Source organism: Python bivittatus, unplaced genomic scaffold (assembly GCF_059951505.1).
Source record: "Python bivittatus isolate LINGU-HERP-01145 unplaced genomic scaffold, Pbiv_v1 ctg000020_np1212, whole genome shotgun sequence".
NCBI lineage: Eukaryota > Metazoa > Chordata > Lepidosauria > Squamata > Pythonidae > Python > Python bivittatus.
In genome coordinates, this window is record NW_028277030.1 from 7,809,171 (window position 1) to 7,881,259 (window position 72,089).

At 37.4% G+C, this 72,089-nt stretch overlaps 1 protein-coding gene across 1 annotated transcript; it reads right to left on the minus strand.

The window, feature by feature from the left end:
- Window positions 1-1,181: 1,181 nt before the first annotated feature.
- PELI1 (pellino E3 ubiquitin protein ligase 1) lies at window positions 1,182-56,722 on the minus strand. Its single transcript, XM_088134082.1, has 7 exons — window positions 56,322-56,722; window positions 17,013-17,154; window positions 15,882-16,011; window positions 9,301-9,402; window positions 4,226-4,423; window positions 3,914-4,102; window positions 1,182-2,679 (listed from the first exon to the last, which is right to left on the minus strand). Exons 2-7 carry the CDS (start codon window positions 17,081-17,083, stop codon window positions 2,113-2,115), a joined length of 1,257 nt encoding a protein of 418 aa, XP_087990208.1. The 5' UTR covers window positions 17,084-17,154; window positions 56,322-56,722; the 3' UTR covers window positions 1,182-2,112.
- Window positions 56,723-72,089: the final 15,367 nt, after the last annotated feature.

The following is a 72,089-nucleotide window of genomic DNA, read 5'->3' on the forward strand; positions in this document are numbered from 1 at the left end:
TTGTTTGTGTGTGTCCCCTTTCTGGGAATTCCCTATCTACAAGAATTCACCTAGCATCTGCCTTATGAAACTTCTGTGTTTTAGGCCAACCTTCCCAACCTAGATACTTCCAGATGTATGAACTTCTCCAGCTAGTATGGTGATTCCTGAAGATTTTGAAACCTGAAATCCACACATCTGGAGGCAACCATAGTTGGGGAATGCTGTTTTGTTTGATTTGCTATTGTTGCCTGCTGTTATTTTCTGTTTGTAGGCTGCAGCCTTAAAAGTAGTGTTTAAGCATAGTACAGAAAATGATAAAATATTCTGATAGTAGTTTCACTACTATCAGTCATTTATGTAGACCACTACGTTTCTTTAATCTCATGTGAATTATTGGGACAATTAAATATGGAGGCAGCAAAAAGAAAATGGGGTTTCAGCAGCTCCATCAGCAGCTACTGGTGCTGCATTGGCATAAAATATACACATTACAATCTGATGGATAATGCCATTGACTGAATGCAGTTCTATTACCTAATTTCACTTCCTCACCTGGAGTCACTCCCAATGAACAAAGTACAATTTGCTTCTGAATCAGCTTGCATACAATTGTGCTCATGTGGGGGAATTTTCTCTAATCTTTGCTTTGCCAGTGTATTTGATTTTAACAGTCCATCAGTGGTTAAGCTGAATATATCTGGAGATTACACCAGGTTGAGAACTTTGTTAGCTCTACACTGAATTTTTCCCAACATGCTTTCAGCACAGATTGCATGGGGAGGCAGGTGGGGAATCAGACATGTCAGAACTAAGGACCAATTTCTGTATTTCACTGCTGCATTTGGAACAAAATTAAGGCTGTTACCATCCCAGTGTATAGTTTTTGTTCTATGAATAATGCTAGAAAAGAGAATACTTTGAGGGCTGCCAATATATATATAAAGACATAAATTACAATAACTTTTGCAATGAAAACATGTACATGTATTTTTGTCTGTTAAGTCTATCCTAATCTGTGCCTACATTTACTTACATCATTTTATATTTTATTTATATTCCCAATCCCAAGACTTTAGGCAGTTTACAATATATCATCAAAACATATTACGTTGATCAGCTACCAGTATAATGTACAGAAGCTGACCACATATATCCTGACTTTTTTCTAATATTGCAGAAAAAAAACCCAACCTCATATGCCTTGGTTATTTTTTATTATTTAAATAAACATAAACCCTTCTGAGTTGAAAAAAAAAGGCAAAACAAAAACTAAAAGCAAAACAAACACAGCATATTTAACACAGAGGAAGAAAATAATTTCATTGAGGGTAAATTGCATATTCCAAGTATCAGGTAAATGTTATGTGACCAGGTGTTACATTTCCATCAGACAGAGAAAAAGAAACACCAAAGTGTTTATCTGAATTATCTGATGTATAATTAAGGACTTTTTAAAAAGCATATAAAAGTAATATGCTTTGAGTTTTATAACTTCCTGCTTAGCCATCAGCTCAATAGTGTTTTAGACTTTTACAAAATAAAGCTCCTTTACCATTTCCCCTTCTCCTAACTTTTCTGGTCAAGAACTAATCTACACATCCCATCAATGGATGTAACAACACTACCCTGCTACTCTATCCAAGTCATCTAGGATAATTACTCATAGTAAAGATAAATAGAAAAAGGAGTTAATATACAGATTGCTCTATTTTACATGTTTGCATCCAAGCTGTAAACATATGTCCTTCTGATCACTTTTACCCTCAGATATGTACTTACAAAAAAAGAGATATCTTTCAGATATTAAAGGCATGTTATTCAAAACATTACAATGAAGGCAAAGAATTTTATCATTTCCATCTCAAAAAAAAGATGGGCCTGTAACTACCTTCCATCTATCCTACCTACCCACCACCAGTCTTTTCTACATAGCAACTTCTTTCATTATCTACAGAGAACATAACCGCTGAAATAATGATGATATTAATAAAAGTATTCTTCATCTCAAAGTAAACTGTCAAAGCCCAGAGAAGAAATATAGTTGATTTTAAGACAACAGTTCATTTGAAATCAGAATTCTTTAGCTTATGCTTATGCATTTAGATACAGTCCTTTAGTAATGCGTGTACATTAATCAAGAGGTCCTTGGAAAATAAGTCTTATGTAGCCTTGTTCACCAGAAAGCTGATGTGCACAGAATGGACATGCTGCATGAAAAGTATGGGTACCATGAGGAAGAGGGATTTGAGACCAGTAGGCAGTTGTCTTTTCTGAGCACACGTGTCCACATGGGCTGAATGCATGAGTTGGAGGCCCTGCATCCACATAAAATCCAGCCTCACATCCAAGCCAGAGAGGCACATATGGACCCACAGACCGGCACATTGGACATTCCCGATCCTTGCCATCTCTTTCTTCTTTATTCCCCCAGTTATGATATCCGTGCACATGGCCACAGTTCAGATAAACCCAGGGTTGCTTTTCATCGACAACATCTTTCCTCTTCATACTGGGAAAGGCTAATGTGTTAAAGCCTACAGGACACTGAGGCCGGGCTGCGTTGATTTCCTGCCTGAGAGCTTCCAGGTGCTTCACTGTTGGAGTGTGTGAAAGTCCTTCTGCTGTACGCCACAAAAGTGTGGCTCCACAGAGATCAATCAGTGAACCATCTTGAAGTTGGTTGGTTTCATTTTCAACCTGGAAGATTAATAAAGAATTCATGAAATGTGCATAGTTTTTAATCAAATCAATCCTATTCCAAAATTCAGTGATTTTGTTCTTATAGCTTCCTACCTAAGAAATGAGTACTGGATGTCTAACATTGGAGAAATCAGATAACAGCACTGAAAATAATGAAATAGCTAGAAACACTCTTCTTCCCTGCAGAGGTCTGCACTTAAGAGGGTAAGGGAATAATTGCATGTGTGACCCTCCATGAATGAAACTAATAAGCTTCTCTTTTCTGAATGGATTTCTTACCACATTCCTTATTTGCCGGAAGCCTATTATGTGATTACATCAGCATACAACATTGATAAATAAGTAGATTCCCTTTAGGCATGAAAAGTGGAGCCTTGTCAGAACTCAGTCCTGCTGCTGGCTTGAACAGTCAGAATGGGACAAAATTCTGTCAGCAATCCAGCTTTTGATATGCAAGCCATCGTTTTCACAGGGCTCCAGATCACTGTGAAAATGGGACCATCTAGTCTGTCCGAGCAGAGTAGTATCAAGTTCTTGAAAGGCTCTGGCTTATGCATGCAAAGCCAGACTGCCATAGGGAGCACCACATGGAGGAGTAGAAACTCCCATGACCAGTAATCCTGTTTGGGAAAATGGCACTGCACAAAGCTGGAAGCTGTGGTAAAACAACAGCGTGCCAAAAGATGAAATAAATTCTAGATTATGTTTCTTGATTCTCTGCAAGTGAGCATGCTACACTGCCTCCATTTCCAGAATCTACCGTCTTCCCTTTGCACATCCTTTTCCCTGGAGCCACCACTCTCCTTCATCACTGTTGTGCTGGATGCACCTGTCCCCTTTACCTCCCCACCACCGCCTAAAAAAGTGGAAAAGAAAGTGCCTTTGCCTACTGCACAGTGCCAGCACTTACACAGTCCAAGGCAGGCATTTCTCCACACAAACCAGCAGGAACACAATACACCTCTCCTGTGTGCACATCTCACCGAGCTAACAGGAAAAAGGCAACGCAACCCTTCCCACCCCAGCTAACCACTCCCCACAGAACAGTCTCGCAATTCCATGCACTGAATCAGTAAAGAGGGAGGCTTGTCAACGCATCTGGAATCAAGTACTTGCAACGATCCACCTTCGTGTGGTCAGACTGAAAAAGTCTCCCCCACCTCACCAACTAGCTCATACCCTCCCAGGGGGTCACCATGTACTGCTTGAGAACCTCTGTCCTCAGACTTACCATTTTCCCCCTCTGCTGAGCAGATCTTGTTTCACGAAGACTGAACACATTCCCACATACAGATATCTCCCTCCACACCCCTGGCTTTGAGTCTTCAGTGAACCCATTCCGTGGATGCATAACAAGGACTCCATTTGTGGTTAACCCATCCATTTGTCCATCAGGTGTTTTCCACTTGGCAGCTTTTTCCTAGAGGGAGATAACAAATAATTAAAAACTGCATTAAGGTTATTAATACTTTCGCAGATCTGTTGGAAAGCAAACTGAAATGTTACATTTGCTTTGAGCAGTAGAGGGAGACAAGCTCCTTACCCCTAGGAAGATATTTTTGGAGGAGTCAAAGCCGGCAGCATATATTCTTGCTGTGAAAGGAGGATTTCGTTCACATATTATCCTGCAGGCAAACCTTGAGATGGTGCTCTGAACAGACTGAGTCTCTGAATTGCTCTGGCTTCCAGGAACAGTATCTGTCACTACAAAATCTATAGGACTTTCTGTTGATCTCCCAATCTAGCAAAAATAAAAAGAATTTAATTTGGTTATTATTTAAAGAATTTATATCAAGCCAAATTTTAATCTTTTACATATCTATACACACATATCTCAAGCATCCAATCTCGCCTGAATCAGTGATTGTTTTGTTCCCAAAACTACCCATTTTTGGTGAACCCTGTTGTTTTAGCACTATGAACCAGTTAAAAGAATGCAAAAATGATTTCATCTAGCGTTCATCCGAGCCTTCTTTCCTGTCTTTGAGCAAAAAGTAAAGTTAATAAGATTTTTATCTTTTCTTTTGCAGCAGGACTGGGTGAGGTGATTATGTTCATTAAATGTCTAATCAAATCATTGCTGCATTTATTTATATACTTTATATCTCCATTCCTTAAAAGGGCTCTAAATAGTATTTTTAGAGACCTCTGCTGTATTTGGCTGAAAACTTTAAGCCCTGTATTATCTTTTTAAAATATGCTAATGTGATCCAAGGCTAAGCCATAACAGTTAATTTCAGTTGCAAAACTAATTTCTTCAATATATGAAGGAACAAGATGAATGAACATGATAATAAACACGAAGAGTCTTTCTCCACTTGGTACCCTCCAGATGTGTTGAACTACAACTTCCAGCCTGCAGGGCATAGATCATCATGGTAAAGATTATGTGGGTTATAATCTAACACAGTAGTGTCAAGTTCAAATACAAACAGGGACCACTAAACCGTACATAAGGATGTCTGCAGGCCACATATTGATGTAGAAAACCACACTTGTTTATATATTTCTTTTTTATTAATACATCAACACATTAAAATCAGATAGGAACTAGATATAACTAATATGTAAAAAGGAAACATCATTATTACAACTTTGACTGTTTTCCCAATATTTGTGTGTGTGTGTGTGTGTGTGTGTGTGTCTGTCTTTCTATCTCCCCACCATCCCACTCTGAGCTTCCTCCTGGCCTACTACCAAATGTGTGATAAACCACCTCCTACTCCTACTTATTGCCTCGCTCCAATGTTCCCTCTAATTTCTGACATGCCTTCAATATATTTATGTGTGGAAAAAATGGTTTTGTGCAGCATTTCCCAAACCAAGTACAAATTTGTGCACAATAATATGAGTAAATTACAAAAACATGTAATAGTGACATGTTAAGATATTTATGTATTTCTCAGTTAAGGTATAGAAATTAGAAAGCATAATAGCACATCACATACACACTTGAAAGTTGTGCCTTCAAGTAATTTTGGACTCCTGGCAACTGACCCCTGCACTTTTTGGAAGTGAATTGGCAGTTCTTTCTTCCTAGTGGTGAGAGAACTGACTGCCCCAAGGTCACCCAGCTGGCTTTGTGCCCACAGCAGGATTAAACTCACCATCTCCTGATTTCTAGTCTGACACCTTAACCACTACAACAAAGTACAGTAAGGTGTCAGCCACAAAGTAAGGCTCCAGAGAGACATGCTTAAAGATTATAATATAAACTCATTAGTCACTGATAGCTGCAATCAATATTTTGTAAACATTTAACTTTCTTTCTTTTTTGATATTGTGATGAAAGAAAAAAAATAGAAAAAAGAAAGCAAAGCATTACACAAAAAAGCATTTAGATTGCCCCCTCTTTCATTTTCCCCATTTTTTCCTTCTTCTCTGGATGGATTCTGAAATTATTTAAACTTTATTATCAATTTTAAAATTGAAATTTTGTATAAAGTTGATAATGATCATGGTCATTGTGGAGACCGAAACTCAACAGATATTAATTAAATCTTTTTAGGAGGCAGGAGGAAAATAAATTTATCCTGTTTTGGAGGGAGGAGGGAAATTCAACTTTTTTTTGGACAGAGGAGGGAAATGAATTCAACCTGTTTTATTTATTTATTTGTATTTATATAGCTGCCCCTCTCATATAAGTGACTCTAGACAGCTTGCAATAAAATAGATAAAAACAATAAAGTACATAATATAAAATAAAAATAAAAACATAGTAGCTGAGCTTCATAAATAACTGTCAGCAAAGCTAAGAGATGGGCCCTATCACATGTCCACAGGCCTAGGCCTGGGCACAAAACCATGTTTTCGGGGGAAAGGCCAGGAGGGTTGGGGCTAACCTAATCTCAAGTGGAATGATGATCCACAGGGAGGGTGCTACAGCAGAAAAGGCTCTCCTCCTGGGCCCCACCAGCCAGTACTCCTTAGCTGACGGCGCCTGGAGCATGCCCCTCCTGCTGGATCGGGTAGGATGGGTAGAAACAACCGGGGAGAGATGGCCATGTAAGTAACCCAGTCACAAGCCAAAAAGGTAACAGACGCACACTTTACCAGTTTTGGAGAGAGAAGAGAATTTAAGCCTTTTTTTGGAGGGAGGAGGGAAGTGAATTCAACCTGTTGTGGAGAGACAGGTCCAGAGCAGGTCAGCTTCCACTGCAAGGCTGTCTGCCTGCTGTCCTGGGGAAAGGGCACAACTTGCTGCCTAGCTTAACAGGAGCAGCGAGGATTGCTTGGCACCGCTCCAGTGAGACTGAGAGGGAACTCTGATCACATGGAGCTCTTGGTTAGTCTGTGCCAAGCAATCCTCGCTGCTGCAGTTAAGTTGAGGCAGCGAACTTGTGCAGAATGCCAGGCTCACGACTCACTTTATAAAAATGTTTTACAGTGGTTGGTGATTAAATTTATTATTATTTAGTTTTAAAATGTAATATTGTCTATGTTTTATTGTATTTTTATTTTATTTATTTCCCAAATGCATTTTAATCTGACTTGGGCCACATTCAGGAATGTTGTGGGCTTTATGCAGCCTTGGAGTCACGTGTTTGACACCTCTGGTCTAACATACCACCTACAGATAGCCAAATTCAGTATATCTGGAGTTTAAAATTAAAATTTAATTTAGTGGTACCACTGTTCTTTGGATGGTGAGAACATATGTGGACTATGTAATGCAAGGTAAACACAAATAGCCTTCTCTTTTTTTCTGACTGAAAACAACAGCTTAATTTATTGCTCTTGGCTAAAATCCAGAAAAACTCCATTTGATAAGGGAACTGGCACTTTTCAAACCAAAATGTCATTGCCATCAAGGGGACATAATGAGAAGTGAACAAAGCAGAACTTACTTCAGTGCAGCTAATTCAAGTTCTTGTGAGTTACAAAGATACTTGTATCCTTATTCCAGTGATAGTGTTGTTTCCAATAGTTGTCTAAATAGTCACTCTAACTTAATTACTTAATAACTTGAAAGAAACAAGGGGACAATTTTTCTATAATTCACAAGGACTGAAGTAGCTACACTCTCTGTAAACCATTGCCTTTCACTTTCTCAACCACTTTCCCCCAAAAGGAGAAGATGGAAATATTCAAATGACCCAGTTAGAACTATTTAGGCAACAGCTATCAGAACCAATAGTTTTTAAGAATTGCTTTTATAACTCTCAGTAGAACCAGCAGAACCTTTCTGTTCATTTCCATTCCAAAGCATTTAAGAAGGTATTATACCTGCCCTATTAAAAGGCATCAGGGGTTAAGAGCTTCCAACTGGTGATCCAGTTTGCAAGAACCAAGTTGAAGTGTTTCACATGCTCCCTTCTCTCATATGCCTATCTGAAGAGGAAATGAAGCTTTGGGTAAGTTTTCTGCTATGAAATTTCAGCGGTTACTTGCATAGCCCCTGCTGGTGTGTCTGTGGGGCAGACAGCCTCAGCAGTACAATCAGAAACATCCAAGTGGAAATCTGTTTTTAGTAAATGCATTGCTTTGGGCTGTGTTATATGACTTGCTTACATTGCTCAAGCCCCTTATACATAACAAAGGACTATGCTGAGGCAAAAGCAAAGTTAAAATGCCTTTTCCTGATATGCTAGTATTCTATATGCAAGATTTTCTCCCCTGGGAATAGATGAATATTTTGAAGGATGAAGTGATCAATTTCAGGAAAATGTTTACCAGTTTATACTTTAGATTACATGGTATATTCTCTTAAGTTTCTGGTACAGCAGTGTACTTCAAAACTGAAACACTGAGCACAAATAAATTATCATAATTGTTAGCAGGTAGCTAATTCCTAAACAACTTATCATTATTTTTTGGCCTTTCACAGCTGACAGAATTAGCAGCCTTTGCAGATTCTTGCCATCATAGGACAAACAGTCTAAGCTGACTCTGTGCTTTACTGAAACACAGCTAATTTTCTGGAAACTGATTCTGAAAGAACATTTGTGTAAATGTAAGTTGTAAGATCTGGGAAAGTCCAAGGCAGCATTTCACCAGAGAAAAGCAGTAGAAAGAGAATTCCTAGAAAGCATATAATAATAAAGAATCCAAAAGAAATAACACGGATGAGGAGTGTATTATGGTCCTAGTGGAAACGATTAATCAAATTTTGATCAGAGGTAAAGTTTTATCCAAATCAGGAACTAGAACAAAACTGGAGAATAACATTTAAAGAGATGACCAATGTATATTTAGGCAACAAGTTGCTTATTTTATGCAGGCCAAAAGATTACTTGTGAACTGAGTACCTTAATAGAAGGCGCAGAAGGACAAGGAAGCAACAGACTGGTCAAATAACAGAGTTCTCAGAAAATGTTTACCAAATGGATGTCTGTAACAAAAACGAACAAGAAGCACTTCCTTCCTGTATCTACCAGCCATCCTAACCACAAGGTCACCAGATCTTTTTTAGTCCAGTTCAGGGGTATAGAATTGTGGATGTTATCAGTGTACAGTGTTGATGGCCTGGACAATGAAGCAAAACCATTTACTTTCGCAAACCAACTGCAATTTTATGTACAACTGCAATTTTATGTCTCCAGCATAAATTTATGCAATGTTATCCATATTATCCAACATTAATTTATGCAATTCCCAACACATGCATACTTTATATACCTGAAACATATCTGTGCTGCTGTCATGCGTATACTCAACCACCACTGTTTGAACTCGAGACAAGGTATAGGATATGCTGTGCTGGTCCTTGTTGCTTATTGCCTAGTAAAAAGGGAAAAGAGGGGCTATTTCAGTAATATAAAACAATAAAATATATTGATTAATAAAACATTACAACAGAGTACAATCCTACTAGGAGAAATGATTCATGATTGGGCAAATGAGGAAATTAGAAAATTTATTCCCATCTCATCTTTCTACTTCCCCTAGTTAAGATACACCTTGGCTACATTATTTTAGTCTATTTGAAGAGTCTATTTAAAATCCTACAATTACTATAAAAATCCTATGATACACAGCTCAAACTGTGATATTTAAGAACATGCACAAACAGGTAGTTGGCAGTTTCAAGGAACAAAACTTTTAAAGAGCATCTTCTCCCAGTGCTAACACTTAGCTTTTTGTGACTGTTCCTTTGTAATGCAAGAAAACCAGTGATTCTTCACATGACTCTCTCCCCCACTTTTCCATCCTAAAGGCAGCTGTTCTTTTGAGCAATACTGCTAACTAAGCATGTTATGGTTGTTACTAATGCCGTCTAGCCTAAGTATGCTGGTCCCTCCCCATTCTCATGCTGTGAACCAGTCACTCCCAAATTGATGCCCTGCAATATGACTACCAACACTCTCATTCCTGCCACACGGCTGCTGGCTGTGGCATTATTCATTGCAAAGGAGACCTGGACGCATATGCTATCTATCCAATTCCTCCCTTACTCTATCCCCTGTGCCTCTGTGAAATGGAAGCTTTAGAACATGCCTGAGTTGTAGATTTTACAAGGAATTCCAGCCCTTAATAGATAGACTGCCTGGCTGTTCAGAACAATGGTATTTAGAATTTTTCCTAAAAGATAAGTTCCCTTACTTTTATAATTGGGAACACTATACCCATTTCAGATCAAAACCAGATTTTGCTCAAATGCCTTATATGTTACAGAAACCAGCTGAGGTTTTCATACTTGAATTTTTTAACAGGCTGGTGGGGTCTAGGAAGAGGGCCTTTTCTGCCATGGCCCCCGCCCTGTGGAACAACTTACCACCTGAGGTGAAGTCTGCCCCCACTCTCATGGCCTTCCGGAAGAGTGTGAAATCTTGGCTATGCCAGATGGCCTGGGGGCCTGATGGGGGCTTGCATTGTTGGAACTGGCTGGTGGAATAATCAATTCTGCCCTGTCATCTTGAATTGTACGTGGTCTCTTTATATAGAATAATTTTAACTAATTGAATATGAATATTTACATTTTTACTGTTTTTAACATTTGGATTTTAACTGTGAGCCTCCCAGAGTCACCCTCTGGGGGAGATGTGTAGCATATAAATTTAATAAATAAATAAATAAATTAAATTTAATGCATGATTACACTGATTTGATGCCATTTGATTAGATGCCTTCTACTTATAACTTTGTATGCAGAAGGAAGCAACATATAAACGCAAAGGCTCATACAATAGCTGGGAAGGGAATACTTCTTTATTTTAGGTTGCCTGTATACTTTTAAAGCAGGCCAGTCATGGGATATAGATTTCAAATAGACAGGTTTGCTACCTATCCAAAAATGCTACTAGTTTTTGATTCCCACCCACTTCTGGCATGTCAAGCATATCTTGGCTATTCTGAAGTTCACAGAACTAACAGCCCAAAGCAAACTGAGCTCAGACTTCTGCATCATCACCCTTCATTATGCTGATTCTGAATCACTATGGTGTTCCAAGAAGCCCACCCTGGTTCATACCCCACACCAAACCTTAATGCGATGGGCACTTGTTTTTACACTTAGTGTAATGTGCAAAGCTGTCCAAGAAAGACTCATGTTTTGCAAATCACAGATGAGTCTACAATGTAGCTTAATGTATGTGCAAACTCAGTATGGGTGCAATTCTTATCTACCAGATTCCTTATATGGCCCAAACAACCCACATATGCTAGCTTATGCTGTTATCTGGAAGGCGCCAAATTGAGGAAAGCTGATGAAGAGCATCAGGACTCAGATTCCAAATTGCCTGGGGAAGCAGGTCTTCTAGAAGCATGCAAGGTAGTACGTATACTTTTGGAAAAAAGGGAAAGTAAGCCCTGAGGGACCCTTTAGCAGGATCATGAAATAAATGAAAATGAATGTTTTATGTAACTATGGAAGAAATGCTAAGGCATTACCCTCTTCAAACGTGGCTCTGTGATATAAACAAAGGAAAGCCAATCACAAGCATGTTGCATACAAGTTACTTTTACTCTTGTGCTTTGAGTCCCAGCTCTTTCAGAAGATGCTACAGAGATCCTTCGTTATTTCCCAGACCAGAATCATATGCAAAGCTTGCATTTGAAATTAACATTACTGGCCTCCTGTTGAGCTTGTTGAAACTCTGAGCTTACTAGTGCTAATGATGTGCGCGTGTGTCGCTTTACAACAATGAACTGCACAGAAACTTTAAATGCATGACTGATGTATCCAAGAAAACAAACCCAACTGGTCCCACTTAGTGTTTCACAACAGAACACATGTTGCTATGAGATAAGCCTATTAGTCATGGCTACTGTTAGCCGTTTGTTGGCCTAGACACATTGAATGATTAAGATGCTCAAGGCTTTCAAGTGTCACAAAAAATGAGACACAAAAAGATGAGACATAGAACATGATGGGTCAACATCGCCTCCATCCCTGCCTCTCAGTACATTAGGGTAAAGAGGAGGTTTTTAGGTTAAACAGCTTTTTTTATGCAAGCTGATATCCTGTGGTGATTAATAGATTACTTAAACAAAAAGGGTGCTATTACAAAACAAAGACAATGGAAATTTACTCAAAGCAGGGAAAGAGCTACTGCAGCAGATTTAGCTATCTGACAGCCTCAGCTGTATGACTTGGGCTGTGAGTGTAAGGGAGATGTCTTGATTCACCTACCACTAGTCAGATGCCACCATGAGCCCAAGCTTATGATCTGAAAGATGCCGGAAGAAGATAGGGTCTTTTGCCAGTAGAAGCTTGTCCTTTAACAAATAGCACTGAGCTTTCTTTGAGGAGTAGCCCCCACCTAGAATGGGCTAACACTCACTAACATGGCTAATACTATTGTATTAATACCAGGGTAAAAATTACTTATGCCCTGGTACTGTAAGGTATTGTGCTGTTTTGTTTAGTTCAGCCTTTTCCAGACTGGCACTCTCCAAATTATGGAAATTGAAACACAACCCATCTGGAAGGGCCAAGTTGTGGAAGATGCATTTAGTTCATTCAGTTGCATATATGCTTTCAATCTGTTTTCACTGGGATATCGTTTGAGCTCCATTATAATGTACTACATATTAGCATGCATGCCTCTTATGTTGCCTGAAATCTTAGGACGATGGGCAGGCCAAAACTTAGGTAAACAAATAAAACAAAATAAAGGAATAAAATTATCTGGGAGATATGAAGCAAATCTTTATTTATTTTAAACATCACCTGCTCGAAATAATAATCTTCAACACTGATTTCAGCAACCAAAGCTAATAAAAATGAGCCTTCTTATATGCAAAAATTACTTCTGAGTACAAACAATATGATTTTTACATACTGTACTAATGTATATGAAGTTCTCTTTATAATAATGACAGGGGTATTTCCTCTTATCTACATATGAAATAATCCTAATTACTGAACTATTCTGATTTGCCTTCTCCTCTGTAACAGTATATTGGAATTGGACATGATCATATTTATTACCAACACTAGCCTTCCAAGACTTACACAATTCTCCCTTCCCTATCCATCTACAGTCTGGCATCCCTAATGTGATATTTAAACGGCATGGAAAACCTAAACTGCTTAAAGTATGGTTTACTGCAAGAAGCCATCTTCATAAACTATGGCTTAAACTGTTTAACCACTGCTTCTGAGGTTGAGCAGTATGACAAACTGTAATCAACTAAAGCCAAACTGCTCCTCATGAAGAAAAGGAAGCAAAGAGATGGGCAGGATTAGGCACAATCTAATCGTGATAAACCAGAGGTTACAGTGAAATTCGAATGCAATCTGTACTTGGTGAATGGTTAAAAATGGACATATTTGCTAACTAGCATTCCAGAAGTTGGATCACAATCTGCCTATCAACCCCAACATCCAGAAAGGACTGAGATAACTGTTTAAGGTAACTGCGAGACACTAGATTGCCTAACTCTGGTCTCTGCAGCTTTCCTAAGAGTAAACTGCTTTTCTACAATTATCTCTGCCTGTCCTATAAGATTAGGCAGGGTAAGCATGGGTCCGCTTCCCACCAATTAAAAGAGCACTATCTCATGGGAACACGGAGCTGAACTTTCTCTGTTGTTGTCCCTGCCCTCTGGAATACCACCCCCTGGTAGTTCATCTGGCCCTGACTTGGCCACCTTTTAGAAAAGCTCTAAAAACATGTTTTTTCAAAGAGGCCAGAGTGATTTAGGATCTCAACTGGTGGAAGACAGATGACTGGCACTTAATTGTACCTTTTCTCCAATGCACTGTATTTGCCTATGTGAATCTCTCTCTCTCTGCAGGGTGTGTGGATATTGATAAAATTATCATCAATGCTATTTAAGAAAGTTTTCATTCTTGTGAAGTAAAATAATTTTAAGCCCCACATGGATAGTAGTAACATGTAGTTCTAATGCGGCAGCCTCCATATGTGTCAAGAGCTACCACTCATAAAATCTCCAGTGAAATCTGAGATTCATAGTCCCAAAACATCTAGAGACTGCCAATTTGTGGAAGGCTGGATTCTAGTCTTGGATTTTGGCTATGAATATATAAATTCAAATACCTATTTAGCCCAGAAATTTTCCTGGTGATCTTTGACTTGCCAGGTCTCTCAGCCAACCTAACATACATAGTTGTTACCATTATGTATATCCTAGTTACATACAAAACTCACCAATCCAGACAATTGCTGGGACACCATGAACCATTTCCTGTTCTGAAAGACTTCCAGGAGATTACTAGACAACTCTTGAAAGAGCCAGGTCAGTGTATTTCAGAAGACAAACAAACTGTGGCGTTCCCCATAATATCTGGGTCCCAGAATGGTGAGTTTTGGCAGTTCCTAGGGTAATGTATATGTGCTCTGAGAAGGGGCAGGATACAAGTGCTAATAATGGAGAATTAAAAAGGCCAATGTCCAAAAGGCAAATGAGGCATGCAGTGTAACTGGTCCTGTTCTGCCAATGCTTTACTTAGTACATTTTTATACCACTGTCATTTCCAAGGACATCCAGCAGCTATCAACAATAAGAAACATAAAAGTATACAATATTAACATATCCACAGTAAAGAAATGAAATAATGCAATAAAATTGGAGCTACGAAGTAAAAGCAGTAAAACATCATTACAGTTAATTCCCAAATGTTTTCTGGAAGAGCTTTGTTTTAATCAACTCCCAGAAGGCCACCAGAGAGGGGGTTAATTTTACTTCCAGAGGGAAGCTGTTACACAAAGTAGGTGCCATCACTGAAAAACAGTGTGTCTGGGTCTCACAAAGGAATAGTAGTTTCTTCCTGGGAAAAGAATCAGACAAGTTGATTCTTGCTAGAGAAAACAGTCCTCCGAGTACCTAGGGTGCCCACTAATACAGTGAATACCCATTAACACATGGGCTGCTGAATTCTGTATTAGTGGCCGTTTCAAAGTGGTCTTCAAAGGCAGCCCCACTGCAGTAGTCTGGTCAAATTGTGATAGAGGCATTAAGTTACTGTTGTAAGACCCTCCCATTCAAGGTAGGGCCATAGCTGGTGCAGCAGTTGAAACTGGACAAAGGGCACCCTGATTGCAGCCCTCCCCTGCCCACCCAGCTGAACTTCCATCAGACCCAGGCAGATGCTTGCCACTGCCACACCCACTCTTCTGGATCTCAGTCCTCCTCCACCTAGGTGGTACTCTCACTCTTCTTCTCCCACCAGTAGCAGAACAGTCTGTGTTGCTGTCCTGATGGAGAACCTCATCCAAAGGTTAAGCTCTTCCCAGTTCTTCATCTTGAGCTATTTCCAACCTCCAGCCCTGGGGCTATTGATAGCCACAGTAGCTGCTGTTTTATTGCAGGAGAGCCTTGCAGCTGCAGCTTCACTAAGTGCTGTAATTCCCATATTCATTCTAGGATCAACTTCTCCAACATTGGTACAGCATGCTAGAGCTGGCCTAGTCGAGAGCTGAACTTCCACAGGACCCAATCTATCTTCAGAATAGCAAACACTAAGGACAAGTACTATGATTCTTTTTATTATTGTCTTCATTCTCCATGCTACCAACATCCAGTCCTAACATTAGCCTAACATTAATTTCTGTTAACTATAAATTAACTCAGTGCACTCACCAATTATATATCCTCCTATCCTTCACCACCTGACCACAACATCTTCCCCCCAAACAATCACCCACTATCAGCTTCAACATAATCCCTGCCTGATGCCATCTTAAAAAAATATACACACATAACTTCATTGATAGAAGCTGCTTTTAATTTACAATGGTTTATCAAGATATAAGGTCTGTTACTGCTGATGATAGCTCATCAATCAAGCTTACCTTTGCTGCCTGAGGTGTACAGGCAATATGCACTGTACTAGGTTTCACCCCATTTGCTTTAGGTCTTTTAAATAAAGCAAATCTGCTTTTTCTTCTTCCTCTATCTCCATTTGGCAGGGAGCCATTATATCTGCAGAAAACAGTGCAGAAAGAATTAAAGAGATGGGAGGATTATTTGGTGGTGATGGCTTTGAATTAATTTGTACATAATTCCATAATGTTGCAGAATTGAAGATTTTAGAAATAAAGTATGACTTTCTTTAAAGTCTAAAAATGTTTTAAAATATTGCTGTGATACATATGACACTTTTGAATATGCTGGAGGTCTAAGCCTATAAGAGAACACAAGGGTTATAAGAACAAGCATCTCTAAAGAATGTGAAGAACAGAATGACAGAGGTTACTCCACATGCATTTAAGGGCCAAGAAGGAAAATGATATATCACTTTCTATTGCAGAATTGCAACTGTACATTTTCCTATTTAGCAACCAAATCATAAAATGATTGCTAAAAGCTGTGTCAGAAATACATTATTTTGACGGTTCATATCCAGTGACATTATTCTACAAACTCTGCACCAATCAAAACTTTTCAGTTTATATACTTTACAGGAGTATTGCTTTTAAATCCACTAAATATGAAGTGTTACATATTCCTAAGACTGGGAAAAAGTGAGCCATTGTTTTATTTTACCTTTATTTTAAGAATAAATCCTCTCCCTTGCTGACAAATAGCTTAGACATAATCCATTGTATTAGTAATATACAAATGGTATAAACAGTATTCTAAAGTTAAGCCTTAATGGGGGGGAAAAAAATCAAAACCTGGATTCAAAGTTTTCTTAGTGAAATTTGATGGAGTTCAGAAATCTTTGGCTGGATCACATCTAACTCAAAAGACTATGTGGATATGATCTAACTCTTATTCCTCTGATGCTAATGTTGGAATGGTTTTAGTTTGAAATCAGGATGCTAGAAAAAAACTGCACAGCAAGGAAGTGCCATGTTTCAGAATTCATTACAGATAGTCACATTGCAAGGCAAAAAGGAAGACCAGAAAAACAACTTTGGTTTGCAGGATTAACTAAAACTGCTGTTTTAGAGGTTCCAATGTCAGTGCCAGATACTTACCCCAACACAATCAGTTCACCATACTTCACTGGTGCTTTTGACGGATGATTTTCTTGATCAGGCGAAAACATGAGCCTAGCTAGATCCTTTTTCTTAAATTCCACTTCTCTAATCAAGAATCTTGGCACACTTTTGTCATTTCCTAAACAAAAAGAAAGAAATATGATGGAGAATGCCACATCCTAGATTCCAGTATATGTGAACACAACCCATAAGCTATTATGACCTGTGCGAATTTCAGCAGAGATTCCTAAAGTATTTTGTGCTTTTAAAGAAGTTAGAAGTGCCCTTGTCATAATGTTACCATTTGCTAGATACAGAGATCCTGCTATATGGCTACATATAGCTGGAACAACAACTCTTCCTAATTTGCTTCAAGTAGGGGGAGGGGGCAAGGGTTGAATTAGTATATTCAATGAATAAGTTTTTTTTTTTAGAAAGGAAAATATGCCAATTCAGAAGCAGAAACAGATTTAACTTCTTCCCAAACACTACAACAGAGTTTCCCATTCATATCCACTGCCTACCAGCTTTAACTCTACCATGGAGCACAGAACTTGCAACAAGCAAGCATTAATTCCATATGCATTTTAAATCACAACATTATGCTTGAATAAGCATTTTTGCTCTTTTGCTCTAAGGCTAAATTCTGTGCACAGTAAAAGTGTGCAAAAGGAGGGAACTCTTTTGACATAAAGGCACGCAATCTGATTCACACACATGGTCACAGATTTATATCCCACCTTTCCTCCAAAAGTTTTATGACTGATGTGTCTCAAGTCAGTCCAAGCTTGAATTGTTACAGTCTGTTTTACTGATGACTCAAAGAGAGAAACAAACATTTTAGCCATTATTTTATCACATGGATGGATGGATACATACCTGCAAATTGTATTGCACATTACTTTCTATGTCCATGAACAGACTCCCCAAATGTTTTAAAATCAGATCTGTATGCTCAGCATACAGCAGGTTATACTTAGAGTTTTACAACCTCACTGCTACATACCATAGTGCCCTCGAAGTGGTAAAGTCAACAATTTAGGACCCAGAGAATGACCACTGTTGCAAAAGCAAACTATGTCAAAATTGTTATGAAAGTGCCACTCATTTTCTAAAATTATCAGAGTGGAATGAGGAAGGGAACCCACATTAATCCCATTTCAGGAGAAATGCCTCTAGACACCTTGCTTAGACGTGCATGTATCCAAATTAAAATCTTTATTATAATATCTGCATTTGTATATTTAGTACAACTAGGCCCATGCTTTAAAGATTCTATTAGCTAAGACTAGACTAAATCAGTCTAGTCTTCTTAGTGAAATGGTGAAAGGCTGCTGAAAAGATGTTCTAAAAATTAATAGGGGTAATAAACCCTAAAACTATTTGCCATATCAGTTCAAGTTTTTTCCTGAAGATACAGTGGAAATACCACTTAACAGATCATATGTTAACTATCAGTTTCAATTATTATCTAAATTGATCCAAACATTTTAACAATATGTTGCATGCTACTGAAACTTTAAGGATTGGCTGATTCCCCCAAGAATAGTTTTCTTGTAGTACTGCAATTAAGGCTTTCTTCACTTTGGGAGCACAAACGTTAGGTATGCAAAGATGTAAAAAAAATGTCCCATGCCTTGTTCTGCTGACTAACTACATGCAAAGATGCTGAACATTACATAGCTTTGAAAAAATGCTAGTACTCATTATATTCAAGCAGGAAACAAGAGCTTAGTTTCTGAATCCAGCAGACTCCAGGCACACATGAATGAGGGGCTAGGAAGGAACCTATTATACATTTCCTCAATGCAGAGTCTTCTAGGTAGCTTCAAATCGCATCATTTTCAGTCAGCGTGGTCTCTGTATTCTTAAGGGTATCAGTCCACTCCTATAGAAAGAGAACTACCAAGAATACAACTAGTACAATATACTCAAATGCTAAGATAGAAAGCAGGTCTGTATTTCTCATTCATGCATATTTCCCTCTTTAAAAAGTTTACTTGAATATCAGACATCTTTTTTCAGATATAATGGCTGTACTTGAACATACTGATAAACTACTCTGATCTGTTCCTTATGGCCACTGAGTAAGAGAGGATAGCACACAAGCAGCAAAATCCTGTTACAGGAAATATTCACTATTTCAAAGTAATCAGTATAGGAGCCTTTCTGCTAGAGCAAACCCACACTTAAGCCACTGGTTCTGGGAGCTTACAGGCATATTCAGTTTCTAGTATAATTTGTTCTAAATATTAAAGTTGGCCTTAATTTCAAGAATCTGGACAAGTGACTAGGACAAAAAGCTAAACTGTGTTTTAAGAAAAGCCACAGAACACTTTCCAATTATGAAAGAGCAACAGCTGATCCTCTTCTGAGGAAACCACACACCATCATACATATTATATGTGATGTTCTCAACTTCCCACACACAGATTTTCAGAATTACACATATCTTTTTTGCACAGAGAGGCTAGTTTAAAGCTGTCAGGGTGATATTATCATCTACCAGTAAATTTTACTTTTATGTCAGAATAGTATGACTACATACTATGCTTCAGTTCCAGCCCCCACCCCTCCAACCCCGGATTAACAATGTCTTTGAATATTCATACACATTCAAGCCATTTCAGAGCTTTGCACAATATCTACAGAACAATTATTACAAAATGAGAGTAAGTTGCACAAGCATGACAAAGACTATATTATTTGCCCTTACTGTTGGAACAACCCCCTCAAAGAAACCTAAAAGTTCTTTTGGATCTTGAATCCATCAACGCCAGCTAGATGCAGCTAGAAAGATCAGAGGACATGAAGGCAACAGTCCTCCTTTGTTGTATTTCCCCAGTATCTGAGCAGGTCCACAATAATGAGATAGCCTAATCCTTTGCCCAGATGATTCATTAAAGCTCGCATGTTGCATCTTAATATTATTCTTCTACTTACTTTTCTGAATAATGGTGGGTTCTATGTAATTCTACAGAATAGTCCTGTTTTTCAAAATATATAAAATTTATACTACACTATTTTCATAAACCACTGATAGCTTCCCAACATTCAGTTTTACCTTTAACTTTATGCCTGTAGACGTGCATCTTCCATGAAAGTACTTAATCCTTTAGAACCCATCTAGTGACAATTATGTCACAAGGAATGACTTTACTATCCATTGCCAAAACATGTTTTGTTTTGCATGACCCAAGTCTGGTAAATTTCATTAGTTTGAAAGGTAAATGTGATAGGGAAAGAAATTGCCCTACCAACCATAAACATCTTTTTTCAAATAATGATCAAATTTTAGTTCTTTAAGGATTGTCATGTGAATGACATCCATATAGTGGTATTGATTAATTTCTGAAGTTACCACTCAAAAAGCATCATTCTTTCATCTGATGTGCTATCTAATGTAGTATGTGATCTTATGCATATCTCTAAATTTAGCCCCACACATTTCTGTTTGGGAATCACTCTTACTAAAGCAAGGGTTTTAATTTGCCTCTTGAAAACAATGGTTCAAATATGGAATCCTCTGCAACAGTAATTTATTGGAAATAATTAAGTTTCTTGACAATCTCCTTCCAAGAATAGTTACAACATCATACATCAACAACATGACAGAGAGGGCGGAGCTGGCGTCGCGGCGATACGGCGGGCGATCCTGGGCTCCCAGGATCGCAGCCGATATCTCCCCCCCCGGATGGTCCCGATGGACCTAAGCCGTCCCGTAGAGACGGTGATTGCAAAGGGCGCGTCCTGCGGATCTCAGGGACACCGCAAGTCCCAGATTGATCCCAGGAGAAGCTCTTGAAGCCGGCGGAGGAGAGGCAGCCATTTAATGACTGCGAAAGCCAGGACAGCTCCAAAGGAAGAAGAAGGAGAGGGGTGTCAACCAGGTGAGATGGACCTTTACTATTCAACTATTCTTAGAGAACACCTTAAGTAATTTAAAGAGATTTTTAAAAGTGAAGAAAAGTGGATTAAGCGGCGAGATTGAGCCTCATAAAAAAAAGGGGGAAAAAAATCTTTGTTTTTAAACTTTCCCTTTTTAGTGGAATTGGCAAGATGTTTTTCTTTTAAAAAAATATATTTTTAACTGGACTGGCTTTTTCTTTTCAATACTCAATAATCTTTTATTTCAAGCTTCTTTTTTGATTAAGATTTTTTTTATTGTTAGAAGAAACCTATATTTTTTGTTTTGGAAATGGGGAAAGTGGAGTTAAGAGAAAGTAAATGAAAGAAAGTTGCACTGCCATCTAGAGGCTTGATATAGTGTTTTTCTTTTCATTGTGACGTATACTCAAGGACTTTGGGCTTTCTAAAAAGATAGTGGGATGTGCATGTTTGTACAGGTGCCATCCGAATAACTATAAATAAGAAAGCGGAGTTGAAAGCGATTTTGAAAATATTCAAGATGGAAAGTTTGAGTTAGTCACAAGAGCCTTGTTTAGTGGCAGTAGCTCTTCTTTCTGGTAGAAGCTTTGCTCTGCTCTTTATTCCCCCCCCAGTTGGACTTTTAAAGAGATCTAGCCTTTCCCCTCCTCTTCTTTTTTCTTTTTTTCTCTTTTTTTTTCTTTCTCTTGGCAAGAACAAAGATAAAGAATCCTTTGACTTAATGAAGGTCTATACAAGGGGTTTGATAATAGACTATACGAGAAACACAATGCAGAAAAAGATTTTTAAACTATCGAGGATGACTATAAAAAACTGGAAGAAGAGCTGCAGAAATTCCCGCAAGAAAAAAAAAAAAGACATCAAAGCTAAAATGGACTTAATTAAACATAAAATGGGATCAATGGAAAAGGAAGAAATAGCACAAGAAATCAGAAACACTAAACAGAACTATTTTGCTTATAAACTGAGAATCAAAAAGGGTTAATCAATTGATAAATGAAGAGGGACAGACTTGTTCTTGGTAATGAGGGTGAGAAAAAGATTATACAAGATTATAATGGGAAATTGTACTAAGAGAATACTTAAAAAGAAGAAGTAAAACAATATTGAAAGAAACTACTCCAGATGCCTAAAGAAAAAACGAGGGGAATACAACAATGATGGAACTGACAGAAGCTTCAAAAAGCAGAATGCTTGAAAGGACATTTATTATTGCTTTCTCTTATCCAATAATATAGAAAAAGGAATAAACAGTTAGATATTTTGGGATATTGAATGAAAAGGGTGAACTTAAAACTATGCAAGCGTTTGAATAAGGTATAAAACTGAGATATATAGTAAAGAATTGTATTTGATTCTAAATGTTTTAAGATATTAGACTAAAATTCATATATGGTTGGACATAGTAACATATAGATTTTAAACTAGAGATATTTTTGTTGAAACATGTAGTGAAGAATGAAGTATGTTTTGATAGTGGTTAGAACTGTAACTTTTAAGAATTGGAAGAATGAAAAAGTATCTATGCAGGAGGAAGTTATTGAAAATTATGGAATTTGCAGAGATGAGTTAAATTGATATTTGAAATTAGAGTAAGAAGATAAGCAATTTTATATGACACAGGATTTGTTTTATTAATGGTTAGATGAGAAAATATAGTAATGTAATGGATTAGGAAATTTTATAATAGAAATTTGATATTAATTATTATATATATATACATATATAATCGATGGATAAAAATGTATTACTAATCCTATAATGAAAGCTAAAATTTTTTGTAATAAATGATTTTATAGACTAGCTACAAATGATTAATAATTGATAATTGATAAGTATACAAGTATATTTTGAATAGATATGAGAATTTATATAAATGAGTGAAGATTATGAAAGGGGCACCAACGATTTGGTAACTGGTTGACACACGGTATAAAATGGAAGATTTTTTTTTTATGCCTTTGTATGTTCTTGTTTGTTTATGTATGTTTTGTGTTTGTTGTAAAGAATAAAAAAATTTATTAAAAAAACAACAACAACAACATGACAGAAACAGCGGGCACAATGTATTTTTCCACTGTTCCATTATTTTCCACTGTTTTCCCAGGCCTTAGTTAAGGATGGTAATCAAACCCCTTTGGTTTTTTGGTATCCTTTTGGCCTTTTTGTATTATAGGGTTGGTCTTCTGGTCAGTCGTATTCTTTTTCTTAGGTATATGTAGTTTTCTTTTACATTCTTTTTTAATTGTAAGCCACCCAGAGTCACTGTGGAGTTGGGTGGCCAAGAAATTGAAACAATTAAATTAAAATTCAATTAAATACATACCATCCCTGAGAAATAATAAGGTGAGTGGGGGAACAAGTCATATTGTGATGATAGGATTTGAGAAAGTTAGATGTTGTGGGAAGAAACTGAACATAGAGTTGCACTTTAGTTTTGGAATAAAAGAAAAGCTACAAAGCAAATTTAATAACATATTTTACCCAGAGATTCATATAACCTTATTGAAGACAGACAACAAGGCACACAACCATGCAAGGTTTGTACAGAGGACTTGTACAGGAATAAGAGGTAATATCACACCTTGATCACAGAATTATGAATCATGCTCAAATGTAAATATTATGACATGCATGATATCTGTCAGGCACAGCCCAAGAACAACCATGAAACAGTCCAGTTGAGTAAAGTTCCTTTATTTGCTTACACCATATAGACAGGCTCTTGCCAGACTCAATCTATACTACTGCAACAAGTGGGTATACCTTGGGAGATTCTAGGGAGTGGCTATCCTGAGCCTCTTTTGCTTCCCAAGCTCCTCCTGCGGACTATGTTATCTTTTGTCTCCTTTCCCTTCCCAGAATGACCCTCTCCTTCCTGATAGCCTTGATCTCTCACATCACCCTCCTCTTCGTAGATATGTTCCATCACAATATCACATTTAGGCAAAGAATGCCAATGGATATATGAATCTTTTTTCTCCATGAGTTACATGCATTTTCTAATAGATCTAGAAACATGGATTTGGTGTGACTCAATTTTTAGCAATACTACAAGAAGAGTCATGCATTTCCTTTAAACAATACAGTACTAAAGAATGTTAAGGGTAGAGAGTAAGAATATTTGAATTGTTCATTTAAAGCAATCATGAAAAATGCTAAGTATTCAAATTAGCAACACATTGTAGACAATTATGGCTTCAATTTAATTTTACTTATTTAGGCTGAATCCAGACTTTCTCAAAATCAGAAGTACCCTCAAAACACAATTCAGTTACAGTATCTGTTTTTAGTAATGTATTCATATCATTTCTACTGCACTAAAATATCTGTCATTATTTCTAGTTTCCTGGCCTCCTTTAGACAATGTTATGCATATTAGAATCATATCAGCCTAAACTGTAGGTCCAATTTACAATATTTACAATATTTTAGGCCATTCTGATTTAATTTGCAATTTGAGAAAGGTGTTTTACACATTATACTTTTTTCTTTATACATTATATAAACTTTATATAAAGTATACTTTATGTACTTTATAATGTATAAAATGATACTATGGGATTCTTGTTTTTAGATACTATATTTTTCCAGCTTCTGCCTACACATGACAAATATGATTATACTATTATTCAAAAACAATAATAGTGCTTTTGCTCCTGTCACCTTAAAGGCACAATTATTAATGCATATTCCATTCAAGATATTAACACAATGGCTTCTAAGATTTCCTCCTCCTTCAGCCCAGGCAAGAAAGCCTCTCCTGAAATAGCTTTCCCTTTCAGAACTCAAAACTCACACAGACTTCCATACACCCATTCCATTATCCTGCTCTTGTTCCTCTGACAACCCCCCAAATAAATTCTAGAGGCTTTCCCCAACATTCAGAACAGACCTGATATAATAATATATGCACACGCTGCCCAGTTTCTTCAAGCAATCCATGCTTTTACCTTCTTCCTAAGAGTTAAACTTTAACCAGTTTAGTCTCCCTTACATGCTCACTCATAGTTCATCTTGTCTTAGACATTCATATACAGCAATTTGCTACCACACTACCATTCCTTTTTATTTATTTTTTTTAATCCATCTAATATTGTGCCTCCCCAATTCTATCAAGAAAGGAAGATTATATGGAAAGGCTTTGAGCTTTTAAGAACAGGTGATGGATACACGCCCACCCACCATGAAATCCTGATGTATGTGGCAACATTTTCTATCTTGCTCTACCTCTCATAAAATTAAATATATTATAAAAAGTGTCCTTGGATCTTCTGGCTAAGAACAAGTGAGTAAAATATTCAAAACTACAACATACCTTTAGAAATGCCAACTTACTGCTGGCAACCACAACTATAGAAATTAATGAGGAAATATATTTCAAACAATTTCTTTACCCCAGTTCTAGAAGTTCTTTCGAAGCTCTGAGAAATCTAAAAAAAAAAAGGGGCATACAGCTATAATCCTAGAAATTATTTAAAATTCATAGCAATTTTAATGGGGTTTACTTGCCACCATTATCCAGTTGACCACTTAGAGAAAAAATCTAGAACACAAAATAGAAACATGAAATCTGCTCCTGTATTCAAATCACCTTTTACAACCGATAATGTTCTTAATTTGCTCAGAATCACTCAGCAAATTACAGTAAAACTTCTTGTGCTGAGAAAGTGTCCTTTGCCCTTCATATTATATTCCTGCTTCTCCCTACACAAAATATTCATATCGTGCCAGTGGGAAAATGGGGTGGAAGGGGAAGCTAGGCACTTAAAAGTAATGAAAATGAGAGATGAGATCCACACAATCCTCAGGTATGTTTCAAACAGCTCCAGTGAGTCTTTCTCTGTGCCTTTTACTTTAGCCACTGGGCTTATACACAATGACTTGATAAGGAGACCGGCCTGAGTTACGCAAGCTGATAAACACTTGGAAGACAGAAGATTTCCATTAGCTGGATCAAAGCGAGCATCTTGCTTACCTTCCTAAAATTAATCTCAGACTCCAAAAAAGAAGAGGAGGAAGCAGAGAGTGTAGCATACAGGTTTCCTAATGACATACTAAATCTCCAGTAGCTTGTCAGGATTGGAATGCTGGAGAGAGACGCGGTTCTGTCTCCTTGTCAGCTTGTGTTATGTAACTGTACCGACACATGCTACACGATTTAGCATTTACTAAACAAACGAGCTTTCTTCACTTCCCACATCATCAATGACTCTCTTATGCAGTAGATATTTTTTAAAAGGCAGCAGAAACACCTCAGGCATTTTGAATCATAGAAATGTAACATTCACCCATTTCGACATATATATACCAACCTAGCGATCAGAAGCCAGGTGTATGTCCGCCCCTTGTTAAAGAAGAACACTTGACTTTAAGAAACTATCCAGACTGTTCCAGGTTTTGTGGACTGGATGCTCAGTTTCTATACATCTGATTCTGCACTCACAAGCCCACAGAGGTAGTCTACATGAGAGCAGAAGGTAGAGTTGATTGGTGGACTATGGTTTGACCAGCCTTTCCCAACCTTGCATTTTCTAGAAATATTCAAACTAACAACTCCAGAATTCTGAAGCCAGTATGCCTGTTGGCAAGCCAATGCAACAAGCCAAAAGTTCTGAAACCTATTATATACAGAACTGGAAAGTGGCCCTCAACAAGGAAAGTTGATTTTTAAAATAGCATTAAAGATGACTGGGTCTCAGATAATTCCAGTGCTGTATCCTGGTCTCTAAATCCATAGGACTCGGAGCAGAACACAGAGAAGGTAATTTTGAAAGTATATAAGGCTCAATCTTACACTAAATTTTAAAGCTCTATGTATCAAAATCATTACTTGGCACTGAATCAAACATCAGTGGAGCAGAAGTGTTGCTATAATTTAAGTAACTTTAGAGATTTATTACTGACCCCTTTTGGAGCCTTGAGGAAGCACTGTGTTTTTAGCTAGAATGATTCTGAACTATATGTCCTTTTTTCTCTTCTCCTTGCCTTTTGTTCCAGTTCCATCCTATTAACTTTAAAGAATAAGTTAGGACTGTTCAATACACTTTAGCCTTGGTCTCTAGTCAGGTTCTGCCAGATTTAACTATCTGACCAACTACAAAAATACGTAGTAAGGGCAGAAAGAATACTGTTATTTTTAAGTATAAGTACAGTAAGAATAAGAAGAATCCTATGTTAATTTCCACTAACTCCATGGTCATAAGCCTTACATTTCATCATCCTTCTCAAAAGAGTCAATATCTTCTTAAGCAGGAGAACCAAATTTATTTAAATCACAATGGAATAAACATTGCCTACACCCACTTGACCTAACTGATCAAGACAGTAGAGAAACAGACTAAATTAGATATGTGACTTGATATATTTGATCTAAAAGGGCACACACAGACAATAAAATAATGCTTTCAAAATGAACCTTTTGGAGACTTAGGAAGAATCTGCACTCACCAGTTTTGCGGAAAGATAGCCATAGAGCTAAAATATATTCCATTTTGGAAAGAAAGTTAAGAAGGTTTACAACAATACAAAAGCCAAAGAATTAAAACAGGAAACAACAGTAATTAAAACTGCTGGTGTAGAAGTTTCCTTCTCACCTTTTTAAAGAAAAAGTTGTATATAGAAACCCTGTTCATTGCAAAACAAAACATGATTTACCTTTACCATTCACGCTAAAGTTCATGCAAATTTCCAAATCAAACAATTTCAAGTTTGATGTGGGAACTGTCTTGTTTTCTTGGAAGAGAACTAGGAAGTGTCTTGTTCTCTTGGAAGTATGAAGTCCCACTGTTGCTAGATTTTTTTTTTAATCCATCATTTCCAATGTTCGTGGATATTACAAAAGTTGAGTTTGTGACATAGAGTGCCTTATGAATACAGAAAACGATTCAGAGAAGTACAACAGACTAGATTAATTCCACAAAGGTCAGTTCTATTGTCCTGTACGCTCCGAATGCACTGTTTAAACCTACAGGAAGTTTTTACATGCCATCATCACACTATTATGTTCACATAGCAACTGAATGGCATGCTGTTCAGCTGTCATCAGAAGCAGGAATTAGTGAAGTTTTCCAAACAGACAAATCTGTGATCCCAGTGACAGAAAACTGCAAGTTAAGCATGCAGTAAAGGAAAAACTTAGAGGATTACTTTTATTGACAGAACTTAAACAGAACCAAAGATCACACTATGAATTTATCAGGAGATTAAAGCCACAGTTCATCAACATACTTTTGTAATATATGCAGGTCCGGCTCTAGGCTAAGACTCAGTAGGCACTGGCCGAGGGGCACCAAATTTTAGGGGGTGCCAAAATGGAAAAGACTTCAGAAAAATACAATAAAAAAGTGAAAAGCAGTAACAGCACACTCTGTGAGCCAGTGCGCCTGCTCAAAGATTAAATATAATTTCTCAGAATTGTTGACATATGACAAAAATGGGTGCTGATGTAATTAAAATTATTTACTGTGTAAATAGAGTAAAAATGTCTGAGAAAAGAAAAAAAATTGGGGTTGAAAATCTTAAGTGTACAGCTCAAAAACTTGAAGAGAAAAAGAAACAACAGGGCACCTTTTTGAAATTCCTAACAAAATTGGAAGATGAGCCAAACCATAGGGGGCGCCAGACTATGACTTTGCCTAAGGCACCAAAATGTCTACAGCCGGCCCTGAATATATGCAACATTCAGATGAACTATGAGCACCTACAACAGATAGACATGCACCTATTAGTAGTGATCTCATCCTAGAATTATTATGACTGTTAATTCTTTGAAAATTAAAAGAAAAATCAAAACACGTGAAATCTCCTCTGATCAGAAGCTACTCTGATTCTCCTTTCAAGTTTTAATTCCCCCCCCCGCCAAGTTTTTCAGTAATGAGAGGTAAAAGTTTCCAAACTATTCAGAAGTCTTACAAGATTCCATAGAGAGCTTACATTGGCCATCTTCCAGTTCTTTTTGCTTTGAAATTCTCTGCATGTACTTACTAGCTATCATCATTTTGTGTGCTGTACAATTATGAAATGAGATATCTAGAAGCATTTACTTTCTTGTTAGAGTAGCTTGAAAACTTCTTAAGGCTATAGCGATTATGATTTAGTATATCACAAAAATAGGTTTGGGTTAATTTTCATTACTGCCTTCTGTTCCAGCAGACTCTGCAATTAATGACGCACCACCAAACTAGCTTAACCAGCATTTCCAGAAAACTAAGTTACATCATTTGCAGATGCATATCAAGTACCAGTCTGACATGTTCGCTGTTCCAACATTAGTCAATAAATGTACCATTACATGAGCAATATGAAGTTCCAGTGCAAATGCTGTGGCTTCAGGGCAGTGGAAAACAAAGGTTCAAATCTCCAAATAATTGTGAACCTCACCAGTGAGTTCCAGGCAAGCCATTCTGCCTTATACAGCACCTTTTTAAAAACAGCCATGACTGTTTCCATAGTACTAGTCTTTAGTGCCTCCCTCACCACATGCCCTGTTGTAAAGCAAATTCCCTTGTATTAACATAGCACATGGAACACACAAGACACATATGGATAACAGCACCAGCATAACTTACACTTCGTCATGAAAGTCATGAAATGCCTGATGTACATCTCCGACAGTTGAATTAAGGCTTATTGTCATTCAAACTAGATCACCGTATGCTGAGTTTACATTGCCCACAATGGAGATTCCATTGAAAATTAGTTGGATGATACATTACAGCTTTGTATATCTTAGAAGTTCTATATTCTTTTTCCTGCACCATTAGCCTTTTTTTCCCAAGCTCATTTAATCATTAAAATATCAATTAGAACATCCAATATTTAACCAAACATTATGAATTTTTAGGATTCAAAATTACTTTTGCCTTCTTCATATAAAAAGACAGGTACAGAACTTTCTAATTCTTATCAACTGCATGGCATTATCCTTTTTTAAACTATAGGAAAACGGGGATAATCAAATTATGCTGGCTAACACTGAACAAATAGATGTTCAATTGAAGTGAAGTAAGGGAAGAAATTAGGAGGCATATGTGACTGCCGGTGATATGTGATAGGCATATGTGATAACTCTGCAGACCATTCTTATTACCTGATACTTAATGTCTAAAATGTCTAAATTAATGTCTGCTATATATAACAAATGCCAACCTTGCTCACAAGTTCCCATGGATATCACAGATTACTAGCTACTGGCCTCTCGGCTTCTGAACAATCCTCGAAGTAGTTCTTTCAAAAGCATATTAATCATCTTGGTATTTTAGCCCAGTATGTTGACTGTTTATAGATGGTCAAGATTTCACTAAGCAAGTATATAAACTTAATGTTAAATTATACTAAGCAAGTTTATTTTGTTGGACAAGCCTGATATTTTTCCATCAAGTGATGAGAGTACAAGGACTTAATTTCATGGAACGAGAACTTTCTGGTCACCTAGCACTACTGCTCACAGTAGTTTAGATCAGATATCTTTCCATCCAAAGAGCTAACTTTATGCTAGCTTCCACGGCCAGGTCTCCCACAAAAGAATAAACTTTTACCCAACTGCATTTGGCTGTATGCTACCAGCTTCTACATTAATTAATCACATAAGCATTATAGGGAGCAAAGAAAGATGAAGATCTCATTTATAAATTATTTTACTTCTAAAGGAATAACTTGGTATTGGGCAGTATATATTACTTACAAAATCAGCTACCTTAGAGGTCATATATTCTTAGTCAAGAAATTTCAAATAGATGTGCTACTCAAATAATAGTTTGGTGTAGTAACTAAGGTGCTGGCCAAGAAACAGGGAAAGCATGAGTTCTAGTCCTCTCTTAGGCATGAAAGCTAAATAAATAAATAAGTTTGTTGACTCATATGTTACTTGTTATAATGCTATATGCCCTATATGTATCTTGTAAAGAAGGAGTCAAGTGACTGCAACCATTTGAACAAACTCCCTGCAGAGATGAAATACAGTGGTTCTTACAACTGGTTGGGAGGGACTTTGAAGGTCTTCTAATCCAACCCTCTCTCCAGGGCAGGAATCCTCAGACCATCCTAGATAAATAGCTGCCCAACTTTTGCTTGAAAACCTCCAGTGATGGAGCACCAACAATTTCAGGAGGCAGGTTGTTCCCCTGCTTAACAGATCTCACTGTTAGAAAATACCTCCTTATTTTCAGTTTGTATCTCCCTCAGTACAGTTTCCACCTGTTTATTTTATATTTCATTTAGATAATTTATAACCCTACCTGTCTTTCATACATAAACTATAATAAAACCTTTAATCATGAAATGCAGAATAAAGTTTAAATAACCTTGATACAATAACTAATACACCATAACAGATTCACAACACAGCTACACCTAGGTTGGGCTCAACTAACATTTGGTCTAGTACCTGGCAGAAGAGCCAGTTCTTCATGGCCTTTCAGGATGCCAGGAGGGTTGAGGCCCTCCAGATCTCAGGAGCTGTTCCATAAAGCAGGCACCACAACAGGGAAGGCATGTCTCGTAGTCCCACCAGATGACATTATATAACAGAAGGGACATAGAGGTGGCCTACCCTGTTGGATCTGGCAGGACCCTCAAAATCTGTTGGTTTTTGTTCTACCCTGTGGAGAATAAATCCACAATCTCTTCCCTCTGACAGTCCTTCAAGTATTGGAAAACTATTATGTGTTCTACAGGTAGTCCTCGTTTAATGACAGTAACTGGGACCTGAACTTCCATCACTAATCGACATGGTTGTACAGTGCAATGTCATGTGACTGTGTCACTTAGTGACAGAAATCCCAGCACTTCTGCTTTCCATCATTAAGCGAATCACTGTGGGTTGTTAAGTGAGGATATCACATGGTCGCCATTTGCAACCTCCTGCTAGCTTCCCCATTGACTTTGCTTGTAAGAAGCCGGCAAAGAAGGTTGCAAATGGCGATCACATGACCATGGGACGCTGTGATGTAATTGGAACTGTGCACTGAGTGCCCAGATCGCAATCGTGTGACTACAGGAACACTGCAACCAACTTAAGTATGAGGGCTAGTTGTAACTACCACTCGTTCAGCACTGTCCTAAGTTCAGTCACTGAATGAATGGTTGCTAAGCAAGGACCACCTGTACTAGCTTTCCCTTTTTTATGGACATTAGCCATAAAACCTAAATGAAATCACTAGGTTCTAAGATAGCATTCTTCTGAATATTAGTTTATAGAAAAGGACAAACTTCAGGAATGAGCAGCTGTTTTCATGTCCTGATATGGGCTTCTCAGAAACACATGGCTAGCCTGCGTGCAACAACATGATGGATCTTGGAACAATGTGGCAGAGATATCTCATTTGAGCCTGATTCATACACTTTTTTTTTTTAGCACAGCAATATATCAGCAATATGATTATGTGCCATCAAATCTGTGTCAACTCTTAGAGACCACATAGATTTTCGCCATGATGATCTGTCCCTAACCTGGTGTTCCAACAGTGCACTCATTGTTACTGTAACTGAGTCCATCCACCTGGCTGCTAGTCATCATCTTTTTCTCTTTTCTTTCACCTTTCCCAGCATAAGAGCCTTCTCCAGAGAGACAGGTCTTTGCACAATGTGTCTAAAGTAGGATAATTTGAGCTTGGACATTTGCGCCTTGAGTGAGAACTCTGGATTGATTTGTTCGATGATCCATTTGTTTTCTTGGCTGTCCATGGTATTCTCAAGAGTCTTCTCCAACACCAAAGTTCAAAAGTAACAATACTCTTCCTATCCTGCTTCTTCAAAGTCCAACTTTCACTTCCATAGAGTGTCACATGGAATACTGTTGCTTGCACAATTCTCAACCTTATAGGTATAGACACATCTGGGCATTTGAATATCTTTTCCAAGGCCTTCATGGCTGCTCTACCAAGTGCTAGTCTATGGCATCTTTCTTGACTACTTGTTCTTTTACTACTGATGGCTGATTCTAAAAGGCAGAACCTATCTACCACTTTTTCTTCTTTATATTTAATTGTAGTCCCATTTTTTTCACTGTGCTTCTTGACTTTTATTACTAGAGCTTGGAGATCCTTTACATTTTTGACTATCAGAGATGTGTCATCAAGATAGTACAGGATATTGATGTTTCTTCCTCCAATTTTAAAACCATCCCAATCTGCCAATCCAGCATCCCTTAGTTTATACCGAGTTTATAGACTGAATGAGAAAGTATGCAGCCTGTGCCAACCTGGAGCCAGTCTGTTTCACCATGTACTGTCCATACTGTGGTTTCCTGACCTGTATATAGGTTTCTCGTGAGGACAGAGATGTTCTGGGATTCCCATTTTCTAAGCACATTCCACAGCTTGACATGATCAACACAATCAAAGGCCTTTCTATAATCAATGAAGGACATACTGATTTCTTTTTGGAATTGTTTGGCTTTCTCAATTATTCAATATGCATCAGAAATAACATCTCATGTTCCTTGGCTGTTTTTAAAGCTATCTTGAACATCTGGCATCTCTTTTTCCATGTAGGGCCCTAAACTGTATTGGATGATCCTAAGCATCATTTTGCCAGCATGTGATATCAGCAACGTATATAACTTTAAATCTGAATGGCAGAAATCAGAAGTAGTGGTCTTACTGTGTGCTCAACTGGTTGATCTTGGTTCTATGGATTCCTTGGATAAAGTGTGCTCCTAATTCTATCAGTCTACATTTTGTTATACCATATTTCTACATTATTTCTTTATATGTAAAAGAATCCTAAGGATTCATCTAGGTCAGTATTCCCCAGCTTGATGCCTTCCAGATGTATAGGACTACAGCTTCCATCACCCTCATCTGTATAAGTATGGTGGACGGGGGTAAAGGGAGTTATAGATTAACATATCTGATGGGCACAAGAATAAGGAGGTTAGTTTAAACCACTAGCAGAATGCTAAATCTCAGGCAGAGATCTCTACCCAAGCCCTTCCAGAAGAGGACTGAAGATTACAGTAGGTTGATTCTAGAATATTCTGTCATGTATATACTGTGCCATCATTTAGCCCCCCTCCCCACAATTTGTAGGGCACGTTACATGGAATCTTTGCTAATGGACATCTACTACTCCACTAACCTATTTATTCAGTTTAAGCAGCATCAAAAGTAGTAATATGGCTGGCAGAAACTTGAATTAGAGAGGATATCTGGTAGCCTGCTAGCAGTATTTTTTGCTAGCAAATACAGAAAGTGACCATTTTTCTGAATGTCAAACAATATTTATTTCCCCATAAAACTGATACCCATCCCTAAAAAAGGAAAATTTGTCACCCTTTCCCGACACTTTTAGGTTGCTTGAACCAAGAGTTACCCTGAACAATGAAAACCAAATCAGAAGCTGAAATGAATATGAATAGCAATTTAAGGTAATTCAGTACAGAGATGCCTACACTTATACAACCTTGCTGGGAACCGATACTTTGAAAAGAAAAATCCTTTCAAGTCAACCTTTTTCCCATCCAACTTGAATGACCTGTGGGCGATATGCAGCCAGAAATAAACTCTATTAAATCCCCTTCTCCCCAGGTGCAAACTTAGAATTAAAAGCAAAAGATGACAGCCCTACCTGTAGGAAGGTCCATTGGTACCTGACCTGCCTTCCTAAAACGGCCTGCTCTATACATTCACCCTTATAAGAAATTCAAACAACTTGCAAGTCCGAAAGAGCGCAAATGATCCCTAAATGTGCAGTGCATAGTTAATAATCCCCACAATTCTATTTCCACCAAGCTCTCTCCACCCACTTCTTCAGTATCTCTACAGAAAAGCTCCCCAGCAACTGCACAGAAGGAAAGGCCTACACACCACCTGCTTCAAGACTGTTCATCAGTATGAACTCCCACTCATTCCTGAAGCCTGGTGAAAAAGGTTTGTGCCTCCGGCTCCTATTGCTACTAGCTTGCAAAGCATCCTTTGGAGCAGGATGAAGAAAGGTAGCATAGCTTTTAACATGTAGATAAAATTCTGATGTCAATATATAACCAGTGGACTAGCTATAAAGTGAAGAAAAAAACCCACAATCCATAACAAAGGCTGTAACAGCAGTCCAAATCAGTAGACAGCTTCTTCCTCAGTTAATGCCATCTAAGAATATATTTTCAAAGTCTTTGAAAAAGGCTCCCTCACAACAGGTATAAATGCAAAAATTGAGGTAGCACATGTCTGTACTGTACGCACATAGTAAACTTTGATTGTGTTTGTCAGCTGACAGAAGGATCTACTAGCACAGTGGATTCCTCCTCTGTCTTCACAGACTCTTTCTGGGGCTGTAGGAATCAGATTTTGAAGGCATGCAAGTCAGAGCAAGGAAAAGACAGGAAAGGTTCATTACAGTACATGAGTCAAAGCCCACATGTGCAATGTTGGATGTAACCTACAGTCTTTCAAGCTGTTTCAGAGGAATGTAGCTTAAGAATTGCCAAAGGGCATTAGAAGCTATTTTATTTACTTGTACACTCCAGGGATGTAAGAGACTCCACAGACCTCCGGCTTCTAAACAAGAACACATTCAGCCCAAACCATCCTTGTTTAGGCTTTGGTATATTTTAAACAGCTGCTCTAATACATTTTGAAAGTGTTTGTTCTAGTTCTGATACTCTTAAAAGGATACAGGCTATTAGAAAGAAGATAAAAGACATAATGACTGGGTTCACACATTGTACTAATCCATGATTTGTCTAACTATGATTTATTAAGTCATAATTGACCAGATTTAGACAATAGGCTAAATCAAAACCAAATATTATGGCTTAACCCAATCTTCATACCAGATCAATGACTCTATTTAAACATAATGCAAAACTATGATTTAGCATTATATAAATGAAGCTGGGCAAGGTTTGGACTTCTACAGTATTCTTTTCAATAAGACAATCAGAAGCTTGCACTTATATTTTGACTAATTATAGTTTAGTGTTATATCCAATCCCAGAAAACTGATTAATTAAACTATGATTTACTCAATAAATCAGGTTTAAACATTGGGTCACTGGTTTGGCCCATTTTTATAAATCATTTATCACAGTTTACAAGTGCTTTGCTATGTAGCTTATTTCTTCCATATGGACCTGCCAGAGGGGGGAAAACACACTTTCTACATCTCAATGAATATAATGTGATTTCCAATAAGAATGTATTGCTAATTCTGAAAAAAATGCACAGCCCCAAAAGGTAACACTACTATATATTCTAAAACGTTTGCACTATTACCTATATCTAGATAATAGTACAAGCATGAAATAAAACTTGAAATACATTCTTAAACTATGGATAGTATACAAAATGAATACCAAGATTTCTTCAACATATAAAAGAAACCACATCCTAATACATTTATGATAGTTCTAAATGTTGAAATACTCAAGGAGAAATGGTGTTTAACAGGAGGTGGTTCTGAAGATACCAGGTCACCAAGCCATAAAGGGCTTTACAGGTCAAAACCAGAACTTCAGAAGCCTACTGGAAGCCACTGCAGCACCCACTGCACCAATGATATGTGATTTTGGCAGCTCTTGCCCACCCATAGTCAGGGTGCTGCATTCTGAGTCAACTTGAAAGTCAGCTTTATGTAGTGTGCATTGCAGTACAGTAGTCAGTCATAGAGGCCATAGAGTCATGGGTAACTAGTGCCATCATTTCCTACTTCAGGTAAGGCACACCAACCAAACCTGAACAAAGGCCCAAATAGCCATAGCTTCCATCTCCTTATCCAGCAACCATGAGTCTAGGAGGGCAGATTTGTTCCTTCAAGAGGAGTGTTACCCCAATAAGATGGTTTATTGACGAACAGTGCCTTTGCCTTGGGGGATTCCACTTCAGCTTGTATCGTACTATCGAGTCCCTCATAGCCTCTAGGTACACAGTCAGTACCTCCTTCACATCTCTGCCCTGGTCTTGCCTAGAGTAGAGATATATATCTGAGTATCACCTGCATTTTGATGATACCTCACATTGAACTGACTGATGAACCATTTTTAATTTTTTAATAATAATTTTATTAAAAAATTACAATTACAAAGATTATAAACTAATTCCAACTAAAAAAAAAGAAAAGTATAAAAAGAAAAAATAGGTGTAGAAAAAAGAAAAAAAGAAAAAGAATATAGTAAAAAATAGAAAAGAACTATATAAAGAAAGGACTTCTCCCTTCATCACAAGTATAAATAATTTTAGTAAATTATCACCTTCTCTTAAAATACAACAAATGATCTCTTCTTCCCATACCCCATCTCTTATCTATAAACAAATCCTTAAAGCCTTGTCATTTCAGTCCTGATCAGCAAAAGTCCATTAAGGGTTACCAGAGATAACATATCTATTTTAACCTTGATCAAATCAACCAACTTTATATTCCTTAGTTTTACTTTCAATCAAATCTTTATTATGGTCAAAAACCAGCATAATTTTTTAACTTTTAACAATCTTGATCTTTAGTCCCTTCAAATGTCCTAGAACTTGATTTCTTTTCATTTTTTTCTTTGTCCCTTCTCACAAAATTCTTCAAAGCTCTAACAGGCCTCTTATAAATCCAATATGGGAAAATTATCCAGGTCACTCTCTTGGTTTGTTATTTGTATATCTTTTAATCATTAAGACATCAGCCAGTTTCTTTTGTATGTCCAGTAAATCTTTTAAACACAGTCTATCTATAGAGGCAGACACTCTTAAAATTAACTTCTGGGTCCATTGTTAAAAAATATCCTTCAAAATGTCCAATGTTAAAATATTTTGCTTCATTCTGTATTAGTAAGTCAAATTTAAGTGTTCTTCTCCTTTAATTGTAATCTTTAGTTCCTTCTGGTTGCCTCTAGTGTCCAACCTTCAAACTCTCATCTTATCACATTTTTTAAAGAGAATTCAAAACAAAAGCATTTTCCCACAGGAAGGATTATAATTAATTCCAAAATCTTATTTCAAATCCATCTAGACCCTTAGTCCGTTTGTAACTTTTCAAAATCAAAGTTCTAATCATTCTTTTTCTGTTTATACCCAATTTTCCCAATTTTTTTTAAACTTGTATTTAAAACTGCTTTTGCTAAGGATTGAAGGAAACTCACCTGGTGTTTTCAGACTTGTCAATCCAAAGGTTCCTAATATCTGAAAAGCAGTTAACAAGCAATTTCTGGAAGTGATTAGAAAAGAAAGTATGCAAACCCTGTGTCCTTTTGAAGGCACTGACAGTGGTTTGAGCAAAAAGATGGCTATTCCCTCATCAGCCAGAGCTCTAAACCTGCTGGAGATAAGGAAGTGACTACTGGGTTGATCTCTCCTCCCCACAACTAAAACTGCCCAGAGAAAAGCAGAAGCATTGTAATGCCTCTGCTGTGTGTGTAATCTGTTTGCCAAACAGGCTCAGATATTCAGTCTACATTCTCTCAAGTGAGACATGGCTCTTGATCACATACCAAATCAGATTACCACAGCCCCTCCTTCTGCTGAACATAGAAATATATATATATATTCCTTTTAAATCAGAAGCAAAAGTCTGTGAACTGAGACTGGAAATGAGTAAGATTTATCATCTCCCAGCAGCTTTTGATTAAAGTTTGGAATTTCCAAGAGGTTGGAAATCCAGGAAAACTGAAGCAGAGGAACAGACACTTCAGACACTGTTATTTCAAAAGAAATAGGTAAGACTAGCCAGGAACTTGCATTAGGGTCTTAATTATTCTGTGTTGTGCAAGTTTAATATTTTTATTTCTCTGAACAAATTATGACATTAAGCATGCTACCTCAGCCTTTTTTCCATCTGTCAGGCTGTGTACAGAGACACCATATTTTCTACAGAACTTTACTGTATTTGCTAACATTAATTTGAAACTTTTATCCATCATCTTTTTATGAAACACAGGCATATAATTAATAATTTGTAGGAAACTAGTCTGATCTTGTGCTCTGCCTGGAGCACTGCATTTTCTTTTCTATGTTTCTTTTAACCAACAGTTTCATTGGAAGCTGAACAGCTCTGGAATTTATTCTCTTCCCTTTTGAATGCTTGCATTTTCATATTCAAAGTTAATAAGGGTTTTTATATGTTATATTTTTTTCTGCTTAAATAAGATTTGATTTGTTGATCTCTGATGATATTGCTCTAGATTTATCCCAAGGAAGCAAGGAAGGGCTGAATCATCTAGTTACACATCTCTATGCTACACAGCCAGGAGCTTACAGTATTGAAATATTCTTTTTTTGCATTTTTACTTTTAATCAACAGAAAGGCAGCACAGATTGTAAGACTTCTATTGTCGAGCTATTGATAGCTCATTACACCCCAAAATAAGGTTCTCACAGAGGCTTCTTTATTCAGATTTACTGAAAGGAAAAAGGAATTAGTGACAGAAATCTCAGCAACTGAAATATTTCAGAAGCCATTTTATTTTCCAGTATGCTAATGTTGGAAATCCTCAGCTTCTTAACCATGGTCTCTGTGTGAACTGGAAAAGGGACCATTCTCTTAACTGCTAAGAGAGAAGTGTTCAGAATGGGAATATTTCTTCAGCTCTGAACATACCATTATGCCTAGGTTATGGGGTGGAGGCCATGTGAAGTGCCCCTTGGAAGATAGGATGGTGACAGTGGGAACTACTAAGCCACTATCCCAAAGCAGGTGTGGTGAAGGTGTGAACAACCAGAATAGTTAGGGTTCAGCCAGTCTACTCCCTACCCTTGCAGGCAGCCCAGAATAATACCACGGTTGATGATATCAGAGTCTGTTTAGAGGCCTAAAAGGGCCAAGAAGGATGCAATCCCCATCCAAGTCACATCAAAGATTATCAACCAGCGCAATTAATGAAATTTCCAACCTATGAAAGGGATCAAGATAATCCACCTTATCTAGGGTATTCTGTAATTGCAATCCCACCACTTCCTCAACCAACTTTTCCAGAAAGAGATAGTTGGATACTGGACAGTACTTATTTGAAATGGTCAGAGACAGGAAAGGCCTCTTTAGGAGGGGTATACCAGCACCTCCTTCAATGTCATTAGACTAAATGTAGTCTTGGACAAGAAAAAAAGACCACTTACTTCTGTCCTAGATGATATTTGCTAGCCAATCTTTGAAAATTCTGCAATCACTGATATTGTGCAGAAACCAGATTGCAAAAGTGGAAGAAGAGATGGAGTGAGAAAGCTCAAAGAGCCCAGCATGGATGTGCAGATTATATCTGCTTCCACTTCTTTTCTCCCTCATATAAGTGAGTGTAGCTTGGACTTCCTTAAATCAATTTTTTGCTTATGAAACAGCTGATTAAGAAATAAGAGTTAATATATGAACCAGTTTCCAACTATTTTATATCTCGGTAATTGACATTTTCATTCGTATATATTAATAAATCAAAACAAAAAAATCACATATACACTATGATCATCACTTTTGACAGCTTTACGTACTACTTTTATGCAACTAAAGAATTTTATATATTTAGCATGAATGGGTGCATTATTTTATTGTTTTTATAATTGTCCAAGATGGAACTGTATGTGAAACTGTACATAAATGCATTAAATATAAATTTGACTGCACATTAAACCACATGACAGATGGATAGATACATACTTATATCCACAGTCTCTGCAAGTGCCAGTATTGGGGATCAATAGCTAAGCAGGGTCAGGCTTGGTTAGCATTTGGATAGGAGATCATTGAAGATTACCAGGGCTATAGACAAGACTGGGAGTTTAAAAAAAAAAAAGGAGGCAATGGCAAATAATTCCTGCATTGTTGCTAAAAAACTACACAAATCTGTCTATAAAGTCATCAGGAACCAAGCATGATCAGAAAGAGATTTTATTTTTATTTGTTTTTAAATATTTTACAATAGTAAGATGGGTAAATATAGAAAATAAAACACTTACAATACGAGGCATCTCTATGGAGAAGAAAGTCCTATTAAGCACAAAGAGACTTATTCCCAGGTAACCCTACAGCAATAAATAATGGAATATATCAAACATACTCTCAAGTAAAAGCTTGGAAGGTAATTATAGATTTGATCCCAATGGAGTTCACACAGCAAATTTAATTATTCCCTCTAATCCTTTTAATACTGATTCATGTCTTCTCTGTTCATTTTTATGTAGTCTACACGCAAAAGGGAGCTATCAGCAATCAAACTAACACTAAATAACAGAATAAATAAATAAACAAGTAACCTTGGAAAAGACTTTCTGAAGGCAAACCTTCACTTTTGGGGAAAAAACACTACTTTCCCATAATTCTTCAGTGGCAATAGAGTGTAAAAAGGTGGGCAGCCGGGGGACCAAGCAACCAGAATGGATTGGAATTTTTAAGCACTGCAGGAGAAGAATGCTGGATTAGATAGGCCTTTAGGATGACAAAGACAGGAACAGATGTAAAGACAGAACTTACTATCTGGAAGCCTACAATGGAAGGTGGTGGGGAAGACAGACAGAAAAAAATGGAAGCTTCTTCTCCTGGCCAGAAAACAGAAAAACAACAGAATCCCCTAGCTTCAATCAAAACCCCAAACATATCACTATTAAGTTCAGTGCGGAAAGTTAATTCTATTGCAGTGTGTCCTTCAAAAAGTAATCTGAGCCAAAATCCCACCTTCACTATGACATTTTGGGTATGGAAAGCTTGAGATACTTATTTCTGGAATGAGCTTGTAAAATATGTGTATGCAAGTCTATGTGACTGAGAAAGTCTATGTTCTCTCCCCTCTCACAGTTGTAAGCTTGGACCTCCCTCATAAATTTTATAGGCTCCCCGCTTGTAAAGCACAATGTCTGATCTGTACAGTAATACCTCAGTTCACGAACGCTTCTGTTCACGAACAATTCGGTTCGCGACCAGCACTGTTCGCAAAATTTTGCTTCCATTCGTGAACTCCGCATCGGGTGACAAACACGACCCGTGGCCATTTTCCCTGCTCTGACACGTGGTCATGGCTTCCTGTAGGGAGAGGGACTCTCCAAACAATAACCGCCTCCCCACCCGCCTTCCTCTCCTCCACGCCAGAAGTCGCCTCGAGCAAGGTTAGTATTCTCTCTTCGTACTGTACTGTACTGTACTTTGTTTCATATTTTTGTGGTTTAAAAAACAACAACATATGGTTCAGAACGGATTAACCGTATTTACATTGAACCTTATGGGAAAATTTGATTCAGTTCGCGACCAATTCGGTTCGCGACCAGAGCCGCAGAACGAATTAAGTTCGTGAACTGAGGTACCACTGTACTTAAATTGTAGCTCATGGCCAAAGTCACTCACCCAAATAGTGTAGCATTCTTGCCATATGAATGATTATTTACAGAAGCTCTGCTTTTTTAAGTACAGTGGAACCTCGGATTACGAACGCTTCTGTTCACGAACTTTTCGGGTGACGACCAGCTCCAGCCGCAAAATTTTGCTTCGGTTCGCGAACTCCGCCTCGGGTCACGAACAGGATCCGCGACCATTTTCCCTCCCGTGACACGGTCTGCGGCCATTTTCCCACCCGTGATATGTGGTCCGCGGCCATTTTTCCGCCCCTGACACGTGGTCCGTGGCCATTTTCCGCCCGACACGTGGTCCGCGGCCATTTTCCACCCGACACGTGGTCCGCGGCCATTTTTCGCCCCTGACACGTGGTCGTAGGGAGGGGGACTCTCCCTCCAAGCAATAGCCGCCTCCCTGTCCTCCACGCCAGAACGGATTAATGGTAATTACATTGAACCTTATGGGAAAATTTGCTTCGGGTCGCAACCAGAGTCGCGGAACGAATTAAGTTCATGAACTGAGGTTCCACTGTATAGCGCTATATATTGAAGTGTGAATGGTAGTTGGACTTCTGTGATGTGTCTTTCTGGTCACCAGAAGATGGACTCAATATGAAATTCCACCTCTTCTAGCTAAAAAGCAGAAACTTAACACTTCTAACTGTCCTATGGAGAAACCCCTATGTTCAGTTGCATATATTGAGTTCAGCTGAACGTTAGAATATCTAGTTTTCATTTTCCAAGGACTTCATGACTGCTCTACCAAGTGCTAGTCTACAGTATATTTCTTGACTGCTTGTTCCTTTACTTTTGATGGCTGATCTTAAAAGGTAGAAGCCACCTACCACTTGGATATCTTCACTGTCAATTCTAAGGCTAGTTATTGTACCTGTTGTCATTAGTTTGGTATTCTTTATATTTAATTTTAGTCTCTTGTTTCACTGTGCTCCTTGACTTTTATTACTAGAGCTTAGAGGTTCTTTGCATTTTGGGCTATCAGGGTAGTGTTATCAGCATAGTACAGGTTACTGATTATTCTTCCTCCAATTTTAAAACCATGTTAAAATTCTTCCAATTCAGCTTCCCTTAATATATATTCAGCATACACGTTGAATAAATAAGGGGAGAGAATACAGCCTTGTTTCTCTAACTAGAAAAGATGGAGTTAATCCCTTTCCTGTTAGTTTGATCTCCCATGATCAAGAAATAAACTTGCTACATCCAAATCTAATATACATCTAATAATCTAACATACATAGCTTTTAATTGTACAAATTTTACTAAGAAAATGATCGGTCACTGGTTATTTATTTATTTATTTATAAATCAAATTTATATCACCACCCAACTCCCCCACAAGGAGGGACTCTGGGGAGTTCACAACCAAACATGGGCAGTTCACAACCAAACATGTTGTTTGGTTATGGTATCAAGAAAAAGTTATACTTATAACCAATGACCTCTTTCCCTTGAAAATAGACAGCTAAATTTATATTAATATTCCCACCCTACAACTATTACCATATAGTTTACCATCTTAAGGGCTGATTCATACACCAAGAGAATATAATATAATATAATGAGAAGGTTCCTAGTCAGTTATATAAAAACTCTATTATGGAAATACTCTGAAAAGTACTTCAAATACTTCTAAAGTCAACATTTTCATAACTGTAGCTTAAACTGTGTGAGATTAGGCTCTAATATTTTCCAGCTGAGTCACTTGCACAGTAGTAAGTAAAGTCTCCCTTGAGTCCAGCTCAACACTTGATGACTATATGGATATGTCTATGTTGTTTTCTTGGCAACAATATGGAAGAAGTTTGTTACTGTGTACTCCCAATATGTCCCCCCGCCTGGTTTCCCAGCCTAGTTTAAAGCACTGAAATGTCCTGGTGGTCCCCCATCAAAATACTAACCAGCTAGAGCAGAGCCAACTCAATTAATGTACGAGTAAATGAGATGTGAAAATAAAAAGTTTTATTTAAAACTTATGAGTCAAATAAGAACTGTATTTTACCAGTTTACCTGCTAAAATAAACTAGTTTGCACTCAACAGGAAATAATTCAAGCTAAACTTACAAGGAAATATCATGCCAAGATAATGAGACAGTAATAATTATCCTTTAACTACTTTATATTTTGTCCAGTTTTATAAATGTATTCCTTCAGCATTTCCCCCCCAAAAAAGAAAAGAAACATCAAACTAAAAAACTATTTCCAAAGTTTACAGATGTGAAAATAGTAGGGAAGACTACTGATCTCCTGGTTTCTAAAGGGGTCAATCACCTTTAATAAAATTCTGCAATACAGAACACTTAAATGTTGACATACTGCTGTGATTCAGGATGACTGAATGATCTGAAGACTATTTTGCCATTGAAAATGAGTGTCCCGTTTTCAGCCAAGTCATATCTGAAAGTATTTAGCAGCAGTTTTTTTTCCTCCAATAAATTTTTAAGAAAAAAAAAAAATATGAAGAACAAATTCTAAAGGCTTAAAGCAAACACAATCAAAAGCTGCTCTTGAAGTCAAGGTAATAGTCTACAGGTAGTCCTCAACTTACAATCATTTGTTTAACAACCATTCAAAGTTATGACAGTGCTGGTGACTGATGACCCATCCTCACACTTACAGCTGCCACAGTGTTCCCACGGTCATGTGCTCAAAATTCAGGCGCTTGGCAACCAGCATGTATTTACGAAGGTTGCAGCATCCCAGGGTCATGTGATCACCATTTGCGACCTTCCCAGGGGGCAGAAGCAAGGTCAATGGGGGAAGTCAGATTCACTTAACGACCACGTGATTCCCTTAACGACTGTGGCAAAACGATCATAAAATTGTGCGTGACTTACTTAATGACCATATCACTTAGCGATGGAAGTTCTGATCCCAACTGTGGTCATAAATCGAGGACTACCCGTATTAACAAACAGAAAAACCACGCCAAATCCTTTTTCTGCCTTCCAGAAATTATTTCATAATATTTTCTAGCACATTTATATATATATTTTAGCTTATGGACTGCAGCTGTGATTTGGTTCCTGTGATTCAACTATTGGGGCATTCTTATTATCTCCAAATGGCACTGAAAGACCTAGTACAGGTTTGTTAAGTTTCTAACTCTATCTACTAGTGGAATAATAATTCTCCCTCCACAGAAAATCTGGGAAAGCCATGATTAGGAGATATTGGGGTCAACAGTTCATTATGATATTTACAAATATCTTGGCTTTGAACTGTCAGGTAACTTCTACCAAAAGCTAAATATATTTCCATAATATTTAGACTGGTTTCAGAATTTATCAGAATTAAGTCAACACAACATTTGACTTTGCCGCCACTTACATTTTTAAAACCCACCACTTGGCATTTATACTGAATTTGACATGCCACTCTTTTGGCCCAATCAGTTTGCTTGGATTTCAGTAGCTTCCTCTGCAAGCTTGTCTATTTCAAATCAAGATAGTTAAAACGTTGCTAGTTATAAATACAAACCATTAGTAAATGAAGGCTGATGTTTAAAGAGATAAAAATGTGAAGTTCAACTCTGTACCCTCAGAGTTTTCTTGGCAGTGTTACTGAAGCGGTTTGCCATTGCCTTCTTCTGGATTTTTAAAAATTTATTTCATACTACAGCCAACAATGCTAGGATTCTCAGCCAGTTCCCCCATCCAAGTACTAACCTGGCTCACCCTTCTTAGCTTCCAAGACCAGTGAAGGTTAGCTATGTGCTACCACTTGTTGAAACAATTATATTAGATCATTAATCACAGACTACATTTCCATAGGGGCTCTGAATGGAAAGAGGTAAACTAGGCTTCCCCCACTTCCTCCAGAACCATACTGAGCATTCCTGGTTTTTTGCATCAGGAAAACAGCTACTTACAAGCATGGCTGCTGAAAAGAGCCAGAGTCTTTCTTCATAGTAATCCTGCTTGCAGGTGACTGGCTACCGGATGGGGAAATGAAAAATTTTTTGCCACCACAGCTAGGAATGATTAAAAAAAGGCTAACCTGGATCATCCCTAGATATCCCACTTAGGATCACAAGGAGAGAGCTACAAGAACCTTTTTCCTCTCAGAGATCCTGCTTTGTTGGTAGGAAAGAATGAGAAGGAATAAACAGAGGGGAAGCCATAAGACTTCTTTCTTCCACCCTTTGATCTTCACAGGGCCAGTGGAGCAGGGAGCCTACACCTCTTTTCTCTCAGCAATTCTGAATGGGAGAAGGAGAGTAAAAAGGGAGATAGAAGGCAGACGGAAGTGCACAGGCACACCTGCTAACCATTAACATATAACATTTGTAGCTCTGAAGGCTAGAAAGACCAATGATGTGTGGTCTTCTCTTGGTCTTTTGCAGATTGTTTTGGATCTGGTTATTCCTTGTCTATAATTTGGATATGGTTTGTTCTTGGGTCAGCAGGTTACCATTAACTGCACACAGGCCATAAAAAACCTTCTTTGTGACTTAGGTAGGTGGAAAGTTCATTGTGTAAGCCAGAATGCACCTAGACCCAAATTCACCAATACAGAACTAATTTACAGTCATGCTTTCAATTATCTTTCCATCCATCCTCTTAGATAAGCAGCTGTCTTGCCTTTTCAGTAAACTTCCTTATTTTAATGTACTTAGAAAAACATACATTTGGTGTTTTATCTTCAGCAATTCTGCCTTCAATTTCTTTATTTAGATTCCTTTATAGTGAACTAACATTATTTTCCCAGAATAATACTCTTGCCTTTTATACCTTCAGCTTAGGTTTTTATAGCCTCATCAAGGGTGTTCCGAATGTGTGTAATACCAGTTAGAAAAAGATCCATATATTTTTAATTATGGTTGTTTTAAACAAACTCTAAGCTTACTTTACTCACTATATTTTTACATATTAAAATACTTAACAGTGATTTTAGAAATACTGATCCAGAATATAGCTTCTGAAAAATAAATTATGGTGTTTTGAACTTATAACTTAACATTCCTTTTGACTTTAGTAGCATTTTCCAATAACTTCCCAGTCAAATATCTTGTCACTATTAAGAATAAAGAAATGCTTTTCCTTTAGTTTGTCCAAAGACAAAATCAATATTTAGAGATTATTTTTCATGGTATTGGTTTATATACATTGAACCAGCGTATGACTTTTCTCTGCCATGTTATTGATCATTCATTTTCATATGCACTGCAGAGGGTTCTGGAGACAAATTATACACCACTTCCTATTCTGTAGTATGACTGCATTTCACATTATTGCCTTCCAATTTTGTTATCTTACTTTACGTTTTGTCAAGAATAAACCTTTTTTTTTTTTTTTGGACAGAGTGACTAATTTGATAGACCAAAGGATTACTATGGATGTAATGTTTCTTGATCCCAGTAAAGTGGTAAGGTTTTTCATGATAACAAGCTAGACAGTACAGCAGTACAACACCAAAAAGTTATTCATAAACAGTACTGCATTGTCCTGGAGGAGAGGAATACATGGGACCCCCCAAGGATCCATACTCACCTCAATGCTATTCAACAACTTTATAAATGACCTAGAACATGGAATGGAAAAGGCCTTGGCTAATATCTTAGAGAAAAAAAGCACAACTCAAAATGATCTTGACAGGCTTGGTCACTGGATCAAATCCAATAGTATGCTCAACTGTGAGAAATGTATGGCCCTGTATCTGGATAGAAAAAATTGAAAGCACAGATTGGAAGGACCTGACTTGGCAAGAAGCGTATGTGAGAAGGATTTAGAAGTTCTAGCATACCACCACCAGAAGATGAACAAGCAGTGTGATGCAACAGCTAAAAAAACCAGTGAAGCCTTGGGCTTCGTTAACAAAAGCACTGGGTCTAGAACATGAGAGGCAATAAGTCTATTGTACTTATTGTGCCTAATTTTGGGCACCAGACTTCATGGTAAGACTATTAAATAATGGAACAAACTACCTAAAACAACTCATTGGAAGTTTTCAAATACAGACTGGACCTGTCATGGATAGTTTAGTGGATTCCTGCACTAAGCGGGTGATTGAAGCAGATGTTTTATAAGAGCCATCTACTCATACATTCTATCATTCTAAAAGAGACATTTAATCCTTACAACAGTGCCTTTCAATCCAAGAGTAGAATTTACATGGCCCTGGGAGAGTGGCAGATAGGTTCTTCTCCCCCTTTTTGTATACCATTAGTGTTGTTGTATGCTTCCTGTAAGAGGTAGGCTTGGTTTCTTCCTATATTGCACAAGGGGGTGAAGTAACCCAGAACCCACACTGGAAATGTAGGGCATTCAATAACACTGGATGCAGAATGTGAAACTGAACAAGTTCTAATTTGGATGTTTCAGTATGTATAATACAAATCTGGCTGAAGTTCTACTGAGCACAAAATACTTGCAGATACTGCCTGCCAAGAACCAATAACACAGCAACCATGACTTTGAAGAACAAAACAGAACTACTTATTGTTTCCATTTGAAACATTTTTCTAAAAAAGATCACAAATACAAGATAATCTCCAAATGCATTACAACGTTAGGGCTATCTGGCAAGCTTTAAGAAATGCTGTCCATGAACCGCTAGAGGACTGATAAATGCAATTTTAAATAGCCATAGAGGTTATAAAAAAAGGTTAGAGGTTCTGTTGCCCTAAATCACATAAACACTCTCTATGACCACCCTTACCTCTCTTGTCCATGCAGCACTATGGTAAATTTCTCTAGCCTAATGCCATAGAGATGAACAGCACTGGAACTCCCATTAGCCCCAGCAAGAATACAGACCAATTGATAGATTCCAAGAAGAGCAACATATTTAACAGGAAGCAATTCTTCTAAACTGACTTATCAAACTGACTTACGCTGATGAATTGCTATTTGTGTTTTTCATGCAATTCACTTGTTTATAAATTGTACTTTGTAAGCATTCAAATGCACATAAGTAACTTGGCTGAATGGTGCCATAACCCTGCCTTCTCAAGTAATTATTATCCACATTTCTTATATATAGGCTAAGCACAATTAACCTTTTTGCTTTTGATATACCACCTGATGTAACCAAAGGTGTGCATTTTTTCCTTCCACCAAGACGATTTGGACTAAAGAGATGAAACGTTGCTCAATGTATTCTCAACTTTAGCACAATAGGAAAATAAAATGCAGAGTATTTAGGACTGCAGAGCAAAGTGGAATCTAGAGCCAAGGATTTAATGCCAACTATTGTACAGACTTCTGAGGTTACTAGGCAAGCGTTACAACTTGATCCCTGAAATACAACAGAGTTCTGCTTAGAGTTCTGAAGCAGGCACTTTAATTACTAGCTAAGTTTATTTCACCCTATATTCCAACATCTGTTAGAGGAAATACACATTCTCACGTATCAGCTTAAAAGCAGGGAGGAACCAATGTTATAGCACATGATGGGAAATCAAAGATATAACATATTTTTAGAATTAGCAACAGACTCCAAGTGATACAGTACTGAAGTACAAAAGCTATGGCTTATTTTGAAAGGAAATTTATTCCTTTTTAGTAAGTCTACATGTGTGATGTTTTTCTTCATTCTTTTTTTATTCACATGCCAATGTTTAGTACAGCTATGTGCTATTTCAACATACTTGCTCCTGTGACTGAACAAGTTTGAATACTCAAATTCCAATTTACATTGATATTATGTTTGAAATAATGGCAGCTTTTCAACACAAGGTCATTCCATTAGTTTCACAACTGAACATTTAAGCCAACTTGAATGCACTACATTCAAGAAAAGAGTTGATAATCTGAAAATGCTATATCTGGTGTTAGACTAATAATAGCTCATTCACACATGTAAATAATCTCTTAATACTGCAGATCAAGCAAGAAATAATAGTGGAATCACTTCAGAGTATTTGTATAATCCCAACTAAACAATCAGCTTTTAATTCTGTCTGAATGAGGGAGGTGTAGAAGGAAGACTCTCCAGCTTGCTTGCCTACTTCACCTTGCAGCAGGGAAGAAAAACTTCAATGAGAAAAGAAGATGCATCCCAATATATGCAAATTGATTATTTGTGGACAGTCTCTTATCATACAATCTAAACTCACTGACTGGAAAAACTACAGTGGAACCTCGGTTTACGAACTTAATTCGTTCCGTGACTCTGGCCGCAACCCGAATTGGTCGCACCCCGAAGCAAATTTCCCCATAAGGTTCAATGTAATTACCATTAATCCGTTCTGGCGTGGAGGACAGGGAGGCGGCTATTGCTTGGAGGGAGAGTCCCCCCTCCCTATGACCACATGTCAGGGGCGGAAAATGGCCACGGACCACGTGTCAGGGGCGGAAAAATGGCTGCGGACCACGTGTCAGGGGCGGAAAAATGGCCGCGGACCACGTGTCAGGGGCGGAAAAATGGCCGCGGACCACGTGTCAGGGGCGGAAAAATGGCCGCATATCCTGCTCGTACCCCGAGGTGGAGTTCGCAAACCGAGGTAAATTTTTGCGGCCAGAGCTGGTTGTAACCCGAAAAGTTCGTTAACAGAGGCATTTGTAACCTGAGGTTCCACTGTAATTGAGATGCCATATGCATCTTAGAGTACATAGAAAACCTGCATGTTTTCCAACTCTCCAATTCCATAAAATACTCCTCTGGATAACTATAATCAATTATTTAGGCACTAATTTTAAAGATTCACCTGTTCAAAAAAATCACTATATAGGACTAAGTCTTGCCTGAACTCATTTTATATTGATGTTTATACCATACCCTAAAAACTGCAGCTTATGAACTCAAAATTAAGAATATTCATTAGATGTATAATACATGAGTGGTATATCTGTAAAAAGAGCAAGGTCCTTGTTTTTATATATCTATAACCATTATAGGTTTCTTAGCAGCATATTAATGCTACTGAATTATATCAGGAGGCCCAGATGTTTATCACTGATATCTAGGACATCACTCTGAATTGTGTTTGTGTAATAATATATGCATTCATTCAAAATAGTAGCAAATGTTTCATTTCCCTCTTTAGGAAAAGAGTGCAACAACTGGAAATAAGGTTCCTTACTATTTCATTAACTAACACTCTTTCATTATGTGTTCTTTTCCACCCCCATCCTCCAAAAGCAAGAAGAAAGTTCATAGAAGTGATAAAAAACAGCTATTTTAAAAATGCCTGGACTGTCTGAACTCTGTCTAATGCAGCCTTCCCCAATCTGTTTCTCTCCACATGTCTTGAAATTTTGACTTCCAGGGTTTCCATCATCCTAGCTAGGAAATCACAGGGCATAGAGGGCAAAAGGACATGGAAGGTCTTAGTTTGCATTCATCCCAACTCAGAAGAGATGGCTGAAGCTTACTCTGTAACAAACTCACAAATTCAGTGCACTAGTTCAGAATATATATCATGACATGAGCATTAAGACTGAAAGTAGAAGGCAACTTATCTACAGTAATGAAATATAAGATGAATAAGAGTGGATCAGAAGAAAGCATGTTAGCATTGAATGTTATTTGACACATCAATACTTCGTTGTCATTTCTGTTTTGTGAGGTATTTGTGCATTTAGAGATTATGGAATAGACATGTTAGGAATCAACAAAGTGAGTTCTTTCTGATGTTTCTCAAAACCAAGTAAATAGTATTACAGGTAGTCCTGGACCACAATTGGGACCAGAACTTCTGTTGCTAAGTGATATGGTCATTAAGTGAGTCACACCCAATTTTACGACCTTTTTGACATGATTAAGTGAATCACCACGGACGTTAAGCAAATCCAGCTTCCCCCATTGACTTTGTTGGAAGCCCCTTGGGAAGGTGAAAAATGGCAGTAATGTGACCCCGGGATGCTGCAACCATCGTAAATTCATGCCAGTAGCCAAGCACCCAAAATTTGATCACATGACCATGGGGACACTGCGACAGTAAGTGCAAGGACCGGTCATAGGCCACTTTTTTTCAGTGCCATTGTAACTTCAAATGGTTGTAAGTTGAGGACTACCTGTACGCTGGTCATTGACCAAAATAAAGGAATTTAAGTAAATATTGTGGCTTCAAGTACCAGGCTACTGGTGCTCTTTTTAGTGTTGGAAAATACAAGTGGTCTAGTATGTGAACATATACATTCCCAGCATAAAGATTACAGGCTTTTGTTTTTCAACATACGGTAGCAGTATAAAGATGCTATAGAAGTGAAGTATAAGGGACAGAAACCACATAATTCAGGGGCAACAGTAGATATTAATTAGCTAGGCAAGCTAAATATTGTAGAATAAAGACTACCAATTAAACATATCAGGAATCCAGATAATACTGGTGAAATATAAGCATTATATACTGAGCCTATATGACTGATTAAAAAAAAAAAAAGACTGAGGATTCCCTTGAGTCAAGATGAACAACATGGGCATATCCATGTAGGTTTCATAGCAAAAATACAGAATACCTTGCCCGTACCTTTTTTCTGGATGTTTTTTTCAACTTCTAAGTGTAGTCCAAAGCCCTTGAACTTTCTGGTGATGTCCCATCCAACCCCTGACCAGGTCTGATCTTGTTTAACCTTTTTTTTTTTTTTTTTTTAAGTGGACCAGGTGCTACCACCTGACTGGGCCATATATTATTCACCTTTTAACTGCTCAAGCAATAAGAATAACCATATTTATCAAAGGATAAAACAAATGTAAAAAAAAATAAAGCAATTGTAAATATACACAAATGTTTCCTTTTACTAATTCCAAAGCCTTTGAATGTTGCTCCTTTCTTTTTCTTTTCCTTTTTTGGTCTGTGTGGGATACTGAATCCTCCAAAGCTGCATGTTAAAAATATCAGTACCGAAGGCCTTGTAGACATAGTTACCCCCCCAAAAAAAATTGTGGTTCTTGTAGTTCTGCAATAAATGGACAATTTATGAAGTCAAACTGACTTCCCTGAATTTTTGGCATCTTAATATAGGGCTGCAGCCTTAACCTTCAATAAAATGTTACTCCTTAGCACATATAGTTACAGTACTATTTTTAAGTAGTGAACTAAAAGCATGCGATCGGCATAAGCTAATGTTTTGAGTTAACTTACGACTGTATTTATTTGTACTATAATATTGTGATAAACATGTAGACTTTTGTTTGGGAAACATCTTTATCCAAATTTGTTCTATATTCTTGACAAGATTTATATCAAAGCACATATCAAAGCATATTTTGCAGATTTACTGCAAAAAACATAGTTTTTCATGCATTGCAAAACTACAGTACAACAAAATCAGTATTATAATTCTTGCACATTTTGTTTTGGATGTACATTGGGGAAAAACAACAGGAAGCTGATATTTGTTTTCCCATAGCAACTTGCATAACATTAATATCTTTTTATGCAAAGATTTGTTTCCACATTGGCAATCCACTGTGTGGTATCTTCTGATAATACATAACATCTGAATTACTGGGACAAGAGGAAACTGATGGGAGCATATAGTCATACTTCTTAATTTCTCCAAACTGTAATCATATAGAGAAGAACAGACAATTTATTTGATGAACATTTTGATGCAAGGGGACAAGGAAGGAGAAGATAAAGTTGATATAGTATCTAGTTTTATCACTGCACAGAGATTGCAAAAAAAAGATGAAACAGTTATATCCAATTTTCTACAAACGGGGAAAACCACTAATATTTTATCCTGATAAGCACAATGTTTTTTAGACAACCCCACACAACAGGAGAACATCAGTTCAGTAAAATATTGTAACAATTGTTGCTGCAAGATTTGGCGTACAATCAAGTCCTATGTTTTACACAATAGCTTAAAACTTTGCAGTCAGTTTTGTCAGCTTTATTTGGTGACAATTTATGTATTTATACAATTTATATGGCTGCCGCACTCACAAAATGTAACTTTGGACAGCTAACATAAGATTCAAAACAAAACTAAGACTTATGCTCATTTTTCTTTTTGCCAGAATAAAAATTTCTGTTATTGAAACAAATTCCTGAAAATAAAATCCCTCCAGCTTTAGCTAATCAAATGGAACACATTTTGTTATGTACATAACTAGCATCTAGTACATGGACTACAGGAGAATCCTATATCATATGATCTATATTCTCCTAAATAGCCTGCTGATACTGCAACCAGTTCCTCCCTCACTGAGCTTAGAATGCTAGTGATTCACAACAAATGTTCTAATTCAAACATGGTTCCCTCTGCAGGATGTTACCACATACTTAGGACCAAGGCACATAATCAGAAGTCTTCTAAACTTGAGTCTAACATGAAAGGGAGAAGGATGTAGACTGACGTTATCCATGCTAGGCTTTAAGTGATAATTTCTATTGTAAGAAGGTTTTATATGAAAAAGTTAGGGCCTGCTGCAAAGCAGTATCAGTATATTTTCGACCCTTGTCTTTAACAAAAACAGTGTGTGTAAATGCTCTGTGACTAAAGATACAATAACTAATATATCCTTTTTCAGTCTGGATTAAAAAGCAAGGCACAGTACTAGGGGAAAACACTGAGATTACTAACTTGTTTCAAATACATTTTCCAAAATTCTTCACTTAAGACCATAAGTAACCAGAAACCTTAAAATGCCACCATAATTAATTGCAGAACCTAAAATTTACTAACAGCGCTGATTTCAAAAGCTGCTAATTAGAATTAACATCTCAAACAAAACATATCTACTATGAAGTAACTTAACCAAAGTTACTAGCAAAATAATTTAATGTACCAAGTAACTTTAAAATGTCAGTATTTTCTTCATATTCTTTAATTTAAAATACTATGACCTATTCTTAAAAATCCAGGCTGCATTACTTTAACCATTACTTTTAAAAGAAGCCAAATTCATAGAAAATATTTTTAACATTAGTTTGAGTCCTGAAATGAGTAAAGAAATATTAATATAAATGAGAATATGACATCTCAAGTATCCATAAATTACAACCGTAAGATCTTTGGAGAGAGCCCAAATGTAACATAGACCAAAACAGAAAGGGAGACTTAAAGCAGTGTAGAATACATTGTATTTATATGTTTATGAGATGCAAACTAAAGCAGGAGAAACAGACTTCTTGCTCCCTTTTCCTTCCTGTACAAATTTAACATGAACATAAAGCTAAATCCATTACTACGTAACTCAGATTTAAAGCAGAGAATTTGGGAGTTTAGTTGGTAGGAAGCTGAGAAAAAGACTATCATCAAGATTGCAAAAAGTAACCAGCTAACTAGCAGCCAAGACAAAACAGGCCATCTGTAAACAATACACTTCACTGGAAAGTACAGTGTTACATACATCCACTCATGGAAGTAGTCTCTACTTTACAGTGATGAATAACTGCAGATTTTAAAACTGAAACAATATAAAATAAAGACACCATTTAGCAGCTACCATCCTCAGAGGTTTCCTCTCTTAAGGAAGAATGTGGACTCATGTGGCTGAAATGATTTAACACTGAAAGCAAAAAAAAGACCCTCAACCTCATTTTCCATGAAAAAAGGCAGAAAAAAATTAATAATATTCCCTGCGGTAATTTAGCCATTTGAAGCTAAAGACTATTGAGTAAATTAGCTAAAGTGGAAAAACAGAAATTTGCTACTAACATGTCAGATGCCATAAAGGACACTGAAAATAAGAATTCTAAAATAAAGGATAAAGATCACATTATTTTATATACATACATACATATAGTGAAAAGGATGGTGAAGAGACACCAAACACCGAAGAAATAAAGCTATTGTTATACATCAGCACAAAGGAGTCAGATTCCTTTGTTTTACCCTTTTTAGCATCAGTTAACGTTTTCGGCCTGCTCTATTACCCCGGCAAATTAGGAAACGTATTCAGAGTTTCAAGAAGCACGTATCTTTCATGACCTTTCACACGCTGCTAAGGCAAAAAAGACAGATTTCCCAGCCGAAAGCTCCCTGACAAAGACTTCCCAGATTACTACCAGCTTTTTGCTAAAGGAAGATGAAGACAGGATGTGGAAATGTTCACCTCAGACGCCTGAGCAATTTCCTTTTTGAGAAAGAGGACAAAGAACATGCAAACGTAAAACCTACACAGAAACACATCAGGAGACTAAAAACAAACGGGGGAGGGGGGGAGAAGGAAGAAGAAAACGGAGAGAGCAATTCTTCCTTCTTCCTGCTCTAAAATTTCCTCTCGCTCCCCCTCCCTCCCCCGCTATTTCCCCCGAGTCCAACCGATACATTCTTACCTTGTACGGACCGAGAGCCGGGATAGTGACCCGGTATGAACTGGTGGCGTTCCTCTGTATCGCGCTCTCCTCCTCCTCTACACCAGGTAGAAAAGATACCACCGCTGCTCCTCACAGAACGGCAGGAGGGAAAAAAAAAAAGGCTGCAAATCAATCACCTCCAGGAAAAACAACCCTCACTCAGATGCCAGGCAGGCAGGCAGGGCGGGAGAGCGATTCTGCAGCGGAGCTTTCAGTAATCCTGCCAGTGGCTCGCGCCAAAGCGGCGGCCGCCGCGCGCCTGCAAACCCGGGGATGGGGCCGGGGAACAAAGTAGCTCGCCCTCTTTGTGGCTGGGAACGAGGCGGAGGGAGGACAATCCCCCGACCAACCAACCTCGAGTCTAGAACTAGCCCTCTGGGTCAGCGGTAGCTCCACCACACATATACATAAAAGGGGGCGGGGACACGGTGACCTCATAAAAACGCACCGCCCTCTGAAGAAGTGTGGGAAGTGTAGTTCCTCGGAAAGGAAGACTTCGAGGCTGGGTAGAAGCGGCGGGCGCGAGCGGGACTACGCCGCGGTGGCGGGCGACGTTGTAACATGCGTGGGGCGAATTCATTAAAGCGAGCTGTCTTGGCTCAGATGCTCTAAAGCCAGGGGAAGAAGGGGAAGGAAGACTTTGTCGCACGAGGCGATTCAGCTACGAAATGTTGACTATACTGTTCGCAAAATTACAGGATATATGAAGCAAAGTTTATTACATGCGCGGCATCGTTCCTCCCAGGACGTTTTTTGCTCAGACGCTTGCTCAAAGAGAGTTTGTTTTTTTGCATACCAGGGTTGTAAAAGGGTCGCTGGAGCATATCCAATTTGAGAATATGTTATCAAGCATCACAGTTAGGGTATATGATTCCATTTATTATGGAAGACCTTTCCAAACAATGGATGCAAATTGAAACTATATTAGAACCAAAGAATTTTATAAATCAGTGGTGCTTTCACCCAAAACATTTTGCTGGAATAAACAAGACTGAAAATGTTTTCACAGTGATGCTTCAAATTTGGAAAAGTAAATACATAGCTCTGATAAAGGATACTTCTCCTTTAACTCCTTTAATTATATATATAGATTGGGATAATCACTATGGTCTGGCTAAAATGAAACTTTTAAGCGAATACAAACGTTATGGATTAAAAGATTTTAAAGCAATAGGGAACCTCTCAATAAAGATCAGATAGAGCAACAAACAGGTGATAAGTTACGATAGTGATAACATGGTTTTAATGGTAACAACTCAAATCTCTTTTGGGCAATAGGAATGTTAGAACTTTAGCAGTTCTAGGCCTTACACCAGTTTTAAGAATTTAATACTTACCTGCTTAGAACAACCAAAAGGAACAATCTCAAAAATGTATAAGCTATTATTGCAATTACCCATAGGAGATTGACCCCATAGTTTAAAAATACTGGTCTTGGTAAACCCATACAGGAAAAAAATTGGCAGGAGTTATGGAAATAGGGTGGATTCACCTCAGCTTCAATGAAGAGCTGTAGTGGAAGATTATGCATCGCTGGCACTTGATTTCTGTTAGATTGGCATATATATATCGGATTTTTTCAAATGTTGGAGAAGTTACAAAAAAAGGAGTTTTATTTGTGGTGGCCATGTGATAAAGCTATACTCTTTTGACATAAAACTTTTGGGTAGATAAGTACTATTACTAAACAAATAATTGAATGTTCCTCATAGCTTACTTCATTTATTTACAGGACCAAATTTCAAGCTTAAAAATAAATAACTTATTTACTTAATTTTAGCAGCTAAAATAATAATTGCCCAGCATTGGAGAACTCTAGATAACATAACAATTGAAATGTGGATTAATAAGTCCTCTTCAATTGCTGCATTAGAAAAAAAAATCACAAAATTAAGGGAACATCCAAGTCAGGAACCACAATTCTATTAAATTTGGATAGATTTTATAATTTATCTCAATAGCAATAGACTATAATATGATAAATTTGTATGTGTATAATATCTGTCTACTTACTTTTTAGTAGATTCTTTTGTATTTTCTATCATTTCTTTATGCATCATGGATTTATGTTATTTAGTTACTTGATGTTTGTTAATCATAATTCAGTTTTAAAAAATATGTTGTAAAAGGAGTGTTCATATAGTGAAATCAGTGATCAATTTTCAAGATGCTTATTAGAGCCTAAATGAAGACTAATAAGTTAAAATTGAGAATGTGAGCAGTTCCCAGGTTTGAAAATTAAGAGAGTCTCTATTTCTGGCTAGCATTCCTGAATGAAGTTGCAGTTTGGGGGTGTTTCTGGATCCATCTTTTTATTTTATTGCTTGATGTCCTCCATTATAGTGATATACCAGATACATCCATTCTTGAAATCACAGACTAGCTGCTGTGATTTAGGTATTGGCAACCACAAGATTAGATTTCTGTAGTGTGCTTTATACAAAGTAATGAGATCAATTGGTAAGTAATAAATCAATTAGTTGTTATTTTATAGTAGTATACATTTTCTAGTATAAGAAGTGGAAGATTGATATATTTTGCATTTTGGTAGTGGTTCTCCACCTTAAATATTTGAATAAACAGGCAGGATACAGATGAAATAAATAAAAACTACGTAATAACTGTGTATAAGTATTTTTATAATAATATTTATCTTAGAAGAAACCTACAATCTTAGATTTTCAGGAAGAACTCTTCAAGATTTATAATATGGATATATTTTATTTTCTGTGTTTTTAAGTTTGTACTATAGTTTATAAGTTCATTTTAAGTAAGCAGTTACTGTCCAAAACTCCTGAACTGGCAATTCTTACTTGCTTTATGGTTATAATAAATTTGTCAGGCTTATCTCAAAGTTGTAAATTCAGTCCAAATTTCATAAATACGTCAGCATACACAGCAGGTGGTCTGTGGAAACACAGGGAGAGAAAGTCCAAAGACTAAGCAAGAAGAAATCTGAAGAAAAATCTTGGCAACTATGAGTTCAAGGCTATGACAGCAGGACACATATAAAATTTTAGTGCATACCCCTTGTTTTAAAAATGTAACAACAAATTTAAACACAGGATTCTGATCAAGAAAACTTTTGCTGAGATACAGCAATGCTGTACCATAAATTATTCTTGTCCTAAGTTTTGTTTGATGTAAGCCAAGCACATGGAATCTATAGGTCTCCACATATTGACTTGCCCTTCCCACCATCCCTTATGATGGGCCCTTTGCCCTGAATTTAACTTGTTATTAAAGAATCACTTTAACAGGGATATCCCATCCCATTTTTCTATTTGTACAATTCCCCCATCAACACTTTGTGCTTGTACTTCTAAGCAACAAATCTAGGATGTTGATACTAAAAACAGTGACTGTTAGAAAGGCTGAAAATTGTCTAGGATGGTTCTTAATCGCCATGCTGCTCTTTTATTCCATTTCCTATACAGCTGTATCTACTGGGAAATGTCTTAAAGAACATACATGAAGGTACCAGTTTAACCATATCTATTGTGATTTTATATTTGATCTTTAAAAAACAGAAAAAACAGAAAAACCTTTTAAACAGTTCATAGGCTCATCCTCATGTCTCCCAAATTGGAGAAACTGGCCCCGGTAACCATTTTTAATGACCTTACCTTCACCTCATCTCCAGCCCATAGCAGCAGAGGCAACTTCAAGTCATCTTTAGCTGTTCCAGTTTTAATCTTTTTCCTCTTCTTTTGACACAATTTATGCTGTGCATACAATCCAACACACCTCATTGATTGTGTGGTTGTGATGCAGTTAAAAGAGTAAGGACAGCACACATGGCTGGCTTCATTATTGTGAGATAGTAAGAGTCAGTGCTTGGGGCAACAAATTTTAGGCAGCATACTTTTTGGCGGCTCAAGGACTGGCAGATAGACTTCAATGTGTCCATCTGGGTGGTGCCCTATGTGCTAATTTCCTCTGAACTGAATTTGCAGTCCTTAGGTAACTGCATGATTAAGTTCTAGTAACATCCAGTGATACTTCTTTCACATGCTAATCATGTCAGGACATGTGAAGAGAATGTAAATGAAATGATCATGAGCTAATGAATGAATGCAGGCTTGCAATCTGATGCACAGGCAAGGAATCTAAAAGGCAGTCTGTTGTTAGTGATGATTTTATATCTTATGATCAATATATGTGATGCTTTACAAGATAATATAAATAAAAAGGGAAAGCTTCATCCTCCAAGTGCTTTTATCTAAATACTGACAGAGATAACAAAAGGGGGAGAAAGAAAAGGGGAGGGGGAGGACAGAGGGAAGGAACGAAGGTGATCAAATTCATAAATGAGTAGAGGTGTCCCAATCAACAGAAGTTGATTCTTATAGTATCAAAGTATTTTGTATTTTTTTGCATCAGTAGGCTCATTGCCTGGCTGATTCCAGACAGTCTACATTCTGGAATCAGAGTGTAAGATATCCAGTTCCTAATTAAAGATATTCACAATGAAAAAAAGAAAATATTTGCACAACCAAAAACAATCAATGTGCTTATTCAATAGGGAGAACAGGTGTAGCTTGACTCTAATCCATTACCTTTGTAAAATTAATAAGAGCTGTTAAAATTGACTCAGGTGATTTGTTAAGGTAACACATGGAAGTCCAACTTACTTTCTTGTTCAGTAGACTTGGATCTTCACAAATGTCTGCTTTTACAGACATGGATTGCTTTTGCCCAGCAGGCATACAAATGCCAGAAATGACACTTTTACTTAACCAACTTTTGCTTAAGCTTTGCACAATCTTTAGACCCAGGGAGGGAACATTAGATACACCTCTGGCATTTGGTATTTCAGCTTACCAAATCAAAAGGCAGAAATGAAACCATTTATCATAGATTTAACTATTATTTATTTATTTATTTATTTGGTCAATTTATATAGCCACTGTTTTCAGCAAGTGACACTGGGTGGTGAACAATATTTAAAATAAAAGTTTAAACAATTACAGTCACAACTACATAATTTAAAATAATAGCAACTGAGAGAGATACAACAATCACTAACACAACCAGGAGATCAGTCCCTTCACACACTTGGGACCCCAGGCCTGAGCACAAAACCAGGTCTTTAGGACCTTATGAAAGGCCAGCAGGGTTGGGGCCAACCTAATGTCTGGAGGAAGAATAGTTAATACAGGTAGTCCTCGTTTAATGACCACAATTGGGACTGGTAACTTGGTCACTAAGCGAAGTGGTCACTAAGTGAAACATCACAATTTTACTATTTTACTTCAGCTTTCCTTTGCTTTACAGACCTGTGAAGATCGTAAATGCAAGGCCTGGTCACAAAGTTACTTTTTCATCGCTGTCGTAACTGCAGACGGTCCCTGTATGAGGCAGTTGCTAAACAACAACTATCTGTATGGTTTTTATTTAAAATGTTCTTAAAGTTCATATAATATAAATTATATTTATCTAAAAATAATGGTTCAGGGGTATGTAAAGGGTTTTACTTACTATCCCCAGACCTGCCTACCCAATCAGGACAGGCTGGGGTGAATGCAGCCAGAACTTCTTTCTCTGGTAGCACTGCCACCTTATTTCTTCCATCGCCCCAAACCAAAAAGATCAGAGTAAGGCTAATAGAAAGATGATGCCTTTACCCTTTTTGTTAATAAAAGAAAATGCAAGGGCAATCTTAGCCCAGCAACTGGTAATCAGTTTGTAGAGGCCTGTGATACGTTACCAGAGCACAACCTCCAGGACACAAAGTCGCATCAAAAATACGAATAATTCGTACGAATAATAAATGAAACAGTATTTCGTTTATTCCTACGTGCAATAGCACAGAGAAACATGGGTGATTATTCAGTTTGGAGGAAGAGGACTGGACTCAAGGACTAAACCAAAGAACAATAGGTAAGCTTATCCAAAATGGAGACTGAACTTTATGAAAAAAGAGTGGTGAAAATAATGGGGCAAGGCTTTGAGCAAATCCAAAATACATTCAGAACTCCAGCCCAATCTAACTGATTACTTTGGGGCACAGCTAGACAGTCACATTAACATGCAATGCGTCAGTCCTAGAGCCAGGAGAAAGATATGCCAGTGGAAAAGTCGCTGTCCTGGCCTCTGATCCTATTCTTCCTCAGCAATGCGGCCAACAAGTGGTGCTATTCTTACAGTTTTAATGCAGACAAATTACCAACTGGGGGTTCCTCCTGGCTTAATTTCTCTTCCCATCCAGCATAATCTGCTGGCAGAAAAGCAACCACTAACCCCTGTTTCTAACCTGGGGCTGGAGTTGAGGGAGGAGGCTCTGCTGTTGTAGCTGGCAGCCCTCCCCCAACCCACAGATCAGGTGATGGATTTGCAGCAGATCCATGAGGTGTAGAGGCTGCCCAGGAGAGTAGGAGGGAGATGCCTGTTACAGCCTTAGAAGTTTCAATTAGGTTGTATAGAACCATCTCCCTATGCTTGTATTGCAAGATCCACAATAACTGTAATACACAGCATAGGTTTAAACAGTTCTGTATTTTAACTAATTTTTTTGTCCTCAAGATATCAGTGAAATAATTTACAACTGGATTTTGCAATTATCTATGTTTTCCTGAGGAATCCCTAAAGAATCAAATTGTTATGGAAATCCAAGGGAAAGCACTGGCATCCTTGATTGCTTTTCTTGTCCTTGGTTTGCTAAATGAAATAAATATCTTCAGTGGAAAGGTTTAAAAAAAGTTTTGAAAATATTTTCATAATGCACCAATAAAGAACTATTGTGTTAACTTTGATGGTCCACTTTCTATGGAACATGATTCTATGATCTTAAGCAGCAGAACAAAATTATGTTTGTTTGTTTTTTAAAGGGAACAGAGTGAAATTTTGAAAGTTATAGTATATATAACAACATGAAAAGAAACTGAAAATGTGAAATTTGGCAATCACCAATCATGGTACTATTGAAAGAAACCTTTTTTAAACTCCCCACCATATGTAAGAAAGAAAAAAATACTGATATATATGACTGTATGTATGTATACATGCACATACCAAGTTATTCATGTTCAGAGCCAATTAACATGTCTTCAGAGTACATAGCTCTGACCAAATAAAGAAGAAAAACTACAAAAAAAGCATGGGGATTGTTACACCATCTCAAAGGCTATTTTTCTTCCATATCAATGGGACCACTCTGAAATCATCTTTGATATTTATGTACTGTAAGAGTCAGTTTCTGTTTTATGACAGGCACATTCTGTTCTGGCATTTGTGTCTAACAAGGCATTCTGAGTCATACGACATGTGCAAGTTTATGCTGTTTTCTAAGATAACGTATTTCTTTCTTAGCATGTTTTTGAAGGAAGGGGGGAATTACAGATTTTTTTTTTCATGGACCGCACTGCTCCAGAAATTGCATAGCAGCAGATAAGCAATGGCCTGTCACCTATGCATGCCTAGGAGCCATTGCACATCCTTGCATAATGCACAGATTCATTGAGGTTTAATAGTTATCCAAACATGTAAACCATCTAATGATTTAAACATCTTTAACTGAACTATGTTTGGGCTCCAAGCTCTCGCTTTGATTGCCTGAGTGGCAAGAAAAACACTAGAGCCTGATGAATGGCATACAAACAATGTGTTGAACATCTCTTTATTTCTTTGTCATTGATTAGTTCTTACACAGCTACGCTTGGTGGTTCATCTTCAGAGGGTTTCTACATAGAAGGTGCACGCATGAGGAGGTAGAATGCTAGATACCATAGAGCAGTGTTGTCCAAACTTGGCCACTTTAAGATGAGTGGACTTCAACTCTGGGAACAACAGTGCCATAGAAAATGATATGGAATCCTCACAGTTCCATAATGTTGTACTTCACAATAGGGCTTAGCAAAGTCCTGCTAGCCCTTTTTTATAATAATTTTATTAAATAACAAAGTTCCGCTAGTTTTAATAGTGTCTGTTTCTCCCAACATTGTATTAATAAAAACCAAGGTATGATTTAAATATTTATGCCTCATTCTGTATACTTCCTACGACATGTCTTCCCCCTGCCATTTTTAAAAATTTTCTCAATAAACTGTTGGGAAAGAAAATTACTTTATGTCTCTCTTTTTTTTTAAACATAAGATGTATTTATTACAGTGACTGCATTGGATATACCCCCTACTGATGATATTTGTCCACTTGGATGATGATAGCTATGACTTGCAACGATAGTGGAGGTATTTTCAACTTAAGCATGTTCTAATGGATCAATATGGACCAGACGCTTTGCCTGCCTCAAAGGCCCCTGAGCTACTTTCATACTGGATGGAATCCATGACAGAATTAAAACTATAACATATCTCAATCAAAGGTTCAAGAATATTTTTAAAGTGAACATTTCTGGGATATTTCAAACATGGACTAAAGAACTGGAATCTCCAATAAAGTCCCATCAATGGATTCATGTCCTTAAAAAATTTTAAATGGTATCTCTGAGGTTAAGGTTGATTCATCAGAAAATGTGTTTAGGGTGTATTGGACACCCATAATAACATATTTGAAAGGAAGGAAATCAGATTTTTGTATGCTGGAGGTGTAAAAAATTTGAGAATTTACTGAGCTATATGATATGGTCATGTGATCATTTGGGATAATGTATTAATGTGTATAAGCAGATTTTATGGGAAAATCTTTAAATGTTAAAGATGTTAATGCAATGCACTATATACCAAAGCTTTAGAATATGAATATTTATCAGGAATTTTGACTGTATCAAGTATGGAGCGGCTAAAAGAATCCTACTGAGAAATTTGAAATGTGATATTATTCTAGATGTCAAGGAACGGTTGTCAGAAATGTGTGATTCATCTGTTTTGGAAAAGGCCATATTTTCTACTAATCAAAGGATGCAGCAATATGTGTCACTGTGGCAGATATTTTGTGATATCTTACAATAATATTTTGTACTGTTATAGCAATGAATTCATTAGTAAAGCAGTGACTATTGATAAGTATAAAACGTAAGGTAGATTTTTTTCTTTCTTTCTTTTTTGTATTTTTAATTTGTTTTTTTATTTTTTTCTTTAAGATTAAAGATTGTCTTGTTAACTGTGTATGCATATACTAAATAAATAATATATGATATTACAATGATATGGAATATTGAACAATTGTCTTAAAATATAATTCTATAAATTAAAGATAAAAAATTATCAAAGTGTCACTGTTGTTATATCAGTCAATATTTAATGTGGACATGCTGATAGATGGAAGTTATAATGAACTTCAATTAACAAAGACTATGAAAAGCTCTTTAATTATAGTTATGAGACAGACTCACACTTCCTACCTAATTATTTATATAGCAGGAGATCATATTCCTTTGTTCCACGATTAACAATATTGCTTTACTTATATAGTAATGCATGTTGGTTGTATTACTATTATTACTGTTACCTCCTGAATATTATAGTGTGGTTATTATATTTCAGCAAAAATTTTAAAAAGTAAAATGTATATCATACATTTGCCTTGATTTAGTAAGGATAGTCCCTATATGGAAGCAAGTTGTGCATGTGGATTGTTCTGGTGGAAGCTGTCCTGGGCATGCTATATTCTGTGTATGCATGGGTGAGGAGGTGCTGTTTCCAACATGAGTGACGTCTTTGCCCAGCACACCATCTTTACTAGCAAAGCAGTGTATAGCATGGCCAATGATGATACTGCCACTTCTTTAAAAGGCCAGAAATGGTGCAGATATACCTTTCTCTCAACAGGTAATCACCCTTGCTGTTTATATAGTCTTAGAATGTGGACAGCATCCTTGGAAATATGAAATCAGCCCCTTCTGCCCCTAATTCTTTACCTTCTTCTTGATTAACTATAAAGAAGTGTGGTAGCTGCTTGGGTCATATGAAATATACCAACACCTCTGAAGAAAACTGAGCTAACACCTTGCTGTGTAAACCTTATTTAGATCCCATCTGGAATTATAACCTCATTCAATTATCCTTTTTGGGGGAATGAGAAATACAAGTCCAATACTGACCAAATTTCAGGTCCATACAACACCAATTATCTAGACTTTTTATTTTCCATTTTTAGACTGGTTTGGAGATTAAGATTTTTAGTTCACTGATGGAGAAGCTAAATCAGAAACAGGGTAAAAGGGGAACACTGAGGCTGCTGGATCTTTCAGTGGCTTTTGTTTTCATCAGCAATGGCATCCTTTGGATCATAGAACTGCAATGGGGCTGGAAATGTCAATTGCAGTTGTTTTGGTCTGGCAACCTAGGATTCAGTAGGAGACCCAGGCAACTACTGCTCAATGCATGACCACTAATTGATAAGGTCCCATATAAATTCAGTTTGTACCTGTTTTTATTGGTTTAGTTTTTAAACATTTCCCTGAACCTACTGGGAGAATTTGAACATTTTGGTTACACTGTGGTTTCAGTATTGTTATGATGCTCACATCTACCAATCTTTTCTGTCTGATTCCAGGAAAGCAGCAGAATCTTTCCATCGATATCTGATACTGTGAGAGGCTAAAAGTAAGCCAATCAGCTGAGAGTTAGTGCAAAAAGCCAGAAATGCCTTCAACGAATATAGAAAAGCGGATGTGTGGCAGCTTTAGAACCAGTTTAGAAGTGCTCCTAGGTTTGATTTTTGCTTTTGAGTGATCAGGTGGTGGCTCCAGGCAGAACAGTTTTGTGTAGTTTAGTCAAAGGTACCCACTGTATCTTTTATTGTTTCTTATCACAAACTCCTTGCTCAGATCTAGCTTAGATTCTTGCAATACGCTGGAGATGAATATGCCTTGGAAAAGAATTTAGAAACCTGTACAGAATATCACAGCCTAAAATTGTACCTAGGCTTCTATGTCAGAACATGCACTCTCACATAACCCAATGTTAATCAATTTGAGGTCTGTTTCATATTATAGTATTTCCTTAAAAGTGCAGGTGAGCAACCTGTAGTAGACAGTATAAGACCCACTGCTAGTGCTCTAATTCCTTGCACAGTCCTTTACTCCCAGTAGGTTGACAATTAGCTGTTTGATGGGCTCCAGGGGAGCATGATCACACTGGGGAAGAGACTGTTCTCTTCCTGGTCTCAGCAGGACAGCCTTTTCCCAGAGCTCATCAAATTGCTAGTCAAGGGGCTGCTGCAAGTGATATAGCAATCTGTGATTTAGTAGTCATATGACTAAGGTACCATAGAATTGGTTGAAACATTGTCTAACCTCTCTTTAAAGCCTAAATTATATTGATTAGGCCATCACCCTTCAAATAAACATGCTCATCTGCTCCACTCTTCAATGAAAATAAGTTAATTAATAAGTATGTTTGTACATATACCCCAAGGTCATCCATACTGCTGTAGAATGGCTTTCTGGGAGCTGACCTTTTCAGTAGTAGCCCCCCAACTTGGGAATGTTCTCCATTGTGAAGTATGCCTAGCACACTCCTTATGGGAACCAGGAACCTTATTGCTTTATTCTGCCAGGCCTTCTTACCATGTGTTAATGTTGTAATATTTTTTAGACTTTATTTCTGTTTTTATTTTCTCTAACCAAGTCAGTGTTGATCTTGTTTTTTATCTTGCACTTTTATCATGTATTTTATAAAATGTCTTGTATATGTTTATTGTTTGAACTGTTTTTAATTATAGCTGTCATTTTTAATTTGTAAATGTTTCAATGTTTCTTTTGATAGGAAGCAATATCAAAATATTTTAAATAAAAATAATTAAATAAAATAAGGGCTTTCTCTGTTATGGGCCCCTGGAAATGCAACTCCCTCCTTTGGGGCATTAATCTACCTCTTGTATCACTGGAACAGAACTACAAGATGAAATAGCTTTGGAATTAATTAGAATTGAGAATAATAATCCTTTTCTTTCTACTGATTTTTTTAAATTGCATGATTAAAAAAAGTTTATGATAGGTTCTTAGCTGCCTTAGGAATGAGAAACTTATTTGAGATACAAAAGCAAATAAACAAATAAATATATATATATATATATATTTAAATGCAGCCGAATAATTAAATGCTCCATGGAAAATCTCTTAGTTGAGAGCACAATATTTATAGAATGTCTAGAAATATTTTCTTAAAGCTTCAGAACATTTATTACTCCTATCATGGAGATACTGTCCAAAATAATTTCTCTTTATAAGTGGTGGCCCATTAGGATGAGTTTGGACAAAGTGTTGCAATGTTCTATTGGGACATGGATGGCTCTAATGGTGTCCAAAGCTCCACTGGAGTTTTGTTGGTGATGAGTCCCCTGGAAATGTTCCATTCCATAAATGTGTAGTCAAGTCAAGCAAATATTAATTATGAGGAACTCATTTTTTTTTTAATTTCCATGAGGATGCAATGACTATGGTATGCCATAATCAGAATAAAAAACAAGTGAAAGGGGAGCTCCTGATTCATGGTCCAGGAAAACAGTAGTTAGGACTGTGTGGATCAGTATAAATCTGGATTTTATAAAAATATTAAAATACTGTATTTGTGTTGATTTTTGTTTTCTACCCTCCTTTATCTATGGAGCTTTAGAGCAAAAGGGAGGGGAAGACCAATAAGAGGGAGAGGCAGGAGAGCTGAGCAACAAAGGAGGAGAGACTACCACATCAGTACAAGGGGTGAGGCTAGCAGGCAACTGTGGGGAGAGAGACGCTGTTGGAAGGTGCAGAGGGGAAGCTACAAGGAGAATCTGGGGAGAGGTAGGAAGGTATTGTGAGTACACGTGAGCACGGACCATGATGGGAAAGGGCACCAGGAAGAAAAGCAAGAAAGCCGAAAAGTGATAAATAGGGGTGAAAAAGGGAGGGGAGATAATATGTAAGGGGACATGTGAGACCACAAGAATTACATTACCTATAATCCTCCCTTCCACCCAGAATGCAGTGATGAATGCCACTGAGTAGAAATGTTATGAATATTTTCCCAATGAGTGATTTTAATGGATCTTAGCAGACCATATTCAGTGCTGCTGTTTATACCAGAGTAGAATCCATTTTGGTGGATCTGTTCCCATAATATTTTTTGGCAGATTTCTTTTGCATCCCTTTAGCAATCACCAAGGACATTAGTTTCACTGCTGTAGGGTTGTACTGACACAAAAAGGGCTAAATGACTACATGTTTCTTGACTACAAAAACATGAAATACTCAAAGTAGAAGGGAGCAGATCAAAGAACAGCTCACTTATCCCTTGCTTTTCTGTTGAAGGATCCTTGACTTTGCTATTCTGATATCTGGATCTTATTTAAAGGCAGGTGTTCTTTCTCAGGATACATACCTTAGTCTTATTTGACTCATCATACAGTCAGCATTCTTCACATATACCTCATGCCAGACTCATTCTAGTACAGAAGAGTGACTCAGAACTACAGCTCTTTGACCACCTGATCACCACACAGGTCTAGGAATAAACATGTGCCATGGGGCATAGCTAGCATTCCCAGGTGAGACTTCTAGTTCAATGAACAAGTCATGGGAAGTCATACCAAGAATGATAAAATCCTCAGGCACCATAAGGGAAAATTAATATTAGAGCAGTTTATGAGGCAAAAGAGAGAAAACATACCTGCCAGTTCCCTTGGTATCTTCCTTCCTCACCCTGCGTCTGCTCAAAGAAGGTCCAAGTTGAACAAAATAATGTAATTCAAATGTATAACTTAAATATAGAAAATGAAATTCCCCCTCTTACCTATTCAGTAGTCAATTGTAAAAAGCCAATCCCCTAAAGAGCATTTGGTATGCAGTCTAGGATTTTGGCACAGTTCTCACTAAGAAAATAAACTGACTAGGGTATACAGGATCTTTCAGCTGGATTCACATGATTAAATCCTGCTTTATACAAAAATCAAATAAAAAATGTATCTAGAAAAAGAAGGGATAAGGAGAAAAGTCTCATGGTTATCTTCAAGAAAAGAACTTCCTTATGTTCTGCTCTGTGAGCTTTCCATTAGCATCTGTTTGCCATTGTGTGAACAAAATGCTACCTAAGATATGCCTACAATTTGGGTCAGCAGCATCCAATTCCTATCTTCTTAAATGAATGGATGGTTTTCTAAAAGTCAAGAATAGAAACTGGCCAAAATAATCAAGATACCAATGGGGCAGGGGAAATAGTTCTGATCTGAATCCATCTTGCCTACCATATGACTTGTAGGACACAGACACAGAACTAAGCTTGTCAAAGACAAAAACCTTTGCTAGTAAAAGGGGGCACCTATTGAAAATATCTGTGTGCCGCTGATATTCAAAAGCTCTACAGCCAAGTGGGCAACTCTGTCCACTAGAAGACCACACAATGACGTGTTGAGGACTGGTCTCCCAGAATGAGTGGGATCAGGGCCCATTTGGGAAATAGGTTAGGAGATTTAAGGGTAAAAAAGGTGTTTTAAACATCTGCAGGGCTTAAGAATCTTTTTCCCCTTAAAGCCTCCTCCCAACTCTCAGAATACAAGAAGGACTTTTTTTTTTTTTGGTCCCATCTAGTTGGAGAGGCTCTGGAGGGCACAGAGGGGATATCAGGTAGCTCCACAAAACCTCCAGAGCACACTTTTTACATCCCTGCTCTACAATCCCAAAAGCCTATTTGGTTGATGACAGATTTACTTTTCATGTGTTGGTAGAGCAGGAGTTGGATACTCTCCAAATTGAGCTATAAAGCAGTTAATGTTTGAGGACCAATAGTTGTGGTGCAGGAAGTACTCAGCATGATTCCCTTAAGTCACTTGAAGCCAGCTCTCTGGCTCACAGATGGTATAACTTAATCAGTACACAGTGTATTTTGGTATATTAATTTGGCTGCATCCTGCATCCTGCCAGTGTCACCAAAATGGCATGCAGGAAATTTAAAAGTAAATAGTATAAATACTGTATAACACAGAAATTAAGAAGAACGTAACTCTGGCAAAGGTTGTATTAAATATTCTCAAGGTAAACTTTTCAGCGCAGTTCTCTGAGTTAAAAAGGGATGCAAATAGCAGGAGATAGAATAAAGGGAGAAAAAACATTTAATGGTCTCTGTGCGTGCATGTACTTTTTGCGACAGAAGACATTTTTATTTTTTGGCAGATTTTTTTTCTAAAGCTTCTTCCCTCACTTATGTTCATGATTACTTTTCTGAGACAGAGCAGCAACAGCAGCAAACTTTCTTCAGATGTGTTGTGATGGCTCTTCCTAGAAAGAACACTGCTGCTGCTGCAGAAAAACAGAACCAAAAACAGATCAAAACTGACTTTAAAGCAAGAAACTGGGAGAAAGATTTTTAAAAAGAAAACATGTGACTGTGCTAGGTTGCTGAGGATTAATAACCTAAATTTAAATAACCTAAATCTCGTCCAAGAAATATATTTGAACTTCCACCCTCAAATTTCCATATATAGGGTTCCAAGAACTGTGCATATAGATAAATTTCCATTGAATCTACAGTGTTTTGGAAGTAGGGAAATGATTGGTTAAGAAGGTCCATATGATACTATTTGCCCTTCCAGAATGGTTTCGTTATTCATGCAAGTCTCAAGTCTTCTTGCAGAGACTTGAGAACTGCCTCAGGCCTTTGTGAATCCAACAACAGACAGTAGTTGAGAGCCATTCATTAGTCCCTCATAAAAGTCATACCAAGCAGAAAGCTAAATAATTTCGTCCTAATTTCACAAGGGGAAAGGGAGTAATCATTTGGAGTTTCACTTTCAAATCAAATCAAATGTTTATTATGGCCATAAGGCCAGCCAGTTTCATGTTCTTTGCTATCAACAGGACACAAAGGGAGA

Coding starts and splice junctions, on each gene's coding strand:
- PELI1 (XM_088134082.1), bottom strand. CDS start 17,083: ATGTTTTCGCCTGATCAAGAAAATCATCCGTCAAAAGCACCAGTGAAG. Junction 9,403..15,881: donor GTACACCTCAGGCAGCAAAG/GTAAGCTTGATT, acceptor CCTTTTTACTAG/GCAATAAGCAACAAGGACCA. Junction 4,424..9,300: donor GCAGCACAGATATGTTTCAG/GTATATAAAGTA, acceptor TATTTTTGCTAG/ATTGGGAGATCAACAGAAAG.